The sequence below is a fragment of the Xiphophorus couchianus genome, chromosome 4, assembly GCF_001444195.1.
Source record: "Xiphophorus couchianus chromosome 4, X_couchianus-1.0, whole genome shotgun sequence".
Taxonomy (NCBI): Eukaryota; Metazoa; Chordata; class Actinopteri; order Cyprinodontiformes; family Poeciliidae; genus Xiphophorus; species Xiphophorus couchianus.
This window is the reverse complement of record NC_040231.1, coordinates 7,412,938-7,485,026: the sequence shown is the minus strand read 5'-3', so window position 1 is coordinate 7,485,026 and position 72,089 is coordinate 7,412,938. Positions and strand designations below refer to the sequence as shown.

General features: G+C 37.7%; 2 protein-coding genes across 2 annotated transcripts; both read left to right on the top strand.

The window, feature by feature from the left end:
* The first annotated feature begins 35,770 nt into the window (after window positions 1-35,770).
* On the top strand, window positions 35,771-52,424 carry mmp2 (matrix metallopeptidase 2). Its single transcript, XM_028014640.1, has 13 exons — window positions 35,771-36,141; window positions 36,321-36,547; window positions 37,358-37,506; window positions 37,969-38,097; window positions 40,128-40,301; window positions 40,939-41,112; window positions 41,734-41,907; window positions 42,158-42,313; window positions 42,413-42,539; window positions 47,328-47,464; window positions 47,979-48,138; window positions 48,457-48,566; window positions 51,301-52,424. Exons 1-13 carry the CDS (start codon window positions 35,989-35,991, stop codon window positions 51,402-51,404), a joined length of 1,974 nt encoding a protein of 657 aa, XP_027870441.1. The 5' UTR covers window positions 35,771-35,988; the 3' UTR covers window positions 51,405-52,424.
* Window positions 52,425-54,941: 2,517 nt separating this feature from the next.
* On the top strand, window positions 54,942-66,509 carry lpcat2 (lysophosphatidylcholine acyltransferase 2). Its single transcript, XM_028015355.1, has 14 exons — window positions 54,942-55,208; window positions 55,531-55,673; window positions 59,397-59,614; window positions 60,017-60,129; window positions 60,521-60,581; window positions 61,718-61,776; window positions 62,142-62,176; window positions 62,365-62,419; window positions 62,502-62,584; window positions 62,887-63,012; window positions 63,118-63,271; window positions 63,973-64,071; window positions 64,602-64,743; window positions 65,411-66,509. Exons 1-14 carry the CDS (start codon window positions 55,098-55,100, stop codon window positions 65,587-65,589), a joined length of 1,578 nt encoding a protein of 525 aa, XP_027871156.1. The 5' UTR covers window positions 54,942-55,097; the 3' UTR covers window positions 65,590-66,509.
* Window positions 66,510-72,089: the final 5,580 nt, after the last annotated feature.

Here is a 72,089-nt window from a genome sequence, read left to right as displayed (position 1 = left end):
CCAAATAGATTAGGGAGTAAAATAACAATAACAGAAAATAAAATCAAGTCAAACATGAAAAAACAGCATTTGCTGTATTCATGAATGACATATTTATTGCTCTATCTTTTCTTAAGCTTCTTTGACTTGGCATTTACTCAAAGAGGGTGGAGGATTTACTGTGGAAAAATGCAAACAGGGTATTAATGGGTCAAGTGCAGCCTAGTTGGCTTAATAGCAGATTATGGACCTTTTTCTATAAGAGAACATAAATTCTGTTTCAGGCTGGGAATAGCTTCTGATATTTACTTGCTAATTTGGTTTCAAAAATTGGAATTTAAGATCTTAATGTTTAATCTTTGGAGAAACTTTTTTCTTTTTCTATTTTTTTTGCAAATTGTTATGAATGTCTCTTCCTGGTGTTTTCCTATTTCTTTCTGTGTTTCCATTTTGTTTTGTTGTTTTTTTTCATCTCAACACCCCTCCCAGAGTCCATCTGGTACCTTTTGCTCCCCCTCAGAACAAGGGCCGGTGGAATTCCCTGGCCTAATTAATAAGTAGACACTCACAGACGGTCAAGGGCTCGCATGTCTGTCTCTGTGCACCACCTTGCCTCGGGAGGCCCTTTATTGAAAAGGGAAATAAATTAGATCAACTGGACAGACTGTACAAGCCAACAACAAGACGTGTCATGCAGCGATTTTGAAAAAATGTCTGATCAAATCTGAGCTGTAAAATTTTCATGCATGCTGAGGTGTTGTTGGGAGAAATTAAGACACTATCCAAAACAAAACTCGATATTTTTCTTTTCATACGTGAATATCTTAATAATAATTACTAATTTGCCTAGGTTCCACATTATTAATAAGTACTAGTGATGTAGAATATTGTTAAAAATATTATTAGTTTTAGTGATTTTGTTGAAAAGTTAAATATTTTGGTTGAATACAGAGAGTTTTTAAAAACTATGGATTGTGGCTTTCAACATAACGTAACATAAAATAACACTGTTCTTCTATTTCTGCATAGTACATACTGTAGTAATTTTCAGTTGTAGGTTCTTTTGAGTTGTAAGAAATAATTATCAAAATAAACAGACATAGCTGCTTTAAATATATGAACCTAAGTGTAGAAGCTTTTTTTTTTTAAATGAATGATGGAAATAAACATTTCAATTGTATTCTGAACTGGAAACAGAAGAAAATGCAAAAACACAGCTGATCGAAGGGAGGATTCTCTTTGAGGTTTGCCAGCTGTTTTGTATGCTCGGAAATGATTGGATGAATAAGTAAAAGATGTAAGGCTATGGGTGATGCAAAGCCATCCAAATAGCCACCCAGATTTAAAAAAAAAAAAAAAATCACATCAATATTTTCCTCTCTCTCTATTTGACTTCACAAGAACCAAACAAGTCCTTTGGATTAAGCTCAAAAGAGAGACATGCTGAGTTCTTTCCCCCAAAACAAACAAGAAATGATATGTTTGAACATTTTGCATTTTTCTTGTCTGCTCTTGAGTCATGACATTATTAGTCAAGCGGTACATCAATCATGCAGTGAGTTAATGACACATCCAGCCCATGAATCTTTCAGCTCTTTACACCAACTTCAGCATGGCATTCTGGGGCTGTTCCTGCTGAGCAGCTGCTGGAGCAAAAGCAGTGCCGGAGCCCGGGCGTATTTGCCAGCACTACGGCTTTGATCTCAGCTTGTGGAACAGATAGCTGTGAGGTGGGACCAGGACTGGGCCAGGTTGGAACCTGGATTCTGTAGTGTACAGTGTACACGTGGGAGATTCTTTCCTGTGGGCCCCCTTCACCTTTACTCATCACCATGACCTCAGAATTTCCCACAAACTCTCATTCTTTATATCAGGATTTTTTCCCCACCCAGGATAGTTTTGGAAATCAGAGTTCTTAATACTTGTTGGACCTTAATTTGTTCCCCCCTCAAAATACAAATGCCACATTTTGACTAAAAGAAACACTTTGTAAATATAACAAAACTTTGTTTTTTTACACCATGAACCAAATGTCTAGTTCTACGGTTATAAATGAACACATTCGGACAGCTTTATTTCCTTTAAATCGTGATATAGAAGAGCCATAATTTAGCAACAGCCGGCTCCATTCACACTTCCTGCACAGCTCCACTGACATACTTTCCCTGCTAATGGGGCCACCTGCAGGTCTGCACTGGGCCCAGCCCGGACAGTGTCAGAGGGGAATGCAGACAGAGCAGGCGGTGAAATGGGTGGGAGGTGGTGCAGGGCATATGTGACTGGCACCAGCATAAGAGCTCTTTCATTCCCCTCCTGTTCTGCTGAGTGCCATGGGCACACTCACAGAGCCAGGCACCGGTTCAGGCCAGGGCATCAACACATGTCAGGAAATACTTTCTCTGTGATCTGAGTGAGCACAGCCAGAGTTAATGCTTGCCTGACATTTGGACAGCGTAGTGAAGCAGCAGACAATAAAAAAAAAAAGAAAAGACAGATCATACGGGAACTCCAAAACAAGGGAACCACTTTTGTTTAGAGGAAAAAAAAAAAGTGTTTTACGTTTAATTATTCCATGTGCTATATATACTTAAAATGTCAGAATTTCTTATGAAATAAAAATATATAGTGTGTCCTTCCCTACCATAATTCTGGTACCATAACCCTGATTGAAATCATCTTGAAAAACAATAGGAATGATTTACAAAGCACATTCCAAAGCTGTACTATGAAAAACAATATCAAAATTGTTGCAGTGCTTAAAAAAAGATGACACTGGTGAAAGGCATTTGATTTTGACAAAGGCACCAGCATAAGAGCTGTCTTCCCACAGCCTGGAAATGTAACATCCATGAGTTAAAGCATATGATTACCAGCTTTCACTTTTTAAAACACAGACAAAATTAATTTTAAAATAAAACAGAACCATAAAATAAACTACTGCCTCATGCATTTAAGTTTAATATTTGAATGAAATCCATTCTTTGCCCCACCACAAATCATATTTATAAAGTATGTTTTTTTTTTTCGAAGTACATAATATCTTTATTATTTGAAACATAATATGTGGTTGGGAGCATATGGCATAAAAATATCAGCAACATTTCATCCCAACTGCTTGTTGATTTGCTTACCCAAGCACTGGTTAAAAATTGTGACCCAGTTTGGTGGGTTTGAGAGGAATCAAGAGGGAGCACTGGCATTTTAACAGATTACCTCACAAAAACTCATTTACATGGTTAAAGAAAAGAAAACAAAATGCTTATGATTAAGTTTCTGTTGGTGGGTTATAGTAACAACTTTAATTCACTATAGGCAACAAATTTATTTACTTGAGGACTTGACACGTTTTTCCCTCTTCATGATCAGTTTGAACCTAGCAAACAAGAGGGTATTGCTATTCAAACCTTTTTAGGTCCACCAATCAACATTTCACCCAGTTAAACAGTTCTCCTCAGAGCCTGCTGGGGGCGATAATGTGCCGCATTGTAGAGGAGAAGAAGAACAGAACGATAGATAGATAGATAGATAGATAGATAGATAGATAGATAGATAGATAGATAGATAGATAGATAGATAGATAGATAGATAGATAGATAGATAGATAGATAGATAGATAGATAGATAGATAGATAGAATGTATGTATGTATGTATGTATGTATGTATGCATTTATCTATATTTATTTCTTTTTTTCCACTAGAATGTAATTTCTTTTTTTTTTACTATTATTCTTGTTCCTGATTATCCACAGTGGGAACACATCAGAGTCAGAGCCAACAAAGTCACAAACTCTGGGATGCATGCCGACATCTGCAGAGACAGCAAACCCTAGTAACCAAGAGGGCTAAATATGATGACACGTATGTTACACAGGGTTTGCTGTGGAGCGGAAGCCGACTAGTCAGTATGAATTGGGCGTTTTAGAATAACATTAGCCTAGCACAAACTACCGCAAGCCATGTTCAGCTTCACAATCTGACTAAATTGGTCATAGAGCCAAAAGTGAAAGGAAATATTTTAAGCAGTGCCTTGCATTCCGAACTGAACTGTATGATAAAGTCTTACAAGACACTGAGTTTTTATCTGTCAATTTTCAATGCAAAATCAAACCAAAAGTAATTTGCTTAAAACCAAATGCCCCTTGTTTAGTCATGAATTATTCTTTTTAATCTCCTTTTTTCAGGCCTTAATATGAAACTCATTTCATATATGCACTTCAGATGACTGCACAAAAGCATGTCTTGAAATTCAGCAAATAATTTTCTTTACCACTAATCTCTTATAAACTCAATACGATGTTAAAGTAAGCACATTGTTGTGTGCCAGTACTTTTGTGTAAGCTATTTTCTAAACGTTTTTGCACTGAGAAAATAGTCACTGCAATATTGAGCAAAGCTACTATGAAGAGTTCCACATATGATAGTGTGTGCAAACGTAATGAAAATTACAAATCAGGATCTCTATTATTATTAGTATTATTAGTAAATTCTGTCATGTACAATACTCTATTCTCTCTCACATTCCACGCTGTCCAACAAATGAAGGCTATTGATAGCAACATTCATAACAAGACAAATAAGAATATTAGTGTAGCAATCTCTTCTTCCCAAGGACAAACCTGGGAAAATACGTGAGCTTAGGTTATTGTTGACAACTTGAATCACAAAATACTGAATGCCCAAGAGTTTAAACTTGCTCCCATGCAGAAGCAAGCGGAAAAACAAGCAGAGTTTAAAAGGAATCAAATGGAAAGCAATTTAGAAATTCAAGGGGATCAAATGGCAGCTTTATTAGTCGCTGAAGCCAATGGGTCAGTAGGAATGAAAGCCTCGTCTGTTTAGCACAACCTGCCGGGTCGGGTAAGACACCCATAGAGAGAGAGTGCTCTCTGCCCTGTAAGAGCCTCACACCCCTGACTAAAGCTTCACTACTGATCTCACCCTCTTTTGCCCTACTGTGTCAATGAACTAATGCTTTTCTCAACAGGTACAGTGAGCAGCGGGGGCAGCCAGGTAACCTGATGCTGATGGAATCACTCAGCTTCTCAGTAGGCAGGGCGGCAAATTGTTGTGATCATCATGTTAGCACAGTCCTTTTATGGAACAGCACGCTTTTAAGTGAATAGGCTAAATGAAAGGATAAGCACAGTTCTGCACAGCAAATGCAGGTGATGACAATTCAGGTCAAAGATTATCTCACGTCTTGAAGGGGTGTGTGGAACAAATCCAATTTTTGCTACTGGGACAAAAAGTAAAGCAGGCCAAAGAGGATATCATTCATAATTACAAGGCTTAGCTTAAGTAAATGCTCTCCCACAGAGAATGGCAACAATGGCCTTAATTACATTTTTTCTTACAACCCCAGCTTAAAGTAAAAAACATAGATGACAAATTTGGCATTGGGATTCCACCTCATGGCTATTCTCTGTGCCAATTACACATTTTTTTTGTTGGTTGCCAAGACAAATCACATTAGCTCTCTACTAAAGAATACTAAAACCTTTTGGCTTCTCACCAACCTACCGGTGCCAGTAACTTCATTAAAGTGAAAAAATGCTTTTAGGAAGCCTTTCCTCAGTTGCAATTACAAATAAGTTCCTTCATGGAACCCCCCGTCATGGGTGAGCTGGCAGCCCAGGGGCAACTTGTCTGCAGACAACTGAGCACTAGTCTGAATGGAAAGCAAGTCCAGGGAGTGCGGCTCAAGTAACTTCTTTGTTACAGATAAATGTCACCAGCAGCAAAGTTGACAATACCCCAATTGTCAACATGTTTATCCAATAAAGGCCTTTTGATATTTGTGATGATGCTCCCAGCACAGAAAGAAGAAAAAAAAATGTCCAAGCCAATTAATTATGGGACATTACTGCTCACATTCAATTTTAAGAGTCCTGCTGACTTTTGGCAAATAACGTTTTGAACTGAATACAAAAGAGTGCTTGAATGCTTGCTCCAGAGTGAACCTGTAAGGTGAGATGATTGAAGTTACTGAGTACAACAATGTGTATGACTTAAATAATCCTACCCTCTGAGTATGTGTCTGCCACCACAAATGATAAAAATGAAAGTGTCCCTGGGCTGCTTTTGCTAATTAAACATAACTAAAACACACACTGAATTTGCAATTCATAAGTGTTTTGCAAAGCTGGCAGTGCTTAATTTTTTATCCTCCTTTATAGACCCCAAAGGTATGGGCAGGCACACAGAAGCATAATAATTTAGTTTAAAATTGCTCTATTTATAATTACTAGATTTTTTTCCTTCAAAGGCATTCTTAAATTGCATACAAGTTTGGCACCCATCAAAGGATTTTATAGTTAGTGTATAAAAAGGTACAAAATATTGTAGCAAAACACATACATGGGATATGAATTGTATCCTCATGTCCTTTTACATGTCACTTAAAATGGCTTTAAAGGACTGTAGATGTAGGCAAAACAAAAGCCTATCCACTGATTTTCATCAAAGAATCTCAAAGCATAGAGTTTTTATGATTTGTTATTTTGTTTATTTTTCTGAATTCCTGACCGTGCATCTGAAAGGTTCTCTTAGGGGCTTCCGCTGGGTGACCCCTAGTTGAAAGGGCTGTATGAGGCTCTGGTGGGTGTCCATCCTTCTTGACCTCCACTTGGGGTATTGTGATCTCTCTGCCTTGGTACTTATGATTTCTGGCTGCCATGGTGGGCTAGTGCCTGCCTGCCATGATGGGGGCTCTTCCCTGCTTGGTACTGGGCAGCCTTGTTGCCAAGGGACGGTGGGGTTCTTGTGCTTTTGAAGGGACTGATCCTGGGCTTGGATGACAGTGTGGCTGGCTGAAGAGTTGGGGGAATTGGTGCCCTGAATCTCAGCCTCTGCGTCTTTGGCCTGGGAACCAATAGTCCCTTGCTTTTCTGATGATTTTACCTGTGTGCAGATTAGTAGTACTTTGGGTCTGTTTTGCCTTGTGTCTGTCTTCTGTCCTTTGGTGCTCTTGGGTGTTGTGGTCTACAGGCCTTCTACCCTTACCACCACTCTAACAATCATGCACCTTGAAATCAATGGCTCATGAAGTTGCTGCATTTTTTTAAACTTGTAAGTATTCTTGCTTTAATATGACTGAATAAATAATCAGCTTTTCTAGGCATTCTGACTATTCAAATTGCTGTACACAAAACTTATATATAGTCAGTGGCGCAGGAAATAAATACACATGCATGGGGTCAAGTGCCTTGACCTTGGATATAGCCACATGTGGCAGTACTAAGCTAGAGCTGAACACAACTTTTAAATGGCAAGGCCACTTTTCCGTCCACTGAACAACAGTCAGCCCTAGTTTCAACTTTTAATTTCCTTGTTATGAATTATTTCTTAAATCTATGGCATGCAGGTTAAAAATGTGTTGTTTTAATTTAGTCTGTTAGTAGTTTATGTTAATTTTCTTTAGCTAATCAATAGTGAGTATAGATTTTTCAATGTTTCTTTCCAGACTACACTGGTCAGTAGAGTATAATAAAAACACTTCAACAAATGCAGGCCTTTCTGAAACGTTCCAGACATGTTATGTGCACCCAAAAATCATTTCAGAACTTTAGATGTGGTTCTTCGTAAGCTTGTATTTCATCCTCCTTTCATATCCTTACTAGATAAGAAGTCTAGCTGAATGTTAGGACCCATTGACAAGATATTGGGTCCTTTCAATATGCAGCAAGTCTCTTGAGATTTACTAGAGACACAGCTATGAATGAGGGAGCTGTTCCAAAAGCCCAGCTAAAAGAAGGTTGCTGTCCTTGCCACTCCATCACTCAGTGACCCGTCAACAGGGCACAACAAACCAATCAGTAAAAAGACCTTTTTAAAAAAGTCACTCTACCTGTCCCAGGCAATCCCTAGTTAGTTAGCTGACCCTCCCCTGATAGGCAGGGTTGGGGCAACTGGAGGGAGGCATTCATTTCACGGAAGCCATTAATCTTTCTACCCTTCTCTTTTTGACACCTGAACCAGACACACCCAGCACCCGGTTGCTCATAACAGCTTCCTCTTTGGCTTCGATAACATCCGATCAGAGCCACGTGGCAGACCTCCTGCAATAGGATTCTACTCCCAAACTTGTATGAACACATATGTATCTTGTAAAAAATACCGTACACACTCATGCAAGCATACACCCCTTCTTTGCTCACTAACATAAAACTATCTGGGACTCATTTTGACAGTAAACATCAGCCCCCTAACATTAACACACAAAAAAACATTTCTACCAGAAGATGTAGATTATTGTAGTCATATGCCAAACGGCAGGGAGTTAGGCAAGTTTTACAGCTGACTTCTGAAGCTCCCAGCAACTTAAAGATGCTCTTGAGGATGGGGGGTTTACTTAAATGCATGTTTGTTTGAAGGCGCTGGATCCCTGAAGTTATTCCTGTGTTACTGACACTTAACTGTTTTTTTCTTCCACTAAAAACCTGGATACTGATGTTTCCTTTATAAACTGGGTGGATGATGTGCTGACAGTAAGTTCAGAAGATGCTGATGATGTGCAGTGATACGACAGCTTACAGCTGTGATACCTGTTTAGACAAACCCTCTGACAACAGGATGTGTCACTAAGCAAGGCTTTAGCGCAGTCGATTCCCTCGTAACAACATGCGGATTTGCTTACCTTAGAAGTAAGGAGACTTGTCTCCAAGCCTCACTTATGACAGTTAGTGCTAAGCCACAATGTTTACACAGCCCCTCTGGGCTATTTCACATTTGAGCACCAAAATAGCAGTCATCTCCCAAATCTTCTTGTGAGGAGAGATAGTCCCATTGATGAGGATAAGAGGGAAAAGGGACAAGACAAGCTTGGGGATTAGCGGCCCTGAACTCCTGCACAGCATGCACAACCGTCTGGTACTGTGCGCTGAGCTATCTTGACAGGGGGGATACGTATGGCATTTGAGAAGGTTAGACGAGGTCACAATACATTGCTCAGCTGGGATTAGGTGGCGTGTGGCACCCTTCACTTTTAATCAAACCCTTCCAATCAGGTCAGATTACAACAGGATAAGCAGATTCAAAACAGTGTTTGGTTAATGCTCTCTTTAACACTGGGATCTCCCTAAATGTACAATTTCAGTAACAAGAGGATGTCTGAATGCTTATCATTAACAATTACACTTGTTTTTATAGTTATTGTCCATACACATCATGATCTATAAGTAGTAATTTGTTAAATCCCTTTTCTTATAAATTTACAGGACATTTCCTGAGACTCTTTACACCCCAAATTTCCCTTGCTCTTTTTATACAACTGTCCCCCAGGACATATGCTGTGCCCTTTAATGTTGGCATCTTCTCTGCTCGCAAGAAGTAACTTTAAATCCCAAATGTTTGTCACAGCTAACAAACAACATTCAGGTACTGGGAAGAAGACAAACATTATTTAAAAAAGAAAATGAGTTAACATCTTAGGCATGCGCAGCTGCTGGTTCAAGTCACTTGCCCCTCTTTAGACTGATGTCAGGCAGATCACAGAAGGGTTTTGTCACAATCGGCTCTCGAAGTGGTTGTTTCAGCCTTAAAACAGAACAGAGATTTTCTGAAGAGTTAGGTAAACAGTGTTAACAAGGCAGAGGTTTTCAGGGTCTGACTGAACAAAAGCCAGAGATGAGGCACTTTGCCTCCCCTACAATTCTGTACGATCACTACCCTTAATCTTGGAGTCAGGCTGCATACCTTGTGATTTTTCTGTTAGAACATGGATAGAAGAGCAGCCCGTGGAACTTCAAAAGGGCAGGGAGACGCACATGGCTGCTAATTTTTCAGACTGGGCATATGTGGCGGAGAGCATGGATTTGAGGCTCTCCTCTCACTTCAAAGCCAGGCGCCTTAAAAGGTCTGGCTGTGTTTTGACGTGGATCTGCAGAGGTGAATGAGAATCAAGCACCCGCTGCAGACCCTTCAGAAGTCAGGCTCACTCTGTTTAACCCTCCTCCCCACTTCTCCCTGTGCACACACTCCCTCCTCCCTGCCTTGACAAAGAGAAGAAGAAAAACAAGAAAATTCAATAATGCCTTTGAGAGGGAGGATTACCTGAGGAGATGCCTGCGCTGCTATGCCGCAAGTGAAATCTCATGTGCCCTCCTCTCCTTCTGCTCTCACCACATCTTTTCACTCCCATCTCTCTTTTACTCCCTAGGTTGGTTAAAGACAGCCCTCAAAAAGCACATCAAAACTATCCTTTGATGCCATGGCAGGCAATTAACCCCTGGAGTCCAAAATTACAGATTGCCTGGGATGTGACACATTTCGATAGGGTGGGGTGGCAAGTGTGTGTGCCTGATTTTCCTGGGGTGGGAGTAGGGCTAGGGAGGGGTGGGTTCATTGTTTGTTTTTAAAGTGGGCTTCCTTTCTAATGAAGTGATGCTGTGGCAGATTTGATACAACCCATTTCTGTCAGTTTGAAAAGTAAAGTAGGGTAAACCTCTAGAGAAAGGTCTAGCTTCACCAGAGGAAGTGTTTGCACTCCATTATCTATACTCTTGCTCACTTCTGATGAACATTGCTGCAATACAGAGGGAACAAAGGAGCCAGGCTCCAAGCGAATATTAATTAAGTCGTAGGCACAGCCAAACAATGATTAGGTCTATCCCAGTTTTGGTTGTGTTTTTGTGTCATTCACTCCTCTTGTGATGCTCAGCAAGAAGAAATAATTAGGCTTGGCCGGAGTAGCAGTGCTGGATGTGACTTTGCGGCTAAACTCCAGCAGCTCCTAACTGATAGAGTGCAGTATTTGTCACTGAGTATTACCTTAGAGTAAATGCTGTGTGTGGCTTTGGCACAGCAAAATGACTTTTCAAAATGACTTCATTTTGCACACTTGTAAGCATGGCAGGTGTGTAACAACCAAGCCAGGTGATGAAATTATACTGTAGTGGAGGTGAGCAAAAAACTAGTTTAGGAAAAGCATTCAGTGTGAAGTGGCTAGGGACCCCTGGCAACAAGAGCTTTCATCGCAACGACTGAAATGCTTAATTTTATATAATTTAACCTTTATTGATCCAAGAATTCCTTTGAGTTGCAAGAAAGTTTCAGGGAACAAAAATACAAGAGAAAACCAAAACAGAAGCAATATAATACATACACTGAACAAAGTCCTGTTGCACTCTTTAGCTGCAACTTGAGACATCAACTCTTAGACTTTTCTGTACAGCTAACCTAAAAATAATTAATATTTTAAAGTAGATAAACATCTTTGTATGTTAAATACTGTGCACGTAATATTTGGTTGGACCTCCTATTGTATGAGTTACTGTTCCCTGGAGGCAATCAGGCTCAGCTTGTGAAACTGCTGAGCCTCAGAACCTCTACATTGCTGCGTCCCCAGATTAAAAATATGATTAACTGAATGGGCAATAAAGTAAGTTCTAGAATACATAGCTAAGTTTTCTAATTCGGAAGTCTGTTTTAGGTCAATGAATTTTCATTAAGCCACTAGACAGTTCACACTGGAACAGAAGCTGATGTGACATGGGGAAACAAATTGTACATTTTGAAAGTGAGTCCTAGCTGCAGATATTTCTCATCATTCTGAAACAACATTTAGGGTCATTGTTGGCCGTGTCTTTTATATAATGCCGCAGTGCATCTCTGCACTTTGTGACATATTCACTTATGAGAAAAATCTGGTGAGCATGGTCATTTCAATCCTAGTTAATGCAAACTAAATTAATTGTATGCATATGTACACAACATAAATCTGCAGCTCTTTTCTGCTGAGGAAAAGTGATATTTTTTTTTCTCCATCTTAACCTGCCAGATCTTGCAAAGGCTTCTGATCTCATCAGCACATTGTTTTATAGTGGGATTTCTCGCCGCCCTCCCCTGGCAGACGGTGAGATTACACACTGACTATAAGCACCTCAATTTTGTATGACAGCCTTTTCCACATGAGGGAATTACAATCATGTTTCATTAATTCAGCTTGAATGATGCCTCATCTCAAGCATAGAAAAGCTCAAGATTTATGTGAAATTTGTAAAATAACACATGTCATCTGAATACAGCATCTCCAGAATAAATAAGTGAAATCAAATTTTTCATTCTAAATAAGATTAATTTATAAAATGTCTAACAAAGATGGCACCTAAAAGTTGAAGAGCTCAGGGTTCTAAGGAATAATGCATTGTAGGTTATCAGAGGAGTGCCAAGTGAAATATATTTTTTTTATCAAATGGCCTTATTTAACACTGCCTTTCAGTTTCAATCCTAGCAAACCAAACACACACTCTGTTTCAATGGAAAGTAATCACCCAGGGAGCGTGGTAAAACATGGTATGCTGCAGAGCACTTCTTTCTTTTTTTTAATTTTTATGACTTGCCATTACTTCCCAACTATTCTTTTCTTCTGTAACAAAATGTATCTGTGTTTCGAAAAATGTCTGACGCACTTTGTTCAAGCCCAGGGAGCCCTCCACAAGATAGCCTCAGGCCAGAGCTGCTGTACTTGCTTTCCCTTTTGTATGCACATTGTCTCTGCGCAGCCTAAATATGGGGACACGAGCTTCATAGCCTACTGTCTTGCATGCCGCTGCCCTCCCCAGGTACTCTGCTAGTGCAGCTCAAACGCAGGCTGTGGGGAGACAGCGCTGCTTTGCTTCAAAGAGGGGAAAAAAGATAAATCATTCAGCTCAGGCTTTTGTTCCAATATGCCATGAAGCCACGATCACAATCCCTTTTTCCAGTCTCTTTGTTTCCCAAACTAAAGCATCTGGATGTGACAGTGAATCCAACTTCCACTGCAGGTTGTTTATGCAGCTCAATCACCGCATGGCATGAAATTTGAAATGACATCGTTGACATTGCTGCTTTTAGAGAAGAGGGCTTCATATTTAAAGCGATGTAACCATATCTATCTATCTATCTATCTATCTATCTATCTATCTATCTAGACAAAGCACACAGAACTAAAACTGTTTTAGTTCTGAGTTTCTTTCAATAATAAGCAGTGTGCAGACCTTGTGAATATAATGGTTGATTTATGGTCAACTTTAAATCTTGATTTCACTGCTTTCAACAATTTTTCCTTTACTTAAAGTTGGTGTTTGTGTTGATTTTAAATCAATTCTCAATCTTCAGCAATGTACTGAAAGATTGCAGTGTTTCAAATTGCTCAGTGAAAGGGAAATATGCTCACCCTACAGATTGATTCAAACAGATTAAGAGACTGATTGATTTATAGACATAATTAACATAGACTAAACATGCCTACAATGTCAATAAGTTTAAAAGCTTTCTTAGAGTAACATGTTTCTCAATGTGAAATCACCGTAATGGTCGAAAAATTTCCCCTGTCAAACTGTTTTATGCCAATATAATCTCGTGTGCTGAAACGAATGGTAAATTACTCTGTAATACTGCTCATATTTTTTCTTATTCTGTTCCACTCTGGGTTTCAGTCACCAACGTTAGCCACTTTTGTTTCTTTGTCGGGAAAGGTTGCAGAACTCCTGTCTGCGTCAGCCGGCTGCTCAGCCTGGTTAAATCGTTTATGAGTACAATGCAAACAGAGAAAACAATAACGGGAAAATCAGAGTTATTAAATTGGATATTGAAGTAATTTATAAGCTAACTTCATCTCAATAGATCCAATGGAAACTCATTGTTTAGGCAGAGTGAGCAGAGCCACTCAAATCATTTAAAAACCAATTCAGATTTATATGAAAGCCACTTCGGCGCAAAAGTAGGAGTGCAGAGGAAGACATAAAGAGTGTGCAGGGGTTGTTAATCTTGATGGCATTTTTATTTTTCCTTCATTTCTAGGATATCAATTGTGTGCTGCATAATAGGATCAAAGTGAGTTTGCTAATAATGTCTGAGAGGGAAAGGGCTTACAATGTGTCAGTCAAACACTGTCTAATGTTGTCTATCTCAACAAGGCTTCCCTGTGCTAATTCTGCTTCACACATCAGTGGGCACAGCAACCCTCCATCTCCTGCTGAGAGCACAGCAGAGCAGGAGAAAACACAGCATCATGCTAAATGGTGTTCAATATATTCACTGTTAAGGCTCAGCTAATGTTCAGCTTGTCCGTTTTATAATTACACACCGACAACAGCCAGTACAACTCTTCCTATTCATCATTGGCTCTTCCTCGCTGTGAAAGCTGAAAAGACAAATCTCAGCAAAGAGGCCTTTTATAAATTTAAAATTGACTTTGACTGACGTCCAGGTACTCCAGGTCAGGGAGGTGAGCTGGGGTCGCAGACCATGTGCTGGAGGGGATGAAGGTGGACCGATGTGACATGTTGTTCATTAACTAATAAATAGTAAAAAGGGAGTGTGACAGACGGACCAGAGCCGGTGGGAGTCTTGCTGTCGATTGCCCCCGGGGTGACGAGTGGAAACACATTCAGCTCGGAAACTCTGGCCACTTGCCAACGCTAACTGTACTTGTCCCCACTCCTCCCTGCTGAGAGAACATCCATCTCCCTTCGTAGCCTGACACTCCGTTTATTCCCACATTCATTTGTCATGTCCCTAATCAGCTGGATGAATAGAAAAGCCATGACCATGATGGATAGTGATTGTAATTAAGACCCTCCTCCTTCAAAAAAAAAAAAATCTTTGCTCAGTTCAGGATGCTACCAGATTTTAAAAAAATGTATGTACCAAAAAGGGGGCACCTCTTGAGTTTATTTTTTCCTTTGTTGGTGGTGACTGACGGCCCTTTGGAGTAGCTGCCTGTCAGCTGTAGGTCATCTGACAGCTGAGTGACTGCAGAGAGAGGTGTGATGGAGAGTGAGGGGGATTTTGAAGCAACCGTGGACCCAAGATGCTTTTGTTTTGTTTGTTTGCTGTGTTTAAAACAAAGAGAGCATAGCATTGAGGATTGCAGCTGAAGGAACTCCCCTCAGAGATTACTTATTCAAAGGCATGCAAATGACATTGCCATGTGCTGGTTTACAAGGGGGTTGTGTTCATTTTGGATCTGCTTAATTGCTTCATTTCCAAAATAACTTCTTAGTTGTTTACTGGCACAATATAGATAAGGGCTGTGTGTAAGGGAGCTGCAGCACAATTTCAAAATTCTTCAATTTCTGGAGAAGTGTTTATTCTTTCATGGTCTGGTCAGTTTGGTAATCATAAACTAATGCCACCCTGCCTTTTGAAACTAAAATCAGATGGAAAAGTTCTCTTTTATCTCTCAAAATACAGTGCCTGTCAGCAGTTAGAGGTGCAAATACTTCCATGTACTATATTTGCTCTAAGAACATTTTTAAGTTAGACTGAAATTTGTGCTATTAGTTCTATTAGCACAATAGTTCAAAGACAGTCAGATTGGATAGAGAATTTCTTTAAACATAATTTTTAAGGCTTACCCCAATTACATACAGACTCTGAGTCAATGTGATCCAGGAATATGCATAGCTCTCAACCATTCAAATGTAACATTGTTTATGTTTTAGATGTCATTGTTTCCCACTCTTAATCCTTTCGCATTCTCCAACAGGTTTTCTTCAATGACTGTCCTGTATTCAGCTTCATCCATGGTCCCATGATTGCACCTGCTGAAGAAGTGAACCCCCACTGTATGATGCCACCAAGTTGGATGATATATGGAATAAGGGAGATATGCAGTCTTTGCTGTGTCACATTAGTTTTAGAGTTGTGTCATACTTTCTGTTTCATATGATAGATGGAGTGCTTCACAATGTTTAAAGTTTGGGATATATTTTATAACCTAACCTGAATTTAAACTTCACCACAACTTTATCCCTGAGCCTTACAATTTTTAAGGGGATCATTGTAATGGGAGTTTACATGCTTACTACTTACTAATCTACTTACTGTAGATTTTCATTTGCAAAAAAACACTACAACAAACCAACCATGCATGTATTATCATATTATTCCCAATAAAACACAATACAATTGTAACATTAAATAATGTGAAAATACTCAAGGGATTTTACATGACCCTGCATGGAAAAAAAACTGGAAAATTTGAATCATACTTGTATATTATAAATTTTTTTTAAGTTTAGCCGCAGCAACTTCCTGTTTTGAGCACTTTATGTAATTTGTATGATTTGTTGACCACTTTACATAACTTATATGAAAAGTTTCAGAAAACTTAATAACTTTCAAAAACTATATTTATGTACCAGTACATGTAATATCTTTATGTACAAAATACATAAAGTCCAATAACTCAAATATGTACAATTTGAATTTCTTTTTATTTTTTTCCCCTCCAGGGGTTCTTTTGTGGGCTCTAGTGTCCCTTATATGAAAGTAGGCTGACAAGAAAGGGGGAAGGACAGGGGAGACTGCATGCGGCAAATATCGTCGGGTCCAGGAGTCGAACCCGCGAAGGCCGCGTCGAGGACTCAAGGCCTCCAAACATGGGTCGCGCTATCCCCTACGCCACCATGGCACGCCCCCACAATTTGAATTTTTATTTTATTGTGAAGAAGAAATCTGCCAAAAAGCATCAGTTCCCCATCAAAAAGTCTTTAAAAAGTTGTGATATTAAATTTCTATGTACATTATCACATCCAAGTCAAATACCTCATGAGAGCATACGTGAGAACAGTATATGTTTTATTATGTGTTAGATTACATGGAAAGAAAAGAAGAAAAAAAAAGAGATAAGTCATCGCCCATAATCCTGGGGAGCAAATCTCAGCAAGACCTGTGTCCGAGGAAGTTAATCACCTTGGGTAGGTGCAGAAAGGCTAGATTGAATTTCAGGAAAACACCGTATCTGTTGAGGTTAGCCATGCGTGACATGCCCGCACTCCCTTTAAACATGCAATGCCAGCAGGCGCCCCAGAATATAAAATCATTGAAAAGAATCAATTACTGTTAATGCAACAGTGGCAGTCAAGCATGTAATACATGGCATATCTCTCAGTAACCTGAAGTAGCATTTGGACAGTCTTTATGTTTTTTTTTTTTTGTGGAACCTGTGTTTGTTTACCACACATCTGAGGATATGGCACATACATTCAGTTTATGTTTAAATTGTTATTTATAACCCATATATTAAACATAAAAGACAGCAAAATTGTTTTTGCAACAGATATGTACTGAAAAATGATTGTAGTTCATTTTAAATCAATTGTGGTAAAAGTGTTGATCACCGCAAAGAATCACCAAAAAATAAGATTCACAAGTGAAATATTATAATTCACATAACAGCAGACTAAACAGAAGTATCTTAAAATCTATTTAAATCAAAGTGTCCTGAGTTTAAAGTAGAGTAAGGCTCTAGGTCTAGTGTTCTCCAACTAAGCCTTTCAAAATAACCCCAATATTGCTGGAATATTCTTATTATGTACGTCACATAACCCTCTTTGCTTCCAATCAGCCCAGAAGGCCTACTTCAGCTTTAAATCAGCAGTGACATGCTTAATCCCATGTTAAATGGAATAACATATAATAAATGGAGGCAAAAACATCATCCCCTGGCAAAGGCCTAAATCTCTTTTTCATGTCTGTCTGAGTGGACAAGCAAGGTTATTTATTGTGAAACAAGGCGGGGACAAGGATCACAGCTCCACTTTGAGCACCATCTGACGACAGAACCAATGTTTTCACATCACATTCCAGTGTATACAAGCTTTAAACCCGCCTCGGTACGGCCTAGGCCCTTTGTTAACACTTGTACACTGGTCGCTTTCTTGATCAGACATACTCTCAAATATTGATCGCAACAAATTTCTGACATTGTCCTCATTGGCAGGATAGCAACCTTGTAAAAAATAAGGGCTAATGCAAAAGAGGATTGCCCGTGTAGCTACAGTTGTAGTTTGCGTGTTTTGGAATGACACCTCGAACACTCCCTGTCTCCTCTTCCTTCCCGCCGGTGGATGCTCATAGTGACTGTTCTTGTTTGAGGGACATTGCTTGATCATTCATTATTAGCTCACGTCTGTCAAAGCAAACAATGAATAGACTGTTCAGAATTGATGACTATATAGAAGTGCATATGAGCAAAAAGGCTTTCATTTAGTGCCCTACTCTCCATGTAGGGGATGACAGTCATGATGGATATGACACTATACACCAGATTTATCTTGAAAATGGAATAATTATGCACTTAATGCATGGCTGGTGGTCTGCATTCATACTGATAGCTAACAGGGCAACCTGCAGGACAAGCGGAGGGGATTGGACAGCAAAATCCATCCGGACTTATACTGTATGGCCCCATTGGAAATCTTTAACCACCGCAAAATACATTTTCTTTTGTCAAGGTTAAGATACAAGTCTGGATATGCCAACTAGCACCATGACAGCGTCACCTCCACAGGGACAACCAGCTCATTGCAAGGTGACCTCAGTCTGGCTAATGGTGACTAATACCCCTGTAGAGGGTAGCTAAGGGTCAGTCCAAACCACACTTGGTGGAATGACAATGAAACAGTAGCTAACACTGATCAATACGGTGCATTACATATTCCTCCATCTTTCTTTGTTCCTCTGTACAAGATCAAACACGGAGACATCTAATGTGAAAATAATGTAGATTTCCCTCCAATTCCCTGTGAAGGTAGTGCGTAAGCACCTGGCATGTAAAGCCTCAGTGCTTCAGGAGAATGAATTTCTGCTGCAAGTTCTAAGCTTGGTGATTCAGTTCGGGGAACTGAACAAACAGCTTTACATGCAACACTGCCTATATAATTGAAAGTGCATTTCAGATATATCAAAAGGATCTGTGTGTGTGTTTTTATGGAGACCTTAATTTCATGTCATCCTAAGTTTAGTTATAGGAAGGGGAGCTGTAGCTTCTGAGTGGCATATAGACAAATGGTACATCCATCTCTAAGGCATCTGCAGGTATATGTAAGTGTCAATCCCGTGACCAGATTTCACATGCCGCTAACTCACTCCCTGATTGTATAAGTGTTTCTAGTCACACAGTGGGCTGCATTCAATTCCATACTCAGACAACCCAAACATCGACCACAAAGCACAGAACAAGGACACGGTAAGGTTTTCTACATATTAAACTCGCGCTTCATGTTTTGGTAAAAATACATACTCAAGTGATGATGAACCTCATCAGTGTGAAAATGAGAAAAGCCTGGAAATTAATCATTTGGGAAAACGGTCATCAGAGTTGGCTAATAGCTCATATTAGCTAAATATTCTGTCTCAATACCTCAAAGACAACTACTGTGTGATTAATGTAATCATTGTCATTAGCCTTGAATTTTTAATAATAAATTCCCAGAGGCTTGGTATGATTACATTGTTGTGCTCTGGCAATTTAAAAAGCCATGAATCCACACTGATGCAAAGCTGAATATAACAAATGGTACAACACACTAATTCCAGGTACTGTAGGAAGGGTAACAGCTGGAGTGAAATGGGTTCAAATTCATCTGGTGGCTTCAGATTTATTTGTCTTCCTGTGGATGTAGAAGTATATAGTGAGAGTGAGCCTTTGATCTGGTAATAGAGACCGTGGTGCTCTCCTTGCCCTGTGGCACGAGGGTTTACCTGCTGCTAAGACAGGTATCACAGCCAGGGACAGAGCACCATAAAGAGGCTTTATCCCGCTTCTGGATGAGGCTGACATGATTCATGTGGGCTGGATTTGGATTTGACTCCCTGCTCTAGCACAACGTCTTTCATGTTCAGTGTGTGTATGGCAATATGGAGATGGGTTTTGCATGCTCGTGGGTGTTCCTTAAAGAGGCGATACAACCGCAGGCTGGTCCTGATCCCTGACGAGTCAGAATCTACCTCTCAATGAATCTCATGTAGCACACTTAATACCCTTAGGAACATGGTGCACATGGCCCCTCATCTTGGTAACAGAAAGGAATTTGAGAGCAGATTAATATTATGAACAGTAATATTCCCCCAGCAGCATCTGCATGCTCTGGGGATTACAGGGCTCTGGGGTGATTACCGGTAGGGGAAGTGGGGTTACAAGGCCAAAAAACTTTTTATCATCACCTGGAGTACATGGAAAGTGACATAAAAAGACTTGCAAATGTTTAATAATATACCTTGTATACATATCTGTTAAGCAAAGTCTCCAGGTAAGTTTATTACTGAAGATATATAACAAAATGTCAGAGGAAGTAACGCATAAATAAAATTTCACTTCAGTGAAATTTTAAAACAAAACTGATATAATGAAATGTAAAAATGTTTTTATTCATTTCAATACATCTGCAACCTCAAACACAGTTGCCTAATGGCTGCAAAGCTAAATTCATTGAGGCTACCTAGTACTGTTCATTAGTCAAGACTGGATTTGGGTTGGACAATTATTATTTTTATGTTGCTGTTGGAGGGAATCATCTAAATCATGTGTGAGGCTTCCTACCTTATGTATTTTAGAATTATCTTTAATTACGTGTAATTAATTATTATTAGGGGAAGAAGAAATCAAAAGTAAATCTCTGAATAATGCTCCATGTGAGTCTACTGTTGTTGAAGCAGAGCTGAATGACACTTAAATTTGAGTGAGCTGTAAAAATACAGATGCAATGGTTTACCTTTATTAACTCAATAAAACTGTGACAGAGGTAATGTAGAACTTTTACTCTTGGAATAAAAACTATTCATCAAAATCTACTGATCTGAAATTAAACAAAAGTTTAATTTTTGTTTTCATCTTCAGGAGTGAGTTAATATTTTCTCAAATTAATGCACCTTTTTTTATTAAAACAGCTTTTTACTCTTACATGGTTTCATTTAGTTTCTTTTAACCTTCTTTTTATATTATGAGTCCAAATGAAAGCTCATCCCACAGCCATGATTAAAAGAAAGTCCTTTCTGCTTCTAGGATTTATATAGTAGGAAATAATGAAAATGATTTGTTGGTGTACTAGGTTTTAAAAATGCTGACAACTAACCTCAACAAAGTGGGGAAACCCTTTATGCTTTCATAGAATTCAAAGAGAGCAGCCAAGTGAAACACAATCAAATACACTTTATTAATTGATCTTAAGTCTAATTGTGACCCTACCTAAAAAAAAAGAAAAGGTTTTGCAGTTATTTGGTTTATACCTGCTGTCAGTAGAGTTGAAAAGGGTTAGAAAGCTATTTCCTATTTGAAGTCCAACATTCTACAATAAAAAAATATTGACAAGACAAAACCTTTTAAAATAAATGCCAATAATCTAAGCAAAAGCAACTCAAGTTTCACCCAAAAAATTATAAAAAAAGATTTTTAATAAATCAAGAGCTCCTTGTAAGACTTTAAATGCTTCGGTCAGCATATTAAATGCATAGTTTATAGCAAAACAAATTGAAAAGGTTTGAAAAAGTATGGGTTATTAAAAACGGTTTTCATGAAGACCATTCTCAATAATATAAAATTGTAAACCTAACTTTGCAAAGTTACACTTCAGTAAGCAAATACAATTTCAAACACAAATCTCTCAAACCAACTGCCAAGCATTGTGGTTGGAGGGGTGAGAACTATGACCTCAGAACCTAGACGACTTGTATTCATGAAGCTGATCACAAGCAATGTATATCGAAGCATTCTGGACTCAAATGTGATGGCAGCTGTCTGGAGCCAAGTCATTCAGGAAATAAAAAAAGTGTTGTATATATATATACAGTATATGAGTGTCAATGTCTTTTCTACAAAGGTATGAGGAAAGTATTTTAGGAAATCGCTACTTCAAGTTATTACCACAAAAGACAAAGTTCAAACTATTAAATTGAAAGCGAAAATGTCTTGCCATATGTCTAACCTTCACAGTAGCCAGGTTCTGCAAATGTTTAATCCTATTTTTCTCTTCCTGATTTGTAATGATATTATTAGTTTAGTACATAAAGACAAGGTTACTACAAGGCAAGGGTCACAGTTCTCAACTCCCAAAGGATGACTTCGGATATCCCTCAGGGTTTAGTGTCCGGCTCATTGTAGGTATCAGTTTTCAGTAAAGGATGAGGACCTACCAGGCTAAGACCCTGCTCCCACTAAGCTGTATTATTCCCCACCCCACTGGGCTGACGCCAGGCCACGCGTGCAAAGCAAGTTGAGGAAATAGCCTTCAGCTCTTGTCTTATGACAGAAGATACAGCAATATCCTTTGCACTTTTTCACAAGGAAAACACATAGTCTTTTTTGGCCATGTGCAACCAATAAGTTTGTCTAATGAAGTCCGATGGCGTGCAGGCAAAAAAGAAAGTGAGCCTCTCATGTCCAGAATTATCCAGGGAAAAGTGTTTTGACACGCTGTTCTGCTGCTAGGTGTTGGCATGGCAGAAAAGAAGCAACACTGTTTCCATTTAGAGTTAAGGGTGGAATCACTGAGTACTTCAGATTGTACATATTTGAGAAGAAAAACAGCAGGATATTTCCTTTCTTTGGACTTCAGTGTTTACTTTGTATATTTCACAAGCTCTCAGGGATTGAGCCAAGGAAGGAAGGTGAGGGGCACTGTGGTAAGCTGCCATGCAGGGTCTGAGTTTGTCAACAGCTCATAAGCTTTAAGTTCAAAGAGCAATCTGATAGAAAATCTGTCTTGGCAGCAGTTTCCTCCCATGGGTTTGCCAGCTCTGCTTCCTTCAGATTGCACCCAGTGGTCCTTAATTAGAACGCGGAAGGGTGCCATTCACATAGACCCAATAGTCTTTATATACATATATATATATATATATATAAATTTCCTACAGAAAGGCCAACAAAGGCAAGTTTAAGAAGATTGTTTGCTTTACCTGATGATTGAATGTGATCAGGCAATTGAAGTTCACCATGAAACATTTCCCTTTTCTTAGTCTTTATCAGAATCTTTGCTTCCTACTTTGTTAAAATCCTTAACTCAGTCTTTGCAAATCTTGATAGATATGCCTCCAAGTAGATGCCTGTGGATATCCTGGACAGCTCTTTGCTAATGCCCCAGGAGCTTTAAGATACAAATCAGCTAGTCTCCAACAGAGTGAAATGAACTTTTATGTACGAATCCAAGATGATCTAAGCTAAATGGTAAATGACCTGTACTTGCATAGTTCTTTATCTAGTCCATAGGACCTCACAGTGCTTTACACTACATTAGTAAGTCACATTGTAGTCACAGTTGCTGTGTGGCAGACTGGCAAGAGCAAGGCCGCCAAACAATTGGTGCCACCAGGCCCTCTGATGACCACTAGCAGGCAAGGCGAGTGAAGTGTCTTGCTCAAGGACACAATGACTGAGACAGATTAAGTGGATGTTCAACCTGGCAACAGTTACAGGATGAACTGTTACTTACTGAGCCACCATCGTCCCAGGTAATTTGAGTGGGGAAATCTCTCACCAAGTCTTTCAGGGATTCTACTGGAATTCTCATAAGGTTTTCTCTCAACTCTCTGACAATCAGAACCATACATTTGTTGATTACCTGTCAAACCAAGTCCTTTAATCATCAAAGTTTTCTCTCTCCTAATTTCTGCAGTCAGTAAATAACGCTTTACCAGATGTGATAGGCCAGTAGGTTATTTGCTTCTACCTGCATTCATGCAGAGTTCTTTTCTGCAAACACCTTTTTTTGTCTAGTATAATTCACAAACCTGACTGTTGTATGTTGCCTTGTGTCTGCTGCCCCTGAGTGGCCAAAAATAGATTTAAATAGAATAGCACATTTAAAATTCATTGCCATCATTAAGAGGTGTGATAAAATACTTTACAAAAACCTCTAAAAAGAAAATAAGCAGTACATCTCTATATTATAGAACAGTGTATATATGCACACACACACACACACACACACACACACACACACACACCCACACACGTAATCCTTATTTTATATAATACTAGGCTCATTGTTTTTTTTTGCCTTTACTCCAGTACAGTTTGAATAATTTTTCAGCCAGTCATCCCTTTTCTTAATTCTTGAAATACATCATTATATAGATAATGCATTACATGAATTGCTGTGCCCATACCTTTGGGGGGCTGGCCTGTGACAATTCTATACAACATTTCTCTAGAGCTGAAGACATTCATTTTCATTTCCCAGTGGTTGTCTTAATCATCATGTTTCAATGTGACAAAGAGCTTGGTGTGGCATAACAAGAATGCTATTGTAAATTGATTTCACTGCTGTACAACACTGTGTTTTATGAATAATAACAGGTATTTTATTCAAATTAATGCAGTCCTCTTGATTAAAGCTGCATCAGTTACTGTAACAAGACATACTATTTGTATTTTTTCAGAAACAGCCTATTAGTGAGGAACAACTTTTGATTACAAAATTTAAATTGCAGACAGTACAGAGTACAGTAAGAGTAACTTTCTCGTTATATTATAGAATATCAAATACGTGGATGGATTTCGAAAGGATAAGCATATGGGACTTATCATAGACAAAAACCCATCTGTTACAGCTTAGTGTCCTTTTAATCCTATGATCTTTAATCAAACTATTTCAAATAACACAAGATACATAGATTTACTTAAAAAAATCTACAAAAAATTAATCATATTTTGGCAATTTTAAAATTAATAAGCTTCCATTTTAATTATGCTCATATGAAAACTGCAAGATGATCATTTTCACTCAGGTTATTTCAAAGACAATGAATGTGTGATTAAAAAAGTGGTTTGTCCTAAAAGGAGCAGTGTAAGTGTGAGAGTGAGGATGCAGAAATCAATACAGCTTTGCATTTGCTGAGCTTTGATCGTGTACGGCACGATCTGGAGATTAAGTAATAAAGATTCTGCTTGACAGGCCGATCATTAACGCTAGTTTGCAATCTGTCTGTGCATCCATTCATCCTGTTTAACGCCTTGAGAAAGACAAGCGTTCTACATAAGTGAATTTAGGATGGTACATGTTGGACAGTAACTATTAAGGGCCAAATGCTGTGTTGAGTGAGTTCTTTACATGTTACTTAAAGCACCACTATGACCCTGAGACATTAAAGTACAGAAAATAAATTATTTGAAATCACATTCTTAGGCTGCCTTTTACTAGCAGATGTTTTTAAAAAGAGAATAGCTGTCAGTGAGACTTTTGCCCTTTGTTTTACAGATCAGTCAGGTCTCACAATCTTCATATTGCCCGGTTATTCATTCTTCCTCCAATCCTATGAAGAGTCGTTTCCCTTAACTGATTTACTACTCTGATCCAAGGACACAAAGTATGATTTCATGAGCCAGTCATCTTATAAATGTTCTACATATAACTTTTCTGGCCACAGTGTGTCCCAATATGTCCAGTCTCAACACATTCACACACTCGCACTCACAAAATTTAATACAGGATAAAAACAGCTCACAATATGGCCCAGTTATGGAAATCACTGCCCCTGATACATTACAAAGATTTGAAATATAATATAGTGGATTATGCTTTGATATCAGTTCTCACTTATTATTGTGTGTGAGAGAAGAAAAAAAATTACCTGCCCTCTATCCCTGTAGGATCAGCGGATTAATCTTGGTAAGACGTAATGCACACAGATGGTCAGACAGGAAAAATTAGAAAAATATGCAATATGAATACATTTGTCTGGTGTAATATCAAATATAATTCATCTATCAGAGAGATAATGGCTTGATGCATTGGTGTACTTAGGAAAGAGACAAAGTTAATTTCTTTATAGGCCAAATATAACCACCAAGATCCCTTTGTAATAAAAATCGTTCTTCTGGGAGTATTATATAAATTAAATGTAAGCCATCTATCTGGTTTGCATAGTAATTGCAACTGGGTTATACTTTGCATTAATTCATTTTGAGCTGTGCTTTAATTCTACCAACAGCATTCTCATACAAATATATGTGATTAATATTATTATTATAAGAATGAAACTAGAACAGTGTTTAACTTCAGCCTAATCCGGGATATGACCTCTTAGAGCTAAATAGTCTATTGAATGTCACATATTGTAACACTGACTTGGTTGTTTATTGGGATGTGGACAGAAATGCGATACGGTCATAAGGAACAGCTATAGTGCAACTCCCAAATGGCCTGTGGGCCTCACCTTCCTGCCAAGGGTCTTTTTCAATATCCTGCAAACACGGACAGAGGTGGCACGCATACTGTCCGGTATTTAAAACACAGGACAGCTGTTAGGTGGAGACACGACCCGACAACACGACTCAAATCACAGGTAGTGGCAACAGGAGGAGGCACTGTTTCCGTAGAGCTCATGCACTAACACAACTCCACTATCAAACGACAAAACAAGCTCAATTTTCAGGGGCTCCAGAAACTCTTTGGACACCTTTGTTACTTCAGCTAATTTTTTTTCCATTTCTTTTTCCTTTTTACCTTAGATCCCTTAAAGAAATCTTCAAAGGCTTCATGCAGTGTAGTCTGTCTGTTGCGTGTTTCCAGGAGGCCCGTGGGGTATTACCAGGAAAACTGTAATCCAAGTCTCTGCTGCTAACAAGGTGACATAGGGTCAAACTAGAAAAAAGGAGGAAAAAAACAACATTTAATTGAATCATGCTTGCTTGCATTCAGAGGTGACATAGAGCTTGTTATTGGTGAGGAATAGGAAATTTAGTTTTGTCTGGAATTTGTGAAGGGATTGTCCATACCATAATAATGAATGACCTCTGGATCTTTAAGATCATTACTGTTATCTTTCAGGAGTCAAGTTCGATAAGGTGACTGTGGGGATTTGTTTGATCTGCTTCAAAAGTGACTGGTGACTGATTTTGGGGTCAAAGGCCAAAAGAAAAAAGTTAAATTAGATCCAGTTGTTGAGAACCATTGCTAGATACGTGTTAAATCAAACTCAGACTGTTTGGCCGTTTGAGTGTCAGTTTTGGTCTTGTAACACATTTTGTTATTTAAAGGGGAAGCTAACATAATGTTTACAATATTTCCTGTTTCCTAACATCTTTAATTGTGTTCAGGCATGTATTTAACAACAATAACATTCAGTTGTATGACAGAGATAGAGAATTATGTGAAAAACTGTGAAAGAAAAAAAATGCCAAAAACAATTTGACATTACACTTGGAACGATAAACTTGGACATGAATCATAACACAATATCTAATCAATACAAAAGTAGTGACAGTAAAATCTCCAGATTGGATTTCAGTTCAGAAAGTGAAGAATATACTGTATTTGGTTATTTATCCATCTGGGAGGAGGAGGTCATGTTGTCTGAGTGCCACATTTTGGAGACATAACAAACTGGTACTTTATGGAAAGTTTTCAAAGCACTCTTTTGTAAGAGTATCATGCCCATAATTGAACTCAAAAGCTCATTGTTTAAATTGAAGAGATATTTTCGGTTGATAAGCAGGAATCCATCTTCCCGACCTCTTTACTGCCACACAACACGCCCACGTTTCCTGCATAGATAATCTAGTTCTAAAACACCAAACTCTTTTCTGTGTTGTCACTAAACGTCCACACATCCTTTCCACATTTTTATGTTTAAAAGGTCTCTTTTTTCTACATAAGATCAATCTGTTGTGTGATTACCTTCAGAGATTTTTATATGGTGCCACTGTACATGTTTTGTCGTCTTCCATTTATGGCAGTGCATTGAGGTGGCTCAAAATGCCTTTTCAGTTTCAGGAAAGTGCATTTTAAAATTTTTCTGACCTTAAAATAGAAAAGGTGACAGTGAATTATTTTTTGGCAAGTTCCAAAGAATAAGATCCAATGTTATAATTCACAACTCTTAGGGTTTTTCTGGGTTTCTTTTTGGCAAACATGAACACAGCGTGTTAAAAGGAGGCTAAGCTCTTTTAACAGAGCCAGGAATGTTGCTGCCAGGCTTAGTCGTCTCCTTCCTTTAATCAGTGAAAAGAAATCAGAGCTGATGAATATGATTTCCCAAAGGGTTTCTTTTGTTTTGGAAACACTATTCTCATTCTCATTTAATGGATAATTACTTAACTGGTGATTGTTTTTTAGTACTAATTACACTCGAAGGATAAAATAAATAAATAATTGGAAATTCCCATTTGCATAAAAAAATTGTATATAATATGTGAACTCTGGCCCAGGTGGCATCCTCAAATTATGAGCCAAAATGTTAATAAATGAACAATTGTGTTGTTGGATGTAATAAATATGTAAAATAATATTCCATCCAATGGTTTCATAATACATACCTACAAAAAAATAATGAAAATCAAAAGCTTCTGAAGCATAGCAGGTAATTCACAGCTCTCATAACTGTGAAAAGCACCCTGCACACTTCAGTGTTATAAAGTTTTCGCTCATTTACGTCACACAGTATTTCCCTTTCCTTTATTAATTCAGGTAGAATTATTCCTGACTTATACAGACTATAGATTTGCTGTGATGGCTAAATCAGAGCCTTAATGAAAATTTTAGTCCAAGTGTCATCCTACGTGCAACAAGCTAAGAGCCACGGCACACCAGAATACCACTGTAAATATTTCAGAATAACTAAGAGCAAACCAAGGTAGACATTTATATTTTATAATTGTGTCTTCGCACCTCTAGATATCCTTGAAAGTAATTTGTCTTTGACGTAAGGGAGGCATCAATATTTTAATTTAGTGAAAGATCTCACAAACAGTTTAATAAGTAACACTGAATTAACAAATGACTTGTTTTGTAGGCCTTAGTGTGAGAAGTCATCTCAGATAAACAGTCATGAAGGATTTACCGGCTTGCGTCTTTGCTTTATATAGCCTAAGAAAGAGTCTAGGCAAAGGCTGCATATGTAGATGTAGCTTCAGTGAGGCAACTGAAAAACATGAAGAGTCTTTTGAAAGAGAAAACAAACTGCAGCGCTGCAGCGAGGTCAACCCTTCCCTCTTGCTTATTTCCATCTGCTGTTGCCAGCCTCTGCCACAGAGTGGTGCCGACGCTGCTGTTATTGGAGTGAGGCAGGGCCAGCCCCGTGTCCTATAAACACACACAAATCATTTACATGCTGTACTCATCAAAGGCGAGTCTTCCCCATCTCCTCCGAGACTTGCTCGGATCTGAGCTTCCAATATTGCATCTCAGAGTGGTGCGACTAACCTTTGCAACTGCCAAGAATGTGATTAATTTTTTAAATACAGCTGTTGACCTATTATTGAGATGGAGAGGAGCCACCCGAGACACTCATCTCCTCTCCTCGGTATAATGGAATGTATTATTGAATCAGTGTTTACAAGGCGTGCTAAAAGAGAAACAGAATGTGTAAGAAAGCATTAAAATAAAGCAATTCGGCTAATGTCGCTTTGGGCCTTCTGTGCACACAAAAAACGTCAGTCAAAACTCGCAATTCTTTGATTCATTGCAGTTTTCTCTGGCTGATGCATCTGTGAAAAGAGTGGTGACACAATGTGGAACAATAATTACCCTGCAGTGTTAAAGTCCTCTAGTGTCTTGGTGCATTCATAAATAAAATATGTTCGAGATAATGGATTTATGTTTAATAATTCATCATCAGAATGTTTCAATCTGAGTGATATAATATGTGTCACAATTTCTGTAACACAGTGCTTAGCCAAATTAAGTTATCTTGAATCAGATTTATTGACAGGGCTGTTACTGCATTCATTTACTCAGCAACCATTGGTTAATTACTTCTGCAAAGCAATAAAGCAAACAATGCCAATGGGCTGATTCTAAACCACTCAGCATCAGTGTCAACAACGCATTCAGGTTCACTATATATCCAAACAACATAGCAAAAAAAAAACCACTCCCTTCTCAAAAGCATCAAGCAACTTTGGGTGGGGACTGAGAGGAGCAGCAGGGGGGCTGTGATAGCTGTCATTCATGACCTCTGCTCCATAGAGGGAATTTGGTTTGATGACCCATCAGAGAATCTGCAGGGCTTTTGCAAAAGCCAGAGGACCTAATGGTGAGGGGGGTAAAGGGTGACATCTAGCTCTACAGTCTGTTCAGCTGGATGGGGGTCAATCGCTTGGCTTGAAGTTCCAGAGCCAGCTGGAAAATCATTATAAGACTGGCCTTCGTGTCCAGAATGTTCCATTCCCTGTCGCAAGAGAAGGTCTCACTGGCAAGTCAGAGGAAGCAGCTTGCCTCATAATTATGACATGAGTTTATTCTGTGTAGGACAGGAGCAAACATATTCCAGCTGTGCACTGAGTTGGTGTTGGGAGAATATTTGAAGCTAGTTGATTAGGAATGTCACTTTATGTGGTACACCTGTTGAATTGCTTGTTATCAAAAACAGCAACTCAATAAATAATATGCCAGCAACACAATGCTTTTATGTCTCAAGGTGTCGTAAATACAACTTGATATAGTTCAAACAAAGCATTGTATGGAGAAGAAATGAGATTTAGGTGACTTTTTAAACGTTGCATAGTTATTGGCAGTATTTCTCTATTTTCTACTGACACAGAAAAATGGTCGACTGAGTGGCAGCTAAGTAGATATAAATGTATTGGTCAGAAGAGAACTGATTGGATGGTTCAACATAACAAAAATCCCTCAGTTGCTCAAATAACCAATCATTATAATCAAGGAATGCAGAACATATCAAACTTTGAAGCTGCAGTGACTAAAGACCGCTCCATGTGCTGCTTCCGTCAGCTAAAATAGAATGATAACTGTTTGGAAAAATGCTAACTGGTCCAATTACTTTCCAGATCAGCTGTGGCATTCAAATGGAAAGGTCAACATGAATCCAAACTACTTTGTATTACAGTTCAGGCAGGCTGTAGTAGTGTAATCATGTGGGGAAACATTTTTTTTAACAACTTAGTTTCAGTTGATTTTTGTTTAAACACCACGGGTATGTCCATCTTTTTTATGACCACAGGGTGTTGATCTTCAGTTGGCTACTTCCAGCAGAGTAGGGCATCATGTCACAAAGCTCAGATGGTCTTTAACTGGTCTACTGAACAACAACACTCACTGAACTCAAATAGCCTCCACAGTTACTAGTTTTCAACCAGCACAGTAAATCTGCAGCATGATAGTCTGATGTCAAAAATAAGAAAAACATATCCGAGGAATGTTTCCAACATCCTTTAGGACCTGCGCTACAAAGAATAAAGGCAGTTCTTAAGACTAAATGAGGTCCAATTTTGTACTTACAAAGTACAAGTGATAAGGTACTCAATAACAAAAACAGCTAGGCAGTAAGGCAGCATATGTAATTTACTTCTTTCAAATGCTACAGATCAAATGTATGAATGTGAAGCATTCAAAAGCACCATAATTGACATTCTTTTGTAATTTTGTGTTTTTATGATGTAACGCACATTGAAGAGCCTTGCTGCTGAAATGTGCTTTACAAATAAACTTGATTGATTGTTGATGCCACCTTTAATAATTCTAGGGGGTTTGTCAGCAACTGACCGATTGCGGTCAAATTGTCCTGAAGTACACGCCCCTTACCTGGAGGAACTGAACCTCCATGAACATTGCATTGGTTCATCATCGCTAAGAGGCTGCGGCTGGTCATATAGATTTCAGGAAAATAATAGATCATGGTCCAAAGTTGTCAGCGGGGAACATGCAATCCCTACAACCTTACCCAGAGCGGAATACAATTTATTCAAGTTCCAAAACCCAAACGGATTCTGGAATAATGCAAGAAATGGATCAAGGCCTGCAGCTGACCTCATGTCCAGTTTAATGAAACTGTGATCGACGATGTTCGTCTGCAGGAAGGTAACTAGTGGTAGACATCCAATTTTTTGTCACAATGACTCTTATTGAACGTCAAATCAAAGCTCAATAAGTGATGGGAATTATGCTTGATTTTTATGTGAGTAAATTGCAATAGTAGGTCTATGACAAGGTGAAAACATGTGTTGTAGTCACTGCGGTATTTACATGTAAACAACTTTTTATGCTAATGTTTATTTTTAAACATTTTTCTGAAGGTAGATTTGCACAAGCTTGTATCATCTGTCATTACTCACCCGTTTTGCAAGTACAAAATGCACCCGACAGAGCTTTCACTCTCATATAACGAGACTTTCTGCGCCCCATTCTTCCTCTGGCTGCGAAAAACGTGGGTTTTAACGTTGATTTCTCTGTTTTTTTTCCCGCAAATAACCTTTGCGGGAAAGGTGATGTACAACTCCTTGGGGAATTTTCTTGCCAGTCGTCTTTACCTCAATGTTGGCTGATAAGGCAAAAATGACTCAAAAGATTTCTCGGACAGCGTGTTGAGTTCTTCTTCTTGTTTTTATGGCTGTTGGCAAGCAACGTTTAGATGTGCATTACCGCCATCTACTGGAATGGAGAGTGGACGCTAAATATATTTTACACACATTTTAAAACTAAAAAAGGGCACTGAGTTCCATTAACATTATTTGTTTGTCGGATGTTTGCTCTACTTCCGCATTGGGGTAGAGCCGGTGTCATGTCAACTGTATTTAAATCCTCCATTTCAGCCATTAATAAATACAAATGAGGGAGATGCGGCAACAATCCCCAGCAAGACACCCACTTTAAAAACAGCAGCATTGAAAAAACAGAAAACAATTTAAATGCATATCAAATGTTATCATCTCAATCTCTTTATACCACTTCTTCCTGCAAAATTGCATTTATATGCACAAAGGCATTCAATTACTGTAGCTGTGGCTCAACTTTTCACATCTCGCAGCATTTTCTATTTGGAGAGGCAGTCCCCATGTACATATAATAGGCAGGCATTCTGTTCCCCCAGCTCTGCAAGAGATCACTGTGAGTGTGTCACTTGGAGGAGAAGGCAGCATGTATCATTGCATAAAATCAAGCTCCTGCTCCAAAGTGACAGGCCCTGGATATTGTTGGCAAATGGATGTTAAATCCATCCAGGAACCACCAGCAGCAGTCCCCTTAGCCATGTACTCTGGCTAAGGGGAAGGGAAATTGCTCTGCTGGATATACTGCAATTGTGAGCAATCCATCTGACAGATCTTGTTTTGTGGAGAAAAGAACAAAGAAGAGAGGAAGAAAGAATTTTTTTGGCTGTTTCTGTTAAGGATGGTTCTTATTTGTTGTTTAGTCTAATCCAATATGAGAACATACACAAAAAGATGTCAAGAAGAGTTACAGAAAAGACCCTTGCTTTGCTGTAGTCTGCAGCTCAAGAACAGGCCATAGAAAACAAGATGGTGCTATGCCAGTAACAAACACTAGAGTGCACTAGATCTTTTGATTCAAAACCTTCATTACCAGGCCAGCTAAATTTGTTTGTATCTTTATAGCAAATGAACTAATATGTAAATTCTCATCAAAAGTTTATCAGTTCAAAGCAATTTTTAACTATATAAAATTCAACCCTATGTAAAATCCAACCACATGGACGGTGGGAATAATAGAAAAAGAAGAGGGAACAAATCCAAGACCAGTGAATTTGAATCTCAAGGTCAAGTTAATTCACTTTTCTTAACACTCTATTGATCCATCCATTGGTTTTTCAACCATAGCAGGCTTTATAGAAGAAGGCCCAGGAGGATTCTACTATTGACAAGAAAAAAAAACTCTTGCCAGTAGGAATGTTGACAAGCCCCAAAGTTTCTATGAGAATTTATTAGAACACTGGAGCTATTTGGGCAACTTTATACTTAGAGCAGAAAAGCTAAACCTTAAAAAATAAATAAATAGACAGAAAAAACATATTTCTTATTAATGCCATTTGATATATATATAACCTAAACAATTTTTTTTTAAAAAGTCTGATTTGTGTTAAAAATTAAATAAACCATGAACTTGAAAGCTTACATATTTGTAAGTTTCAAGTTATTTCAGAGAGTCCAGCTTAGGCTGCCACTTTTGTTCCTTTTTTAAATTTTGATTTTGTCCACAGATAGGTATTTTTTAATGAGACAGATGAGGTGTGTTTATTGATGATGGGTATTTCAGTTTTAATGTCTATACCACACTGTATGTTGAGTGAGTATTCTTGACTTTAAAACAAGTTTTAACATTGTGCCAGCAGATGTCAACATATCACTATTTCTAAGAGTGGACTGACTGCAGCCAAATGTTGCTGCTTTTCACGCAGCCAGCAATTACAAATCAATTCTGTCCAGAGGCTGGAAATCAAATTATAGCCTCTCATCTTTCTTACTACACAATTATTCTGGGAAAACCTGCAACCTGATATTTACACAGGTTTTGAATTTTAACCTTTGCACAAATTAAAGCATTACAATATCCACTTTCCAAATGGTCAGCAGGAAATATTTATAGGATTGGCTCAGTTTATAAGGAGCTCACTCTTTCTCTTTTCAAACTTTCCAGATAGTTCCTAGAATTTAATGCTATAGTCTGAAGAAATCACGTGTACTACAATACTACAATACAATACTACAATAACCTATTCTATGATCCAAAGGAATGCAAAAGTTGGTAACGCCACAGGACTAAATACTTCTGGACACTCCTGAGGTGATGGAAACACAGAGGAGAATCTAAAATACAGAAGATTAAATAAACTGTTATTACACAAGAGACATCTTTTCCTATTGTTTTTTTTTTCTATTAAGTATAGTCCACAAAGTACCGCCATTGCTTCTTCTCAGTCGGCCATGTTTGTTTACTCTGTACTCAAGTTTGGTCTAGAATGGTTAAGCAAAATTTCTCAACTCACCAACAATGTTGGTGAGCGAAATTGGTTTGTGTGTGTTGCAGTGTTGAGAATTCTTTTTTCTTGTCTTGTAGCATTTATCCCGGTAACAAAAGTTATCTGGGTCAAATTTAAGTTCATGGCTTGGACCCATAAACTGGGTTGTTACTGCTGTGGGTGGAATATAAAGGAGTCATGTTTCTTTCAAACTTTTATCTTATTGGTTGAAACCAATAACATTGTGTGAATAGCAAATAAACCCCTCTGTGTTAATCAGCTGTGAGTTTCTCCTGCACCTGAAACAACTCAGATTTACTATGTAAATAAGCTAAATTCAAACACATTTACAATTTAAACCTCAAGCTGCTATTTAAGCTATATTGTTTTTTTCATGACATCAACTAGTATATTTAGCAAAAAACAAAAATCACCATTTTCACTATCTTTGTGTTCTTTTCTGTGGCATGTCATATTTTGCTGGCAAAAAGCTGTGTAAACTTTGGACTTACAAAACACAGTAAACCAACACCAGCCGATGACTCATAGAAACCAAATTATTACCAAATCAGTGCTTCTCTTTTCTTTATCTAGACTATTTCAGCACCTTCTTCTAACAAACTTTATCCTTCCATATAACCTTTGTTTAATATGTATTAATACAACACTATTTCAGCAGATGGCTTCTTTAGTAACTTATGTTTGTGACTTTCCCTCTCTGTGAAGAAATAAGAAATACATGCTTAGGATATTTTAGTTTGTGTATAATGAATCAATTACCATTGTCTACCAAAATAAATTACATATTTTAATTATTCCAATTTATTGAGATGAGCCTGAATATTGAATCATTGTTTTAGGACAAGGTACTTTACTGCACGGATACATTGCTTCCCTGCAGGTGAAAAACAGTTTCCCAGGTGGTGTGAAAATATTGAAAAAACATTTAAGAGGGAGGGAGATGCTGAAATAAACAGATGTGCAGGATATTGGCACCAACCAACTCCAGCAATTTAAAACACAAACTGTTTGTGACTGTAACTGTAGAGGAGACACACAAGTGTATAATGTTTGATTTATGGGGTCAGACTGAAAACATATTATGCTGGAATAGTTGTACAGCCGCGTTCGTTATCGCCACGGAGTAGGACTAAAACTCTGCATTGGAAAAATAAATCGTTTCCAGACGAGCTGTATTTAATAAAGGGTCAAACATTTTCACAGCTGTTTGGTCAACGGTGCACATTTTTGCGTGCAGATTGCATTAACCACTTTTCCTTTGTCTGAAATGAAACCGTTCCCTCCACATGTTGCTTTTTTTTTCTTCTTCATAGAATAACACTGAGTGATACACTCTACCAAAAATGTATGACTCCCCCGCTCTAACTCAGCCTGGAGGCTGCGCAGAAAGCGACGGAGAGAAAAAGTGCACGAACAAGCACAACTTTGAAAGTTTATGCAGCCGCTGTGCAAGACGTCCTAAAGGGGGGGGGGGAAATCTGCAGAAGAGCAAAGGCACCACAAGCTGACGGACTGGAAGCAGCAACCACTCCGAAGCAGCTTTTAAACCAAACTTAAAGTATTGCCCTGTGAAAATGGGCTTTCCGACGATATCTAGGTGTCATCGGGTTATTTTAAAAGTGTTTTTGCTTCAGTTTATCGCTTTTCAAGCAACAAATGCCCGCCCATCTCCTATAATCAGGTTTCCCGGAGACGATACCCCGAGAACAGACAAAGAAGTTGCTCTGGTGAGTTTATTGTTAAATCTATCTTACAGAATGTGCATCTAAAAGCTGCTGTAAAAGCTTTGCGTTTGTACGCAAAAACCGTTGTGTGATACTCAGAATAAAAAGCTATTGTTTTTATATAAATAAAAATGAGAGGAATTCATTTCCATCTTTTTTTTTATCTTGCACATCTCCTGTAGCACTATCTGAATAAGTTTTATGGCTGCCCACAAGACAGATGCAACCTTATGGTGCTCAAAGACACTTTGAAGAAAATGCAGAAGTTCTTCTCCTTGCAAGAAACCGGAGAAATAGATGCCAAGACGGTGGAGATCATGAAAAAACCTCGCTGTGGTGTCCCGGATGTGGCCAATTACAACTTCTTCCATAGGAGACCCAAGTGGCAGAAGAAGGACGTTACTTACAGGTCAGACCCGTAGGGACTTTTGTGTAATGTTCCAGTAACTTGGTCTTGGCAACACCTATAATTCCTACTTCCTACTTTTTAACTTGGAACTTGTCAAATATTTGAACATCAAAGTGCTGGTCAACTCTAAAGGGACCTATTAAAAATACACATGTTGGGTGTACTTGACTAATTTAATGTCATCCATTGATATAATGTATTATTTACTTGTCTTAATCTCATTAAAAAGCTTTCAATAAATCAAAGCATTCCAGATGTAACATGGTACTTGCTTCCAACTGACACTTAAAAAAACTCCCCTAAGCCTCCGTTCTTCCCCTCCCTCCCCTTTCCAAATAGTTTTAAGTGCTTGGATTTTTTTTTTTTTACTTCTTTAACCAGCATAGCTATGAAGTATGCATCAAGAATTTTGTTATGATGCTGTTTTAGAATCACAACTTAGTGGATGTATGTGTCCTAGTCATTACAGCCTGCCTGTTAGTATGTTTTCCACAAAACTGTTAGACAAAAACAATAACAACATGGTCATGCATGGTTTTAAAGAAAAGCACAAAGTAAACTGGGTCAACAGATTTAGGATTTATTGCTTAATTTCAAGAGTTTCGGGAAACGCTTTCATAGATGACTCCTGTCATCTATGTGAGTCATCTATGAACTCACTGTCCAGTTTTTTTTCCATTATCTTGAGAAGAGAGGAGAGCTATGTGATACTTTGATCTTTCCAAGGAGTATGAGATGTTTGATCTTTTCAAGGAGTATGTGTGCATTTGTAGTCTCATTTTAAATTAACACATTGGTATTTCTTTGTAGAATCCTGGGCTACTCTCCTGACCTGGACGAGGAAGTCATAAATGATGCTTTCTACAGAGCCTTTAAAGTGTGGAGTGATGTCACGCCACTTTCTTTTACTCGCATCATGGATGGAGAAGCTGACATCATGGTTAATTTTGGCCGCAATGGTATGCTACGTTTGTAACGTGAATTATGTTTAATATTCTTAATATACAGCATTGATTTTTGTTTCCCTCCCTTAAGCACCTCCCTATCCAGAAAACAGTTGAGCAAAAGTTCAGATGTCTACAGGCTGTTTGCAAAGGACCAATAACACAAATGTTTTTATGGTGACTCTGCACATGACCATCCTATATTTAAGGAGCGTATAATAAAACAGTGGGAACTCTGGTCTTTGCAAAGGCCATTCCAGTCATTCCAACTAAAATAAGCACTTGATATTTACTTAAAGTGTTATAATATCACTCTGTCTGGCCACAGCCAACCACTTTGAGAAAGAATCTGGTAATTACAGTGAAGGACAAACAAAGCTTCTCCAGAGGACATAAAATTATTGTTATGGGCACTATAATAGTAATATTGTTGTAAGAAAAAAAAGGTATAATCTTTGTTTGGATGTGTGTCAACAGAACATGGAGATGGTTATCCTTTTGATGGCAAAGATGGTCTCCTGGCTCATGCCTTTGCCCCAGGACCAGGCATTGGGGGTGATTCCCATTTTGATGATGATGAGCAGTGGACCTTAGGAGAGGGCCAAGGTAATTGAGCATTGACTCCATACTTTACACTATGAAAAGCACATGAGAAAAAAATAGCTTTTTGTACTGTTAAAAGTTCTAAATGATTCAAGCATATTTCTACTTTTTAAATGTATTTCAAGGGTTCCTCCGTTTGTTTAAATGCCATTAATGTTATCCCCCAAAATTCCATATTTTTGGATCTGTTATTATACCCTGACTGAATGTTGTGTATTTCCAGTGTAGGATCCAAAACGGGGCTGTTTCCCTATATTATGAGAAGATCCTCCTACCACAGTAGTGATTGAGTGATGCAGATCATCTGTGCACTTTTGAGCTTGAACTGGACATATAACATATTTTGATGGCTTACTACATGTTTTACTTCAAAACTGAAGTAGATAATTTTTGTAAAAAAAATATTATTTACATATTTGTTAAAACTATTGCTATGTCATGACAGTAAGAAATGAGACAAGTAATCTGCAAAAAATGTTACTCCTCCAGCTGTTGCAGCAATACAACACTCCCAGTAAGAACCAACCAATGAGATCCAAGAGGAATATTTTAGCAGTGTTAATCACGCTCTTGCACGCACTGCTCACACCCTGTTCACAGCTGTGCTAATGTCAGAGAAACAACCTAATGTTACAGGAAAACTAATAATTTATCAAGTTTTTGGCAGACTCCACTATGTGGGAAGGATTGAGGGTGAGTTATAGCATAGAAGAGAGAAAGGGGAGGAACCTGTGAGGTGTGCTTGTTCAAAATGTCAGACTAAATCCACCGTTTACTCAAAACTGCAGCTTTTTAGCAAATGACAACAGTTTATAAGATAAACCGTTTATTTTTTTAAAAAATGTTTCAATGCATAAATTATCCAGATCTAAAATGACAATCAAAAACTAGAATCAAAGATTTATAACATTTGCAGTCACTTTATGGAAATGCGTTTCTGTAGCAAACTGTAAATTAGATTTTCTATGGCAAACTTCTGTAACAATTTGTGTTTGGAGCAAGATGACAGAAACCTAAAGAATGTGGTGTTCCAGTGTCGTAACTTCAGTTTATTTCACAGTGGTTAAACTTTGAAACCGACACAATCATTGCTGCCAGGGAAGTTAAACACAGTCACACACTTCTCTGGGCTTGTGATTGCTTTAGTTTGTATTTCAGAACGTAGACACTGTAAAACTTTATGAAATGATCTGAAAATCTGATAAAAAAAGACTACTCATTTTCTTGCCAGAAATGACTAAAATCATATGTTTGTTCCTTATTTTCTCCAAGCCCATTTCATTTATGTATTTCAAGTGTAAAACAGTTTAACATTAAGTATTACTGATGTTGTGTTAACAACAGTACTAAATACTTTTGTTATTAAGTTTAAAGCTGATGGAAAATATGAGCTGCATGCAGTGTAACCTAAACTGGGAGACAACTGAAATAACATGCTCAGAGTATTCAGCTAATCTGACTTAACCCTTCTGTAGCGTATACAAATTTTGGTGTATAGTTACTCAGTCTGCATACAGAAAAAAGCGTTGCACATTTAATTGCTGTAGCATATTAGGTGATATTTTTAAATTGGTAAGGCAGCTTTACCCTACTTTGTTTAGATTTTTTTAATCTTTGTCTGAAGATACTGGCACTCAGTGTAGAAGTTGAAGCCATCTGGAGGCTGATTAGAAAAAATAAACTTTTGGAATTACACTACGTGACCCAGATAGATTTGATCCAAGTTTTATTCATTAATAAATTAATTTTGTGTTGATCTCTTGATTTACAAAAAGTCTACATTTTAAATGCGCTTTTCTTTCTTGGCATTTCATTGAAATCACATGCTGCTAAGCTGTTTAAATATTTTTTGTGTCAACTACTTTTAGTATTACTATTAAATCATTTTATTGTTGCTTTCTGCATTTACATGTAAACAAATTTAAGATTTTTAAGACACTGACATTTATTTATCACTTTGCAGATAATTGATGTTATGTAAATAAGCATCTAGAGTTAATGCATCATCAACAAGACAATTTTTGTTTTGACAGTGGTGAAAGTGAAGTTTGGCAATGCTGATGGAGAGTTCTGCAAATTCCCCTTCCTGTTCATGGGGACCGAGTACAACAGCTGTACATCTCAGGGTCGAGATGACGGATTCCTGTGGTGCTCCACCACCTACAACTTTGATGAAGAGGGCAAATATGGCTTCTGCCCTCATGAGTGTAAGCTTGTCACACACTTCTCAAATTTGGAAGTCAGAAAGACTTGGCAGAGTCTCCTGGCATAAACAGCTTAAATTCTCTGAACAATCAATTACTTTCTGGCCTCTTTATCTCAGGAACACTGATGCTGTATTCCAGCTTCATTTCAGACTTTATAACAATATTATACAATTATTTCTACACTCAAAAACCCTTCTGTTGTTTTGGACAGGAAGAAAGTAGGTTGAACTGTATGCCAGGAAAGCATGTTATTTCAAGCAAATAACTTGCTCTGGAGTGAATTATGGAACATTTCTTTTCCATGTTCCGGTTTTACTAACCACTTTGTTTATCTCTGGTGTTCATGGTATAAGCATTGATGCATACCTGGTCCAAGCATCTACCAAAGTACATGTGTACTAAGATGTTTCAGATAATGTGAACATGTTTGAGAATTGTTTTTACCAGAGCTGCTTATTCTGTTAAGCTCTGGCTAATATTGATGTGGAAAATGTTTGCTTTTTGTCTTTTCTCTGGCTCTTTGTCTTACATCATCACTCCTGGCATTTTATGATGACGTTTCTATCTTGTCATCACTAAAAGTTACAGCGTGTCATGTCTTTATAGCATTACATACCTTTTTTTTCTGTTTTTACAGTACTTTTCACCCTTGGTGGTAACGGAGAGGGCGCGCCTTGTAAATTCCCCTTCAGCTTTCAGGGAGAAAGCTACGACAGCTGCACCACGCAGGGCAGGGATGATGGATACCGCTGGTGTGCCACCACTGAGGACTATGACCGTGACAAGTCCTATGGCTTCTGCCCTGAAACTGGTAGGTGTTTTCCTCTGCTCCCTGATATGCCCAGTATACGTCACCCCAATATTGAATAATCTAAAATTGTATAAGACTTTATAGGAAGCGATAACAATCACATAAATTTGTATACTGTTTTGAAGTCCCCACTTTGAGTTTGTTAAAGTAGATGTAGTTTAAGTTTCTTGTGTGTTTATCCCTATTGTGCAATGCTTTTCCATTGTTGCTGGCAGGAATTCTTCAAGTGGGGCTTTTCAGCCCTGCTGTGGTTAGCTTAATTACAGTTAAACTATTTTAATGTGCACTGCTTTACTTTCCATTCAGTCAGTAAGATGTGTTTTCGGTTTAGATAGAGAAGTAGGTGAGGAGTTGGAAACAAATAATAACAAAGACAAAAACTGTGATGTCACAAAGAAAATATTACCTCGAAAACACATCAATTTTGGTTGTGCTTTTTGACTCTGTTCCTGCTGTGGGTCAGCTAATATTTGTGTTGTGCTGGTTAATTTTCACTTCATCCACACTTGTTTCAAAGTACAACCTGTAAAACCTAACTTTGCTTGAAAAACATTTTGGCATTTGAATCAGTCTAAACTCTACTGCACACAAACCTCTAAAATAATCCACTCTGGTTTTCAGCAATGTCAACAGTGGGAGGAAATGCAGAGGGAAGCCCCTGTGTCTTTCCTTTCACCTTCCTTGGAGACAGCTATGACTCCTGCACTTCTTCTGGACGCAGTGATGGGAAAATGTGGTGTGCTACCACTAAGAACTACGACGATGACCGGAAATGGGGTTTCTGTCCTGACCAAGGTGCAAAAGCTTTGAGACTTACAGATTGATGTTGGTGTATTTTTGAGAAATCACCCAAGTATAAAGACCACATAGAAAAATCAAATTATTTATATTTTATTTTGCTTTAAGTTACAGAAAACCAACACTCGGCATAAATGTAGAATACTATGAAGGAAATTGTGGAAATTCCGGTCATAAACTTGCCTCATTTAACTTGTAACCAAATTAAAAAATGACTCACAATACCATTTGATTGGATTGTTTTCAGGCTATAGCTTGTTCCTGGTGGCGGCCCATGAGTTTGGTCACGCCCTTGGTTTGGAGCATTCTCAGGACCCAGGAGCTCTGATGGCTCCTGTCTATACTTTTATGAAAGACTTCAGACTTTCTCACGATGACATCCAAGGCATCCAAGAGCTCTATGGTGAGAAGAAATTTCATACCATTTTCTAAAAGGCATGATTATCTTAACTGGGAAGCAGAGAAGAATGAGAGTAAAATTTCCTGGTATATCTTATAACAGGTGTGCCAACCGACAAGCCTTTGCCTCCAACCCAGGGTCCTGTCACTCCAATGGACCTTTGTAAAGATCCAGTTATCTTTGATGCTGTTGCACAAATCAGAGGAGAGACATTTTTCTTCAAAGACAGGTAATAGCTTAAAATGTAACATGTTGTATTAAGAGGGCTTTAGCATGTGTGCATGCAAATGAGGAAGCAGCCTTGCATATTCACTAGACATTTTCAGTTATAACTGTTGTTGTTTAGATTAATGTTGGGGATATTTATGCAAATTTGATAGTTAATTTAATCAATAATATCATAGATAAATGAGGCACATATTTTGTTTCATAAAATATATAAAATATATTTTTAAAACTCTGTTCTAAATGATGATCTATTTATGTATTTGTAAGTTGATTCTGGGTATATCAAAACTAGAATACAATGTAAAAATTTAAGTAACTACACCTTATTAAGAACAATTTTTTTATATTAATAATCGCACTAAAGTAAATTTCATAATTTGTGGTGGTTTTTCAGTTGTCCCCTCCCCACAAAAATCAACAAAGTAAAACATAAATGCTGACAGTGCTTCTACCCCATGAAAACTAAACTTTACTGTCAGAATGTTGGCTCAAATTGAATAGATCACTGTAAGTTTGTGGTTCCCACAGTTTAATTTTTTATGCTCAACTAACAGAACATCAACTGTTCGGACCAGTTTGCTACCTCCCAGTTACAGAGATTCCTATTACTGGGAGGCAGTGGCTGGAAGAGGACATTGGATGTTTAGATGGTTCCCTGCTCTTACTACTTCTTAACTAAATTAAATATGTAGATCAAACAGTCTTAATGAAAGCCAGTGGTGCTGAAGATGTCAAAGGCACAAAGAAAAACAAAACAAATTTTGCAGGAAGTTTACACGACAAAGAATACAGTGCTGCAAAAAATATTGCAACTAAGACGTTGTAGGTTGATCAGGACTGGTTTCCACTTTGGCTAGGCGAAAACATATTGGTTTTTGGGTTTTCTGTGTTTCTTTTCTGCCAGCACTCAATCTCTTGGCAGCTTCTGGTATTACATGCCAAATAAAAACATCACATGCGCATTTGGCATTTTAGATGGTGAACAAATCACATTTCCACAGCAAATAGAAAAATGTCATTTTAGCATTTTTTGACCTCATTGCTATTAACTCAGGAAGAGACATAAATTTCTATTTTGATAATATACCATCTCTAGCTATACTTTAATGTATTTTTCCACAATTTATAGTTAACAAATTATAAAACTTAAAAATATTTTAAATATCTAACATTAACGGTAAAAGTATGAAAGAAATACTCACGCACTGTGATACTCATTCAGACATGTTTTCAACATGAACATTGCTGCAGTTTTTTAGAGTCGGCTTTATAGCATCAGTGTGGGGTGAAGGGATTTTGTGGCTAACTGTAAGAGTCTAGCAAGGGTGTTTTTTAAGGTAGTTAGAGGAGAGAGTTCAAAGTCTGTAAAGATTAGATTTGGGTGTTCATGGTCTTTATCAATAGCTGTTCTTGCAAAAATGGCACCCTTAGTGTACCCGAAACCCCATCACAGGACATTTTGTGAAAAAAAATAACTTCCTCAAATATCCCTGTCTGGGTACCTAAAGGTTGCAGCTTGATAGTCCAGCTACAAGATAAAAAATCAAGGGGTGACCAGTGTCTCACACCACATGTGTTGTGTGTGGTTGGCAGGAAACAGAGCCTGATCTCCCAGTACTTAACTACAAGCAGTAGACTCCTACTCAATATATGGGCATGCCAACTCTGCACTGATTAGAAAAACAGCACTGAAATGATCAAAACTCACTAGATATTTGAGCTTTGGTTTCAGAGAAACAATCATCAACAATCAGATTCAAATGATATATCGATATCCTGCGGTGAGCATGAAAGTAAAACTTAGCAGAAAGGGGAAAAACAAGCTGATTCCCTTTCCTGTACAGAGGCAAACATAAAATTCATTAGTCATCAGAACAGTCTGCAATCCTGTCCTCCACCGGCGCCGATGCATCTCAATGCTTTACAAAGTTCACCAAGCAGAGCTTTTGTATATGAGCAGTTGTTTGCTTTTGCCTGATTTGAATCGGAATTTGTAGGAAATATGAAGACAGGTTTATGTTGCATAGCTGTCAACATTTGGTTAATGGGTAGAAAGATAGACTTTGTCAACAGAGGATCTCTTGTTTCTTTCAGTTTCTAACCCATGAGTTAGAAACCACATATCTCACAGATCTTACTTTATTGCAAAAAAACCCCAAAACATTTCATTTCACTGTGGGTCTTATCCTCACATTCAAAGTGAGCACCAGAGCAGCACATAAGCTCACAGAGTGCTCTTCGGACCATGAAACTTTGGCTAGGTTGTTTGAAACCAAGCTGAGTTGAAACCTAAATCCATTCAAAGCTTTAGAGGACTGAAGATTTAAGCAGTGGAAGAAAGGGAAGAGTTTTGAGTTCAGTATGTGAGAGTTACTTGCTTTCTTGCTGAATATTTGGGCAGGCAAGGACATTTTGTTTTGTTGAATCACACAGCAGGCGTAATGTTTTAGCCCCATTCTGTTATGTGAATGTTGTTTTTGTGTTAGAATGTGATCATGCACCAAAAGACCTAAATTTGAGGTGAATGTGAGGGAGAGAAAACAATAAGCTGTCTCAAACCAGTCTCACCTAATGAGATGCCTTGAAGTTATTTGTGTTTTATAGAGTCGTTAGCCCTATTTGCATGGAATTAGTTTTACCTGGGGACCACATGCTATTTGTAGTAATTGCAGAGGTTGTCTGTGTTCTTATGCTTGTGCAAATCGGCCATGTCAGTAATTTGTAAAGTAAAAATCCCCTCGCAAATTACCTACTATATTCTGCTGAACTCCAAGGTCCTGTGATAATCCAGTGTGAATAGGCATCGCTGAAATTTGGACAGAAATGGGCGGGATCCAACACGCAAATGGGCATTTTTTATTTCCTGGGCAAATTTTTATTTGCTTTAGGGCAAAAAATGGAGGCTGTGTTGGACTGTATTGAAAACCTTTTGGGTCCTGGACCAGAAAAACCCTATAGATCAGCAAAGTGCAACATCAAACGGGAACGGCTGAAGAGAAGTAGCAGAATCAGATGCAAATGGTGGTTTGCATCATGAGCCACCATAAGAATCCTTTTCTTCTGTTTGTAGCCTTCTGGTTTACAACTTGCTAGCTCTTGCAGTAACACAGCACTGAGCTGTGGCCGTAGCCTGAAAAGTTGTTCTAACATCAACTCGCATCATTCCTCAGGTTGACGCGAAACGGCGCGTTATCATCATATCCGGGAGATGTCCATACATTTCAGCAAAATCTCAGGATCCTCTACCTAGGATGCTCGCCACATAAAAAGCAGACATTGAGGAGTAATTCATTTATTACATGGGGTTCCTAGATAAGGCTTATGCCTTGTAAATAAGCCTTTAGAACAAGCAAAATTCTGTAGCTTTAAAAAACGGCTGACATGTCTGTAGTACTATAGCTTTGTTGACTCTTGGATTGTAAAACTGGAGTCTGTCGTTATGCTGAATCAGCACCTGTGTGATGTCCCACAAATCTTAACACAGTGCAGTGAGTAATGCTCCCAGCACTCCCTGAGGTCAGCATAAAACTGTCTGTCTGGAGACTTAAGGAAAACACTATTATAAACTCTGTTGCATAGAAACAGTTTGAGAAACCTACTGATTAGACTCCCTACCAGTAACATCTGCTCATGCACTTGGGATACAAGCACACGTGACTGGTTTCAGGATGAAAAAGCTGAAATTTCTGTTCTGCTTTATTAATAACACTAATAGTTGTGCTGTGACTGACAGACTTGGAAAACATTTCACAAGGATTAGAGCAATGTGGACAAATATCAGCTGAAGAACTTCTTGCTGTTTGAAATAAAATCCCGCAATACTGATCTACACAAGTTCATGTTGTGCATTGTTAGATGATTTTCTTAGCCATGAATACAACTGGCCTGTTTTGCAAAGACATTACTACTTAAAGGCTGTGCTCGAGGCTTACTACACCAATAATTATTGGGCTCTGAGATATTTGAGAACTCTAAATTATAAAGCTACCATAGCATTTTCTGTCTGTAATATGCACTGGTATTACTGTGAAATGTAGCGATGCATCCGTAAGACCATGGCCATTGTCTATTAAATTTGCCTATTGAATTTAAAAAATGTTTTCACCAAAGAATTTGTTTTTGTCATAGTCCTTATGCCCAAATCATACTATTGTATAACTGTCCTGCATTTTAGAGGCACAAGAACATGCACTGCTTTAGGTTAACCCTCCAGCAGAGCCTGTTGTGAGAATGTAAGTGATGCAAAAAAAATAACACTTAATACTGTACCAAACTAAAAGTATAGTAAGAATAATAGAAATGAAACTAAAGGGCTGTTGTAGAGAACTCTCTCTGTTAGCTTGTCAACTTTGCCTTTTATTGAAAAGGAAGGCAAAGTAAACTTTGACAGATCCATAAAACTTCTGCTATGTCCATCTTCACTTCAAAATGATCAGGCTAATTTTTGCTATTGGCAACTTTTTTTTCCATTTAGAAAATAGGTCAGTGGAAAAGAGTTCGGGGAGCTGCTGCTGTTATTTTGCAGCTGCGTATTGGAAATCCAGGCAAGATGGGTCTTGTTCTGCTGGCGTCTGCAGCCTCAGTTCTAATGAGTACCAGATGCTCATGAATCAGGCCATTGTAGCTGGCTGGCCCAGTGAAGCACTTGCACTAAACTGCAGAACTCAAAGTACACATGCTCTTCCCCCACCTTTAGATCAACCCCTCTCCGTGTCGGTTTGCCTATCAGGCTAATTTCTTTCCCTGGCTCGTCTGTTGCACGATCACTCACTCGTTCTCTTTCTGCCAGGTTCCTGTTCAGGTCAGTGAACTTCAGGAGCAAACCCAGTGGCCCTATGCTATTGGCCACCTACTGGCCTGACCTCCCTGCGAAGATAGACGCTGCCTATGAAAATCCGGTGGAGGAGAAAACAGTCTTCTTCTCAGGTTTGCTGGAAAACAAAAGATATTTAAGAAATAATCAATCTGGATCATACAGAGCCTTAATCTCCGATCCTTATGAGCAGATTTTCTGTGACGAGATTCTTTTTTGCATGTTTTCTTTAATACTTTACCACCATTTTACCACTTGATCACCAAATTCTGAAGCCAAGGAGTTGCAGGAATGTTGGCTGAGTACTTATTTGTGGTGTGCTCTTAAGATATTCCACCATAGTCGTTAGTGGTTTTAGAAACATTCTCAGCATTACATTAATATGAATATATCCCAGAAAATTGGGAAGCGTTGCACAATATATTATCTAGCCTTGAAGACTTTGACTTTATTTAAGAATAGTTGTCCAATAATTTCATTAAATGTGTGTTTAGATGAAAAAAAGAAGTGCTTGATTGAAATGTTTTGCTTATAAGGTCAACATAAAGTTATATCTTTTATTACTAAAACTCAGTGACAAGCTGTGTTTTGCAAATTCTTCCATTTGGCTGTTTCCTTTGATCCCAGGTGATGAGATGTGGGTTTACAAAGCCGATGAGCTGGAAAGAGGTTACCCGAAGAGGCTCTCCAGCTTTGGCCTCCCTACAGATGTGCAGCAAATCGATGCTGCCTTCAACTTCAGGAAGAACAGGAAGACTTACTTATTTTCTGCAGACAAATTCTGGAGGTGAGGACAGGGACACGTTATCCAAGTATTTGCAAAGCTGCAAAACACATCAGACCTCTTAAGTGAAAACTATGATACCTCTGATATCATAACCTTTTAAAGCGGTACTAGTGCTGCATCTGGATTAGGTTTGTGTTTCGGTAAGACCTAAACTACACTGTAAACCATTCCACATCTGTTAGTGCTTACATCATGGAAATTTGGAGTGTTGACTCACTGTTTTATCAGCAGTCTCAAAGGAAAATGTGACCTCATGCTTATTATGCCCTTCCAAAAGGATGCATTTTAATTTCTGACTGCTATGTTTTTTTTTTATAGATACGATGAAAGTAGTAAGGCAATGGACCCTGGCTTCCCCAAGCTTATTGCTGAATCCTGGAACGGCATTCCTGATGACATTGACTCTGCTTTCAGTCTGAACGGCATTGGTAAAATTACATTTTTAAGTCATATTAAATACATGCAAATCTCTGTGTGGCAGTTTTGTTTTGTGGTTTGGTATTTCTGACAAGATATAGACACACCTGTCATTAAAGAAAAACTACTTTTGAAATCACATGCTTTTACAAATAGTACACGGCTCAGAGCCTCGCTTAGCTGTAGGCTACTGCTAAGTTAGAAACTTTGCAAAGTGAAGCAGTGCCTTCTGAATTAGCATGTTAGTCTGTTTATTATTACTGTTCTGCTGATATTCCCCTGCTCGTATGCTATCTTTAAGCCAATAAGTTCTTAACATAAAGCCATGGTGTGGTATGCAAGGTACATCTGATCAGCTACACCTAAGTTAATTGTAATCTTTGTAAGTAGGCAGAAAATAATGCCTATTGTGTGGTGTCTGGATAACAATTGTCTTGTAGTTATTATCTAAAACTATGGCTCCTAATACAGCTCAGCTCATTATATGTTAGAAGTAGTACATGATAACCAGAATTTCTTTTTTTTTAACATTTGCTACTCCTCTGGTGTAAGACTCAAGTATTTGTCTCTGTTGGTCACTCTGTTCCTCTAGTCATATAAATAAAGAACAAGCTCTGTCCAAATAAGACATTTTCTGCAGTCAAAACAAAATTGTTGCACTGCTGTATGTGGCTGGCCATTCTAGAAATTTTTCCCTTTTGATTTATCAACATCTGTGACGTATTGCTTGTACCAAAGTGACACTCCTAGTTGTGGTAACATTTGTTTCAAACTAATCAGAGATTTACAATTATGTCACTTTACATCATCAAAGGAACAAGGATGTTCTTTAGGATTTGGACATCAACCAAAAACTAATTTATCAGTTTAACCAAAAGCTTCAGCATCTGCCTACTTGGTTATGCTATTTGTGAATCTTTTTCAGGGTCATTTAATTTGATTATAAACTATGTAAACCACAGCAATGCTAATAAAATAGCAGTTTTTTTGAAAGTTTCTGTAATCTCATAATAATGTGGAAAAGACCTATTTTCCACATTACACTCCTCTGATAACACAGATAACACTTACCTGATTATATATAGAACATTTCTTGCCAGGTAGACTACAGATCCCTGGACACTCAAATGGTTGTCAACTTGTGAGCAGCTTTTTAATCTAAATGTAAACTTTTTGAAACCTTAAACATCAGTGCAACAACTTTAGTAAAGCTTTTTTTTCTTTTCTTGTATGACATATGGTGTTATTTTGGTTTAAATTTGTTGATTTTCCTTTTTTTATGTTGTTCTTGACCAGAGCTTTGTTTCATTTATAGCTCCGTTCAGAAGTTGGCATCCGTGTTTTAAAGGAACAGATTCAGAAATCTTCAAGGATGCATAAAAGCAGCAGACCTGAAGTCAGGCTGTGATCTATTTATTATTATGGAAGACAGAGGAGATGCTTAGTTGTTCAGTCTGTGATTTGCAATGAGTGAACACACAATGGTTTTTGATCACATTGTCTTCAGGGTATGCTATTAAAACCAGATGAAAACAGACATTTAGATAGATTGCTTTAAAAGACATAACCATTTATCTCACTTTGGTATTAAGTCACACTGAGCTTTTTCTCTTTTAAATCAGATAGGCAGATACGAATACTAAACATATTTCTGTTTGCCAAATGCCTAAATGATGAGAGCATTGTAGGGAGTTTTTGAAAAAAAATTCTTTACATTTTAAAGATAACTTGCATGTCTTTTGTTGTATGCCTTTCCAAACAGTTTTAGTATCTTTCCACGAGCGTCTCATTATAGTTTGAGGAATTTTGACCAATTCTTCCTCACAGAACTGCTGTATCTGAGTCAGGTTTATAGGCTACCTGGTTTTCAAGCACATGTTCAGCTCTGGTAATGAAACTTTAATTGTTCTGAGCTTGAGATGGCCACTTCAAACATTGGACTTTGTTTTCCTAAAACCAATGTACAACTACATTTGCTGGTATTCTTAAGCTACTGTCCATTTGAGAGACAGTAAACAGTCTGTTTTTGCCCAAGTGTCAACTTCCTTGGGCAACTGACCTGATTTCGTGAGATGTTGCTTTAATATTTCCACAGAAATATTATGACATGCATTTTGTTAAGTCCCATCAGTTATTTTCACAGCAAGACACAGAGCACAATGCTGCCACCTCTGTACGTGACATGGTATTGACACTGTGTATAATTGTTTGAACAGAAAATATGACATCTTTAGGATCATGATGGGGTTAACTAGAAAAATAAGACATCTGTTTAGACAGCAGATATCTATTATCAACTCTGCATAAAGGGGAATTTTCAAAAATGTGAGCAAACGTTTTTCTTACAGTCAGCTATGTGTCCATGGGGTTTTGGAGGCTATGCAAATTATTTCCCTGGAGTTTTCCATTACTGCTCTGCTACCATGTACACAAGCCTCACATACACACATTTATATAAGGCAAGTCTGTAACCGTCGACAAAGGTGCTTCTGTGCACCACTTAACGTATTTCACAAGGAATATTTCTCAAATTTTAACTTCAACTGAGATTGATTGGGTACTTCTTTTTCATAATTCATTCACAATTGAAAAAGATTCCACAATTTTAATAATTGTAAAGGCCCATAAATGTGTTGCAATATTCATTCAGATTTTCTCTTGTTTAACACAAGCAGTTTAATATAAAGCTTCATAATGTTTAAACCCTGAAACATGAATGTGAGTGTTATGCTTGTCTCTTTGCAGATTACAGCTACTTCTTTAAAGGAAGCCACTATTTCAAACTTGAAGACAGCAGTTTGAAGATCGTCAAGTTGGGAGAAATCACAAAGGACTGGCTTGGTTGCTGAACATCTACCAAAATGTTTCACAGCAGGTGATGATGATTTCATGAGATCATCAGTGTTAATCACACACAACTTGAGGTTGTTTCAGTGCACACTGTTACACGTTTTTATCCTTGGCCACTCTGCAAGCTTCTTTGGGACACATGTACCTCCAGCCTCCAGTATAACCGATCTCAGCTGGTAGAATGGCATTTCAAGGCCTTTTTTCACAGGCTAAATGTATGCACCTGGCAAATTGCTTTATTTCAGTGTGATTTTTCTAATTGTATGACTGATGTATGACTTTTTAAAAAAAATATGAACCCCTTTTTTCTTTCTTTTTTTTTTTTGAGGAAGACCGACATCAGGTATGTCTACATTGCATTGCAGCGTTATGCAGTGCCAAGAGATATTGGCTATTTTTGAAAATTTTGATTCTACAAATTCTGTTTTATACCATATGAATAGATACTGGCCAGGGATTACTTCTGTATCCAGTGTAAAAAGCAGAGCTTTACATAAATGTATCAGTTGTATTAATTTTCTCCATGTGCAAAACATGTACATGCACAATGTGACCGAGAATGGTGCTTTCAGAATTTGCTTCTTACATTTAGTCCTGCATATGTAGTGAATATTTTACACATTGTTATTTTGTGTGATGGGAGTACTCAGTACAATCTGGATGTTAGAAAGTAGCATTCAAAGGCTTGTTATTCTTTGTATGGTTAGCACTTTGTATATTACATACAGGGGAACTGCACAAAAGAGAGACCAGATCTTGTTGGGATCTCTCTGTTGCAGTTCTCTTATGGTGCAGACAGATTTATTTGGTAGAAAAGGCACAGGTTGCCTCTAGATGCTATATAGGTTTGCGCCATGATGGAACAAGAACAAGAACATTGCAGTAGTTTTGTCTACTTGTATTTTTATATTAAGATTCTTTGTTAGGTTTTAACAACATAGCCATTATATCTTGTATTTTTTTTCTAAAGCTTGTGCACTTTGTCTCTGTCATCAATAAATGTGGTTATTTTAATTCTATATATTTTACAAAAATATGTAGACATAATTGGGATTCATCACCTTCAAGCTTAGAAATACAGCAACAAAGACGCGGTAGAAGTACAGTCAGAGATATTTGCGCACTGCTAAGGATCTTGTTCCTAATCTTTATCCCATTGATGTTTCTCACCAAACAATAAGCACATTTTAAATGTGCACCAAAAGGATAATCTGAGATAAAATCTTGCTTATCTTAAAGAGCCTTTGGCAAAACAGAAGACTGACTGCTTTATATAAAATAATGTGAAAGGTGTCTGACCATTACTTACGTCTTTTTATTTTTACTGTTTCCAATTCACCTAATAAACCAAACCAAAAACCAGATGGTTTTGCTAATTTGTATATTTGTAAGTATTTATTTATAGTACTCACGTGGTCAGGGCCGTGCAGAGACCTTTGGGGGGGCAGGGGCTCAAAGTTAAAAAAGGGCACATTGAACAAGATCTTAAAACATCATACAACAACATAGCAACAACCCATATTAATCAAGAATTTAATTGGATCCTACTATATCATTGCCATCATGTGGGGACAATGCAAAGCAAATGTAATCTATATTTTCCCCCAATAGGTATAAAGTTGCTTTTTCTGCTGCTGACAGTCCTGGAGGTCTGAGTTGATCTGAGACTGTAGGTGTTATACAGACCGTTGGAGAGAAGGTCGCTGGTTATGAAGTTATGAAATAAGCAAATTTGCTGCAATTTTACTAATTAAGTCCTAATATCTATTTTACCTCTAGAACAACTTGGCTGCAGACTGATTTATAGATCAAAAAAGCTCAAGGGGTTTAACTCTATATAACTTTTTGATGTTGGCACCTCTGAGATCTAGAATTGTAATACTGGGATATCAAGGCAAAGAAAACTCAATAGCTGCTGGTAGGGGCCCCCTAAACATTCAGGGGCCCCTAGAAATGGTTTAATTGTAACACAGACAATAGATCTAAACCTGTAGCATTAATTTATAGAGAATGACAATGTTATTCAATTTTATTTAATGCATTCAGCTGAGAAAGAAAACCCATTTAGGATTTAATTAGGAAGTTTACTTTGTAAAAGTTTAAAGAATCATCTTGATAGTTTGATTGTTGTGTTACCATGGCTACAATATGGTGTAATCTTTGTGTTTGAGTTGGGTTTGTTCTCAAATACATCACAGCAAATAACCAATAATCAGTGATTAATTTTAAACTCGGCCAATAAACCTGATCTCCCTCTCACAGAGTTCACCTTATCTATATTTAAACATGTTAGTGATGCTGAGGTTCTTAGTAGGAAGGGTTTCAGACCTGGAATCTACCTGGAATCTACCTGGAATCCCAGGTAGTCCCCTGATGCTTTGGGGACATTTTGATTCATTTAATTGTGGCATGTTTGGCTTTATGCTGTGGTTCTAATTATTGCAACAGTATTTTCTCTGATGTTTATTTTGTGAACTCTAAATGCTCTGGGTCGAATCTTCCTTTAACACTTGAGGTTCTGCAGTAACTTCTATTTACAGTCACTCACCTCCAGCCCAGATCCCGTCAGCAGTGGCGCAGTGACAGTCGCAGTACCGTGTCTTATATCAGGATATCTGATATAAAGACAGACATTCTTTATATCTGTCGATGGGACCCACTCAGACTGCCTGTAGCAAACCGGGCATTTAGCAGCCTGATTAAGTTAAAGTCAGAAGTTTTCTCTGCAGCTGAAGCATTTCTGTGTTTAGGGGCGAGGCGGGTTTGTTCCTGCTATTGCGAGGACAATTATGAAAATATAAATAGATACAGTTTTTCTAACGTCAATATCAGATCTACGTTTTTATTTACAAACCAGTGTATGAAAAAATATTCTTGCCCATAATTTTATAGTTAGAGGGCACAAATTAGCCCCCTCCTCCTCACGTCGTCTGAACAACTTGGAGGCAGAGGAACTGAGTCATTATTAGACTGAGGGCAGCCAGACTAGTTTATTTTGCTAAATTATTATATTTAGCTAAATATTATTGCTGAGGGACAAAAGCAGGCCTTCTGACACACAGATTAATAATAATAATAAAAAATACATTTTTTGAAGAAAAAATCTCAAAAAGGTCACTAGGGGCATCAAGGATAAAAAGGGGCAGGGGCTCAGCCCCCCCTCCCTCCTCCTCTGCAGGTGGTTGAAACTCATTCAACTTTAAAGAGTATGGCAAGTGGAATTTTGAATACAAACACAAATGGCTTGCCATAAAGGGTCAAAAGAAGACTTTCATTCGTGGAGTTTAGTGTGAAATTGCGCCAACTTGTGGACATCTGTAGGGACATATTCACCTACATGTATTAATCTCGCATACACCATAGATTAGTGCTGTGGCCTTTAGCCTGTGTTTGTGACTTAAATTTAATTAGAATTGAAATTGAGCGGGAGAGCAGATAATGTTTTCAAGTAAAGCAGAATAATAATTAAAAAAAAAAAAAAACATGAGTGCAAAAAATATTCAGTGGCAGCGGTTTCAATCACTTTGGAGGTGGAGCTTCGCGGTTGTCAGACCCTGTAGGTCTGTGGAAATGTAAGCTGCACCGGTCGCATGATGCAGGAAGAAAAGAGAACAAACCCCAGTTAAAGGAAGTGCGATGATAACACAACTTAACGGCGCAGTGACTGCCTGCTTTACCGAAGACTGTACACGATGCCGCAACAGCGAGTGTTCGCCCTGCCGAGACAACAATCTCTGCTCCTTCCTGCGGTCATCAACCCGTTCGTTCAAGACACCAAAATATCCAAGACTGCAGTAATAAAAGTGAGTATACGGTAGTTGTTTTAGTGCTCGTATTAAAGCAAGCTCTGAAGTTGTAGCTGCTTTTGCAACGCAACGCTCATGTTATGTTTCAGATGTGTGAAAGCACGCACAGAAAGACACACACGGGCTACTGTGTAACCAGGGCCTTTAATCGCCTTTGATAATCTGCTTGCAGCACCAACAATGACGGTGATTGTGAGCTTTCACGAGCACTCGGTTTACTCGGATTTCTACAGTAGAACGTGTGATTGTCAGGTGTTGTTCATTCTGTAGCTGTGTTGGTTCTTATGTGTTTATGATTCCCACTCTCCTCTCCGTGCAGTGTGTCCTGCTGGGAATTTTCCTGGTGCCTCTTCGGGTCATCCTCATGTCTCTGGTTCTGACGTTGACCTGGCCGGTGGCTTTTATAATCACCTTCAAACAACCTTTAAAAGGAGCAGTGGAGCCAATGACAGGCTGGAGACGGTAACTATGGACGCAACATGTCCTGCTTCAATTTAGCCCTCAATTGAGCTGGCCCTGCTTCGAGTGACCCCAACCATGACACTCTTTCCATATTTGTCTAACTTAGAGAAAAAGGACGATAAAAGAGTCATGACTTAACGGATGTTGGATGATATGCATAAACTGTTACCCGGCTAGCACTGAACATTCAGACAACGTCCTCTTAACGTTGTTATGAACGTTTGGCGAACGTTAACTGCAAGTGTTGATTAGACGTTTGTAGATAACGTTCGCCAAGCGTCAAGATGACCTCTATTAATGGTGCTGAAAGACATCAGTAAATATTTCATTAGAAAAAAAGAAACAAGTGGTATGGCTTTAATTGGACATTCAAAATAAAAATTAAATATAAATACATAAAAAAAATCAAGGAAAACGTCAGCATTTAAAACATCCAATGCTTAGAAAAATACCTTGGAATCAGAGGTATGGACTACCCAAAATTGTACTTAAAAGTTTAAGTACTTCAGTATATTTCCACCTATACATCCTCAATTGTCATTGACAGTATAATGTTTTATAATATGACATACTGATTATTACAGTTTTGTTAAATTTAACATTTATTTATCATTACAGTAATTTAACATCTGTACATAAACTGAAGCTTTTATAGATGATTGAATAAACACCCATTCAATTAGTATTAGTTTTGCAGTTCTTTTTTCACAGAATGTAAAACTTTTTTTTTATCATTCTGTTCTTTAATTCAATTATGTTTATTTTATTTATATAGCACAATATATTCCCAACAAATGTCATTCCATGATCTCTTTATTAGACAAATATACCAAATGAATATTCAAAACATATAATAAAATCTCTTTGTCACATTACAATCATATAGACAGAGTTTTGTTTAAAAGATATAAATTCAAAGTTGTAATGATATACAGTAGATTCAGAATTGACTGCTTGTTGGTAAAAAGTTATCAAATGAAGCCCACCTTATTGCATTGAGTCATTGACTTTACAGCAATTTCTGCTATTGCGTAACATGTGTTGACAGTGGAAAGGAACAACTCTTTTGTAACTTGAAGAAACTCTAACAGAATCTCTCTCAGTAAGAGACTGCTATGATTGACTGGGCTTTGAGATGATGCAGCAGACACTAAGAAAAAGATAGAAGCTGTGATACTGGAGTACTTTCCTTGTTGAAGAAAAAGTGCACATAGCCAGTGCAGAAGTATTTCTGTTGCTTCATCTTTGGAGACAACCACAATTAAGGAGAGTATAACCAGCTGCTAATATCTGGTTTATTAGTGGGATCATCAGCTTGGGTAAGAAGCATAACAGACTGCTTGTTGCTTAACAGATGATTGGTGGTGATCCCCTAGTTTTCACACCCTTTTTGTTTTTCACAACCCAAAATGTTTCCAGATATCAGAATTTTGTTGTGTCACAAAAAAGTAGACCAGGCTTCTTTGAGCGGTCTGACTAGAGGTGTAGCACTGCACTACTTTCTGCTCTATTTAGTCAGAAAAAAAAAACCCATTTGGTTTTGCTTGCACTTTGTCATGCATTAATTTGATAAAAGTGTATGAACGGTGTGACGGAAATGCTTAGCAGTTTTGAAACCATAGCTTTTTAATACCTTGGTGCACTTTTATTTCTGAAACCAACCACGCTTATGACTGACTAATTACATATTACTATTTTGACTCTAAAACCGATTCAAAAATAGAAACCAAATACAGAACCTGGAAAAAACATATGTAAAAAGAACACACACTAACCTTGATATAATCTTGTTTATTTGATTTGTATCAGGTTTGTGTGGATTAACATTTGTATATGCAAATTCATCCACCTGCAGCCCTACAGATAAACAGTTGTATGAACAAACTATTTTTAATAATGTTACCATTTTTTTCTGTTTATCATAACTGGGGTGTTCCCCTAGAAAAATACCCTTTTTGTATTTCACAACCCAAAATGTTTCCAGACTTTTTGCACTGGCAAAAAACCTTTTGTATAAAATTGTACTAAAAACATGGCAAGATATAATTACATACAATTTTTGAATTGACATATACCAAGTCTTTTGCATAAGATTTCCCGTCATACTTAGGAATATATCGACCGTCAGCTTACCAAAACGTACCACTGAAGAAATAACTTAAAACTACAGAGCATGTTTGGTTTCATCAAGAGAGAATTTACCTAAAACAAGGAGAAGTAGCTTTTACAGATTCATAAAATGGACTCAGCAAAAGTCTGCACTTTCTCAAAATAATAGCAGCCGACATGGTTTAAGGATTGGTGCATGCTCTTCTGCTGAATCATTTCTTGCAAGATCATATCTGACCCACAAGCATTACCTCAGCTCCCCACAGCTCTCAGGAAGGAAATAGTGAGTAGTGTTATCAGGATGCTTAACACTAAAAAAAAAGCAATTCTTGCTTTTACATACTGTAAGTGTCCCTTTTCAAGTGCCTAAAAATGAGTTTGACAGCATGTTTTCTGTATGTTCTTCTGCATATGTTTTGCAATCAAAACATTGTGATTCATTGAGGTATGGACTGGCACCTAAATGTTAGCAGTAGATCTTTAAGTTGTGTAAACTGCAAGTTGGGGTCTGTGTGTATTTGATTTATTCATCCAGCACATTCCACAAATGCTGGATTAGTTAGAGATCTGGGGCCGAGTCAACACCTCTAACTAACTGCTGTGCTCCTCAAACAATTTATAAACAGTTTTTTGGCATTGTGACGGTGAGCATTTTCCTGCTGAAAGATACTTCAGTTCAGTTTATTTATACTCCAATTCATAGCAATTGTCGTCTCAAGGCAATTTACAAAACAAGTTAAATTGAATGATACATACCGATTCCCAAGTCAGTTACATACGTACACCGCAAATTAATTATAATGATCAAACAATGCAGTCAAGTTATGTTTGCTATTCGAATTGGTTAAAATGTTTTAATCAAAGAAAGCCCAGCAAATCTTATCAAGTCACTAACTTAATGTAAAAAGGTGAAGTAAACCTTTGTATTATGACATCTCTTTGTCAGAAAAAAGTATTACATTTTCAGCTACAGAAGCTTATTTTATAGATTAGATCATAGAACAGTCTTCCTATCGTGTCATGCTTCCCCCATGACATGATAGCTTATTTACTGTTCTAACATCATAATTTGGACAGTGTCAAACTCACTCAAATTCTTAATATAACTTTTGTTTCTGACTCTATCACATTAATTTTGAGGTCTAAATATTTGTTACTACTCAGTTTGTTCTATCATCACCTAATCTACAACAACGTTATGCCTGTTAGATGCAGAAGCCATTTGTTTTTCCAGTACAGTAAAGTAATTTATGCCCTGTACATAACACAGTAGCCTGTATTAATGTTAAGCCAAAATAAGCATCACATTGTTTTCAGCTTCCTCCCACATGGAGTCCAATTATTATAGCTTCAAAGTTTCATTGCTTGTAAAAGTGCCACTCTCCCTTAATGTTAACTCACTCTGCAGTTTCACTTCCTACCTTTTCCCTTGTCTACAGAAGAGACATTTGTCACAAATATAGATGCTCAGTTTGGCAATCTAGCCTGTTTCATAAGGATTTTCATCATTCTGTTCTTTTATTTAAAGAATAGCTAAAATAGTTGCCAAAGGGAAACCCTGAAAATTGCTAATAAAACGCTTGTTCTGTATACTTTCTTCTGCACCATTTATAGGCTCATGTGCAAAAGAGTGATGGCTGCCTTGGGGAGGGCCTACTACTTTGCCATGGGATTCAGAGTTGTGGTGAAGGGTGAACAGGCCAGCAGCCTTGAAGCCCCCATTCTGGCGGTGGCCCCCCACTCCTCCTTTTTCGATGCGATTGCATGCCTTATATCCGGCCTGCCCTCCACTGTCTCTCGGGTTGAGAACCTGGCTACGCCCATCTTTGGCAGTAAGACATTTCTCAATCATGCTGTGTCTTGAAGAAAACAACATTGAGGCGTGTGTGCTTTAGGGAATGAAGTGTGTGACACAAGTGTGAAACTATTTTAAGATGTTTTTTTTCTGTCTTCATCTGACAGGAAAATTTCACACTCTCTTTTACAGTGTTTTAATTGTAGGAGGCATGTATGATATGTGCTGACATTTCTGGTGTCAATCTTCAGCACAATATCAATAAAAACACCACTGATGCATTCTTTTTAGTGAAGACACTTGTAAAGATCGAACTGTAAACAGTTACAAGTAGCTTGCTTCCTTAAAATACAATGGAAACATAAAGAGAGAGTGGGAAATGTGTTAAATTTTTATTCATGTATGTTTTAAAATAAAGGATGTTTGACTGTCTTTGCAGGAATTATCCGTTGTTTCCAACCAGTGCTGGTCTCTAGAACTGATCCAGACTCCAGGAAGAACACAATATTGGCGATCGAAAGTCGGGCTAAATCTGAGGGCCATTGGCCGCAGGTTGGTAAACAACAGCAGGACAGAAACTGAAAGAAAGCCACAACTCATTCTGAGGCTTATTTGTCAGAATAAAAGAATCTTCTAAGCATACTTTTTATTTAGCCCATGATTCGGTAATGAATATGTATATTTTTTGTTGGTCTGATCTAATTTTATAATCCCAAATGTTGAATTTTAATTAGTGTCATCATAATTAGTAGAAATATTGGCATAAAAATATCTGTTTGTAATTTACTTAGCATATTGCATAACTGAAAAAAATAAACTTTTCAAAATAACTTGTATGTAACTTTACATAATGTACTCATAATAGGTTTATATTACTTCCAAATGACCAGAATAATTTGGAAAAAGAATAGTTTTAAAATAAAAATATTGTTTTGTCCTTTAGGTGCTGATATTTCCAGAGGGAACATGCACAAATCGCTCATGTCTTATCTCTTTTAAACAAGGTAAACTTCAATGACTTGTGACTTTCTTAAATTAATTTTACAGTTGTCTTTTAAGCTGCAAGTTAAATCACCTTCTTTATATCAGTACTTTATAGTTGCTTCTAATGTTGATGAAATGTATTATACAAATAATCTTGAAATATGACTGACACTTTCATTTTTCTGTGAAAACCTGAACTGTGAAAGTTTCATAACACACCAATTAGGTTTGTGCTTTACTTTGGTAGGTTTGATGCTTTGACAAGTAACCATAAAAGAAAGAATCTAACTTACTAAAGCGAAGGGTTTGGTCCATTGTCCAAGATGCACCAAACCATCTTGGACAATGGTCAAAATTGTCCATTGTCCATTTTGACTGTGGTAAAATGGACAATGGACAAAGTAAAAACACAGTGCAGGTTTCGGAGTGGCATAACCAAAGTCTGGACTTAAATCCAGACAAAACATTATAGTGTGACTTAACAGGAGCATGCTCAAAAACCATCTAATTTCATACAATTCTGCAAAGAAGAGTGGGCTAAAATTCTTCACTGCGCTTTGATCGACTGAGAACCAGTTACTTCAAATAACTGTTTACAATTTGATTTGACTGACGTTTTCCACTTAATAAGTGACATAATAATTTAAAAGGTGCATTATGTATTCACTCAGGTTATCTTTGTTGGATATTAAAATGTTAAAAGATATAGATTTATAAACGTGACTAATAGTACAGTAGAAGTGTAAGAGGTCAATTATTGGTATATATTTACACAACTGTATAGTAGGTCTTAGTTGCAAATGCTAACAGTTTTAATTTGTTGGCTGTTTTAGTTCTGGTTTCCACTATTCAGTCTTTATGATTTTTTTTCCCTTTATAAAATTAGATACCAGAACAAAACTGCTAAGTAAAGACTTCGCTTCCTGTTACGTGGTTTCTTCTTCTGCTTCTGTGTTCAGCTAAAATCTCACCCAGAAAACCTCGTCATGTTGTGGCCTCCAATCAATATTTAATGTAGATTCTGCTCGAGTGTGTTTCCAATTTGTTCTGAGTTAGATCAGAAAATAGAAATGTCATTCAAATAATAATAAAAAAAAAACAACAAAGGCTACATATTTGTCATTCTTCCATCATGGTAGCCTCATCCCTTTTGTAGGTGCCTTTATCCCAGGGGTTCCAGTGCAGCCTGTTCTTCTTAGATATCCCAACAAAATGGTGAGTGTTATGATTGCTGTACAATAACTCATGTCTCACTTTAAGAATTTTGTTATAATCATGCAGAGATTTTGATTATGATAAAGATGCATACTGCCCAATTTAATGATGATGTGCTTGCATCCTTCCATGCTGTAGTCACAACTAGAAGGCATTAAGGAATTTTCTCAAAAATTATAACATTAACATTTTTGACTCATGATCCTCTAGTGATATAAATGAGCAATCATTAATTAACTACTTTAACAAAATACATGGCATCTCAGTTTTAGATAATTATCGTCTGATTTGCCTTTTCCACATTCCATATTACAATGTGTTTTTAAACATTTCAGACCGTTTTGTATTTAATGTTTGCTCTTTAGGATACAGTGACCTGGACGTGGCAAGGTCATACCGCGTGAGTATGATTTAATAGATTACATTTAATCTGTGGGGTTAATAGTGTTTGAGTTTCATTTCTGATTCATTGGCGCACCATGCCTGAATGAAATCTGTGTTTATGTTTTATACATCTGGGAGTATTTTAAAGACTAACAGCATTTTTTTGTAACTTTAAATGAACTTTCCTCCTTGATTCACACACAGGAATATGGTGCTGCTGCTGACATTGTGCCAGCTCTACACCACCGTGGAAGTTGAGGTAACAAAGTGTCTGGCTTAGAAGTTTGCGTTCTGCTTGACTTTCTTTGCAACCCTTTTCTCCTTTTTGTTCTGTTTTCCAGTTCCTGCCACCATACGTCCCCAAAGAGGATGAGAAGAAAAGCCCCGCTCTTTTTGCCAGCAGAGTGAGAGACATCATGGCCAAGTGAGTGCTCATTGTCCATGTGTCTGCTAAGTCTCATAGAAATCATTTGTCTGTTGTTGAAAGCTGGTATACAAAACAATTCCCTTGCTTTGAATCACCCATTTTACTGTTTTTCCCCTTGAGTACACAGAGGAACAAGACTTAATAGAAAATTGGAAGTATATATTTATACATGCTCCAGTGTTTCTCACACTGGAGCATGCTGAGTTTGGTTATTGCACCAATGATATTTGAATGCCTAAATTTTGTTTGCATCCACATCTAAAAGCATTTAGGCTGACTGCTGAGATTCTTACCTTCAGGGCTTTGGGCGTTCCAATGACAGACCACACTTATGAAGACTGCCGCCTCATGATCTCAGCTGGAGAGCTAACGCTTCCCATGGAGACTGGCCTGGTGGAGTTCACTAAAATCAGTCGAAAACTTAAGTAAGAACATCACCTGCACCTCTTCAGACTTTATCTTTTTTTTTCCAATGCCAATTTAGTAGAAGTGGGGGGAAAGGGTAATCACTTTTGTCTGTGTTCATGTAGTCTGAAGTGGGACTGTTTGAAGAAGGAACTTGAGAGTTTTGCAGCCATGGCCTCTTCCTGCAAGGGAGGGAACATAACCATTGAGGAGTTTGCGAGGATCCTAAAGCTTCCTGTAAACCCCGCTCTTGCTGAGTTATTTACCTTGTTTGACAGGGTGAGGATGTTTGTTTCCAAGACCTTTTATGTCCCATTGCAGCTTTGACTGCTGAATAATACTCTTGCTAAAAACATGCACTATCTTGTATTTAGGCACTGGGTGGGTTTCAATATCAAAGTGGACCAAATTGTTTTGGAAATTTGTTTTCTTCCATATTGTTTCTATGGTTTAGAATAATTTAATAAGATGTCAGTGTGAGTAACATGTCCACTGTACTGTGTAAAGTTGCACTACTTCCTGATTTCGAGTCCCGTCCTCGTTGCAATTGCCTCATGTCTTTACCCTCTTCTCTCAGCCCCCTTCTTGTCAGATTACTGTTGAATAAAGGCTACTAGTGCTAGTGCACAGATGCTCTCATCAACTTAAAGTTTACTACAAATTATGAAAATTCACTTCTTTTGTGTGAGATCAGAAATTTGTTTATTTTATCTATTGCACATCTTTCTTATTGGAGCCAATGAGTGTGTGGTTTTGAGTTGATGAACAGAACTAAATGCAAAAGTAACTTCCAGTATCACATTTGATGTATAAACTGTACTGTTTTTAAAAATAAGAATAACTTTTGTTTCTCATCAGCTGTTCTTATGTCACTGTCAGAACTGTTGATACAATCTGGTATATATTTAATGAACTCCAGATGAAGGATAAACAACGTGAATTCCTGACATAGTCAGCTTTGCTTGTCTTGCACTCTGCAGGACGGGGATGGCACAATTGACTTCAGGGAGTATGTTATCGGTGTCAACATCTTGTGCCGACCAGCAAACACCGAAGATGTTCTAAAAATGGCTTTCCAGGTAGGATGGCAGAAATATTCACATTGATGGTAACCTATGTATGTGAGTAGGAAGAGTCCTTCAAAACTGGTGCTTTATTTGCCATTCTTTATTCATCGACTTATTCTATTTGCGCAGCGTTTCCTGCTGCTGTTATTTTTTCATTCAATTTTTTAAGTAAATAATGAGGAACATAAGCTGGAAGTACAAAGATTCTGCTCCCAGATCTGCCTTTACTGTCTGTGCACAGCAGTCAGAAGCAGCTAGAAACCAGAGACAGAAAGGCATGGACAACATCAAGTTAACAAAGAGTGTCTGCTGGAGTCATTTTGCCGGACATGAAACCAAATATAATTTTGAACAAACAGTTTTTGCATTAATTTACCGTAACTGAAAGCTTTTCCTCTGCCAATTAATACAACAAAATTTAAGTTGCTGTATTTTGTCTCCCAACACCCTTTCTGTTGTTTAATAATAATTTCCTTCCCTGCCTGCCAACCTTTAAAGGAAACATACATTTAACTCTTAACTATTTGCTTTCTCTGCTGCAGCTGTTTGACATAGATGAAGATGGGGAAGTCTCCCTCGATGAGTTTAACGCTCTGCTGCGTTCTGCTCTGGGAGTGCCAGACCTGGACATGACAAAGCTCTTCAACGAGATTAATGCAGATGGTTCTGGTTTTATCACTTTCAGTAAGTTAATTGTGCTAGCTCTTTCGTGTCAAGCTACATTTTGGCATTTAGATGCTCCAAGGTTGTTTGTATAAGTGTTTTGGCATAGACACTGGAATGTGTGCAATGAGTAATTGAATACTTTTATTATTACTTTAACTTCCAGGTATATGGAGGACCAAAACTGACATAATAAGAAATAAAAGCATAAATATATATTTAGTTTTTCCTTGTTCTTACACATGAGTTTCCTTCAAGAAATGTATATATTTTCTTTTTCATTTCCCCTAAACGTGCGTTTTTGTCAAGAAAAGTAGATATTTTGTTTTATCTTTTCCTTATACAAGCCCTCCTTCTTTTGCCTCCTCTCCTTTTTTCTATTTGTCCTTTTAGACAAATAGAAAAAGGACAAACAGAAAAAGGAGAGGAGGCAAAAGAAGGAGGGTTTGTATAAGGAAAAGACCAAACAAAATATCTACTTTTCTTGACAAAAACACATGTTTAGGGGAAATGAAAAAGAAAATATATACATTTCTTGACCAAAACTCATGTGTAAGGACAAGGAAAAACTAAATATATATTTATGCTTTTATTTCTTATTATGTCAGTTTTGGTCCTCCATACAGGTATACCTGTATTTTCACTGGATATTAATGGTTATTTTATGTTTTTTTCCCTCGATTTTCAGATGAATTTCAGATGTTTGCCTCAAGCCACCCCGAGTATGCCAAACTCTTCACAACCTACCTGGAGCTTCAGAGATACCAAGCAAGCCAAGAGGCAATGCCGGGCGATCTGGAATTAGCCGGGCAAATCCGTAAAGGAGAAGCAACTGAGGACAGCATCTCTGACAAAAAGGATGACTGAGACTACCAATACCTGTAAACTTTGCTTGATTGCAGAAAAACAAATAACAAAATAAAAACAAATTCAAGGTCAACTTGTTGCCATCTAAGTCAAACAATTAAAGCATTTGATTTTAGAGTGCTTTTTTATTTAAAAAAGTAGTGCCTTATAGATTTTAAATTAATAATCGCATAACGAGTACTTGTCATAGGATGAAAAAAAAGTAAAATAAGATTAATCTTCTGTTAAGAATCATCTTGGCGTAGCAGGACATGGTCATTCTTCCATATTTAGACTTGAATCCTATTTTTATTTCTTTTTGTAGAATCTCTCTGTTGCACTGAGATGAACACAACCCTGTGCACCTTATTCTTTGTCTTTGTGGTTTGTATTTACATAAGAAACAAAAATGCCAAACCACCGTATCTTTAATCATAAGCAAAGGATCCCTGTGCTTCTGTGTTGCTGTATAATTAGTGTTCAGTAAGCTGCAGTAAGAGCTTTCCAGTCTGGTGAGCCAGAGTTATATTCTGTACGAAAGCTATGTTTACAATGAACATAGATGCTGCGCCTTACACTTTTTTGCAGCGCTCAGGGACATAAACCTTGTAAGACGTCTGTGTAATTAGACAGAAGTTTGCTTTGCATGTGTACCTATTTGCATTTCTACTGATGATAGTTGTTGCTGAGACAGCAGAGTGCCTGTGCTGCTTTAAGTTGACTAAAGCAAATCAAGCATTGAAAATAGGGCAATTTGTGAGCAAAAAGCCAACAGTGCTTCTTCACAGCAGCATATTCCATAGGGGTAATAAGCCACATTGTTATTTATTTAGCGGAGCGTATTGCAATTATGTGAGCTGTGTTATTGTTTGTTTGGGTTTTTTTGTTTTTTGGGGGAAAATTGCAAAGTTTGCTTTTTAGAATAAAACAATAACAGAATACTTGCTCTTTGTTTCCCTTATTTCTTTTTTTCAGTTTAAGTTTTTTTTTTTATTTTATTCGCCATAAAATCTAATTACTTTTTCAGCAGCTGTAATGATGTTTCTCTAAAACAGCCACAAGGTGCCAGTAGTTAGCTGTTCTAGTGTGTTCCCATCCAGCTCTCTGAGTTTTAATAAAATGGGACATTTGGACCCTAGTTAACAAAATTAGATTTAGGTTGACACATACATTTGTTAAATGAGAATTAGTGTCTGAATGTCTGGTGTTTTCCTAATACATAGAAATTAGGGATGTTCCTTATGAAGGCAGATGCAAAAATAAATGCATCTCTGGTGAATTCTAACTGAGCAATCGGTGAGAAAATATTACATGTTTAGCAAAATAATTCAATCGTATGTAAGTACAGAAAGCAAAGCAAAATCAAGGCAATTATTTCTAAGCTCAATATTTTATTGGCATGAGAATATAAATCTAAAATATCCCTTCATCCACTGTCTGCTTAATTCTGTTTAGGGTGACATGGCAGCTGGATGTCCAGGTCCAAAAGTGGAGCTGGATACCAGCCCAGTGGGTTTCACTTCAAAACACTCTCACCTACTTGAAATTTTATAGTGACCAATTATTCTGCCATACATATTTTTTAACTGTGGAAGGAAGTTGGGATACCTAAAGAAAACTCATGGATTCATGGGGAAAACTTGCAAATTAAAAAAAAAAGCCCCAGCTGAGATTAATATGAGAAACTGTGTTTTTTTTGTTCTGCTTGTAACCTTGAAGGAGGCTTCTCCTGGGATTTTAGGGGTGCCCTCTGTTTCCCTCTCAGGTTTTGCCAATGATTTTACAACACAGAGCCTCTGGCTTCACTTCTGTGCACATTTTACTTGCAAACTCATACAGACACGTATCAAAGAGCCCGATTTTATTCCTACAGAGCTTTTCATACAGAAAAAACGTAACACAAAGAGCTTTGCAGATGTGAGAACAACAAATGAAAACAACCATCAACAAGTTAAGTAAATAATTTTTACAAATTTTACAGCTGAAAAGAATAAATAAATAAAATATAATAAATTAATAAAAAAGTGAGAAACATCAGACATGTACTTGACCATAAAAACTGATTGTTAACACAAACATTTAAAAACCTAAAAAAATATAGATACAGCATTTTATTTTATTTATGTTGAACTCTAATGTAATAAAAATTTTGTAAAAATGCATTAAAATTCTGCTTAAAAGAAAACAGAACAAGCCAATGACACATTTGATAAAAACAAATACAATTAGTTAAGACAAATAGATATTTAAGAAATATTTCTTTTTATTTTTTATCTTCTGCATGTACCAGGAGCCTACAGAATCTCCGATGTTGGAGTATATTAAATATTTGCTGCTTGTATGCCTGTGAGTGCAGTTGAGTCATTAATCTCTGTGTGTCACTTTAGTTGTATTATTTTTATTCTTGAAACATTACAAAAATGTAAATTGTGCTTTAAGACCCGGCAGTGTTATCCATCCCTTCAGAATGATAACACATGTTAACACATGTTTCTATGTGGTTCCTTTTCCTCAGTTAATGTCTGTATGACCCATCATTTATGCTCATTGTGTAAAAAGAAGAATTTGTCAACATATTTATTTGCTTTCCCAACTTGGGAACACAATTACACATTTTAAACATATTTTTATTTATTATTTTCAAATAACATGTTTTATGGTAGTTTTTTTGTTTGTTATTTTTTTTATAAAGCAAAGCACTCAAATGTTTTTCAGTCATGAAGCCACTTGAACCAACTCTGATTTCTGTATGTGGTTGTGAGCATCATGTTAATATGCATGCCAATATTAATAGAAACACAAAAATGTATGTAGGGCATAAAGGAGGCTGCAAGGAAGTGTGGAGAGACGACCTCCTCATTAAATGCTCCCTGTTAGACTAACTGTGTTTACCAGCTGTGATTTCCTCGTTCAATTTGTTTTAACCTTTTCAGACGTACAGAGGCTCATTTCATTTTGATCAAAATTGATGAGATGCCATGGAATCAATTAAACTGCCTTTTGTCGCCATGTTTACAACAGTTTGGATTCTTCCCCACCCACAGTGCTTGCTCTCCTCTCTGTCCCCCACGCCACTCCATCCTGCCGCTTTTCCTTTGGTTGTATATTGCTGTATCCATTTCAGCCCTGCCTAGAGGGTGATCCTGTCGCACTAGATTGTGGGAGATATGTGTTCGTAATTTGATTTGGTCTCCTCAGGACCCGAATGAATGAGCAGCTTGTGTTTGTGAACACAAACACACAACCATATGGGGACACAGGCCCCCTATATGGTTGGGAGGATCACTGTGTCAAAATGGAAGAAAAGGTCAGAACCAACAGGCCTCATTATTAAATTGATGCGGCACAACTTGGTGCATCAGTTTCACCAAAAGCTTGTTGTCTAGTTCAAGTAAAATAAGGTCAAGAACTAACCATTTTCTATTTTATGTAGAACTGACAAGTCAGTGCAATGGGAAATGTCTGCATGTACAGTTCTTCTTTTGTCATTGTAATTTTAATGCTTTACATAATTTTACAGATATAGTTTGCTGAAAAAGTGTACAAACCTCTTGAAGTTTTTCACATTTTCATATCTGACAAACAAATTTGCTTTAATCTAAACCAGGGGTTCTCAAATCCAGGCCTGGAGAGCCAGTGTCCTGCAGCTTTTAGATGTGTTGCTGGTCCAACACACCTAAAAGTTGAAGACATCGGTCCTGGAGGCCTGGATTTTTCTATGATTGTTCTGTATGTAATTCCGTTGATTTGTTTTCTACCAACACTAGTTACCCTGTCTCTGGTGAAAAAAAGGATCTCGACAGCATGACGCAGCCACCACTGTACTTTATGATGTGGTTGATGTGCAGTGTTAGCTTTCTGCCACAAGTAACATTTTCCATGTTGGCCAAAGAGTTTGATTTTAATTTAATTTAACTTGAATTTCTTCTCATTTGATGTGGTTGCTGAAATGGCTTGTAGAAAACTGTAAGTCAAACTTCTGACTTTCTTTTAAAAATGGCTTCATTCTCGGTACTGCTTTATAAAGGTCGGGGTTTTGGAGTCAACGTCTTCTTCCTTTTGTGTCCACAGATTCTCTTGCCTGAATTATGGATCCCTGCGTCTTCTCCAGAGTTTCGTTCGACTTTTTGGTTGCTTCGGTTATTATTGCAAAATGTGACAAAATAATACCTTAACAAGACACCATATTTCCAGTGTGTGCATAATTACCCAGTAGTACAAAACGGTCATGAACAGACTTATTTTAGTGGCTAAGGCATCATAAGTGTTTATGTTATAAGAATGTTGCGTAAGAGCACAAATTCAAAATAAGTTCTGCCTTGCTCTCCTATATAATGGACTTTCCCGCCTTTAACAACAGGATACCTGGGTGTGTATTCACACTCCTTTGACCTTGCCTTTATCCTGCTTCATGAACATGGATGCAGGGATTCAAAAGGTCAGCACACTGTGGCGACACTGTGCACAAATAGTCTACAGGTTAGAGACGTCCAAAAATGTTCCTGGCTGCAACTTCAGAGCAAGGTATGTTATTGTAAATACTGGAAATGACATGCTGAATAATTAAAACAGTAAAACTGTGCTCCCTCACATACGTCAACTACATTTTAAAACCTACAGTATATAATGGATCAGGTTGCAAGTTTTGACTTTCATCTAAATTGTTCCTGTAACTCAGCACTGCCAGGGATATACTATAATGTTTGATTCTGTACAGCAATGTGTGAAAAACAAAAGCACTTGACAAAGAATTTTCAAGTAAAAAACTGTTGGATCTCAAATGGCGTCTTTTAATGTCTTAAAATTGATTGTCCAGCTGCTCTGTTAGAGGAACATGTGTACTTTTGATTGATGTCTGTTGAGTAGACATTTGTGGTGACTTAATACGCATTCATCTCCACACCTCACACATTTGACTCCTGCAGGCCTGAGCCTGGCAGCCGGTCGGCTTCAGCTCGTCAGGGAGTTCCTCCAAACCTCATTGTTAGGTTTCCTTGCCGCACCAGATGACACCTTGTTGATTTTCTCTCTCCCATTATTGTCTCAGGAAAGTGATTGTTCCTAATTTCCCATGCGATGGTTTATAGAAACAGTGAAGGTCCTGAAGAGGGCAAGGCTGGGGATACTGTACAAAAAATGGGATGTCCGACAGCAATATCAGCACCAGAATCCGCAGTGGGAATTTGTTTTCTTGCTCAGTGTTTTGGGTGTTTCACATCTCAGCATTTGATTATTTTCCAGATGGTCTCTTTGGGCCATGGGCAAAGACTTTTCCTGTGTAATTTTCAAGGATGGGTCAGCCTGAGGTTGGTTAAAAAAAACAACAAAAAAAACAATTTGTCTTGTACTTGCCAAATCAAGTGTAGAAGGGTTTATAGTTTTTAAACAAGTTTTAAACAAACTCAAGTTCAACTCTTTGCACTTTGGGGGGCAAGGAAAAAACATGCTCAGTGAATGTGCCTTCTGTTTGTCCCAGTACTTCTGAGAATTAAGCAAAGAATCCTGTATTTTACTGAGTTAAGCTACAAATAATTTTTGGAATGCTTAAAAAAAGAACTTTATGAACTGAAGATTTGAAAACTTATTTCTTGATGTTTAAACAATTTTTTTCTTGCAAACTGACAGGCTTTCTGTTTGGGTTCTTTGATTACTCTTTGCTCTTGTGCTTAACTTGAATTTTGTGTGCACTACGTTAGTTTATATATTAATGTAACAAGAAAATATAAATGTAAAAATCCCTTGATATAAATCCAAGCAACAGTGACTTTATTGGACAGTCACTAATGTGTCCCTTTTTTATTCCCTCTTCAGTGCAGGACCTGAGGTGAAGCTCACATTACTTTACTATTAAATATTGCCGTTTTATCCAGATTCCCCAGATGTGCTGTCTAGTGCCCAGATAAATATATCTATCACCAGACAAATTACTTTTCTCTCTAAATGTATAAAGCATGCAGGGAAAAAGACCTGACATGCTAAAAACTCATGGGAAAGTGTTTCTTTTGTGTGATGTGATGCACAGCTAGCTCAAAGTCGTTTAATTCTAATACTTCAACCCAAATATCTTATAGAAATCTCTTTGTGCCTAATGGCAAAAATACATCATATTTATAACACTTTTATAGGGCATTGTCAAACTCTAATCTTTTAATATAACTGTGTCCATCTCAAATCCGAAGCTGTTCATTGAGCATATTAAAATTTATCACCACTAGTGTCCTGTCCTGGTTCAGTGCATGTCTTACAAAAAATAGTTTTCATCGTAATAAGTTCACCTTCTCCCTGGCACCTCCCATGATGTTCTTTAAGGTTGTGTGCTTGGTCCTCACCTTTTCTTCTTTTAGTTTATCTTTATTTTGGCCATTTACCACAACAGACATCACTTCCACTGATATTCCTACAACTTAAAGTTGTGCAGTTAAGATTAAAATGATCTGGAACTCTGTCAGATGTAGATCTTAAATTATCTTCATTCACTCATGAAGTTTGTTTCTGATAAGCAGTTAAAGGAACATTTTACA

Bases quoted from the DNA above. Each gene is read 5' to 3' on its own strand.
- lpcat2 (XM_028015355.1), top strand. From the start codon at position 55,098: ATGCCGCAACAGCGAGTGTTCGCCCTGCCGAGACAACAATCTCTGCTC. The intron at 60,582-61,717 runs GTAAACTTCAAT...TCCCTTTTGTAG, and splicing joins TCTTATCTCTTTTAAACAAG to GTGCCTTTATCCCAGGGGTT. The intron at 63,272-63,972 runs GTGAGGATGTTT...TGCACTCTGCAG, and splicing joins TATTTACCTTGTTTGACAGG to GACGGGGATGGCACAATTGA.
- mmp2 (XM_028014640.1), top strand. From the start codon at position 35,989: ATGGGCTTTCCGACGATATCTAGGTGTCATCGGGTTATTTTAAAAGTG. The intron at 38,098-40,127 runs GTAATTGAGCAT...TTGTTTTGACAG, and splicing joins GACCTTAGGAGAGGGCCAAG to TGGTGAAAGTGAAGTTTGGC. The intron at 48,139-48,456 runs GTGAGGACAGGG...TTTTTTTTATAG, and splicing joins TCTGCAGACAAATTCTGGAG to ATACGATGAAAGTAGTAAGG.